This window comes from Capricornis sumatraensis, chromosome 1, assembly GCF_032405125.1.
Source record: "Capricornis sumatraensis isolate serow.1 chromosome 1, serow.2, whole genome shotgun sequence".
NCBI classification, from domain to species: domain Eukaryota; kingdom Metazoa; phylum Chordata; class Mammalia; order Artiodactyla; family Bovidae; genus Capricornis; species Capricornis sumatraensis.
This window is the reverse complement of record NC_091069.1, coordinates 65,239,227-65,311,315: the sequence shown is the minus strand read 5'-3', so window position 1 is coordinate 65,311,315 and position 72,089 is coordinate 65,239,227.

Here is a 72,089-nt window from a genome sequence, read left to right as displayed (position 1 = left end):
TTCTTGTTTGCAAGGCAGTTGTTTTTCAGGTAGACAGAGGATTTTTCAGAATCTCAACAACCTCAATACAGATCTACTTTCCTTATATCCGTATATTTCCAACTCAGTTTTGTAAGTTAAGTTTTGGGAATCAGTCTTCATTTTAGTGTTTTGTTTTTTGTTTTTTGTTTTTGCTGGTAGCCAATTGTGTTGAACATTAATGTAATTGAAACTATCCTTTTTTAAACCTGTAAATAATTCAATTTTGTTTTCTCTAGTATTGACCCTTAAAGAATACTAATTTCAAAATATTAATAATACAATGCACAAAATAATAATAATGCAACACACATCAAAACTATGAATTTAAGATCACATATGTGATCTGAGTAAAGGATATACAGCGTTTTCCTGTATACTTTTCATGTGAATAATTACTAATGTGTCCCCGTGGACAGAGGAGCCTGGCAGCTATCGTCCATGGGGCTGCAAGAGTCAGACATGACTTAGTGACTAAACCACCACCACCACATAATAAATACTGAGTAATTTGGCTTTATTTTTTTATATTACATTGTAATGATCTTCTATTTTCATTGTAGAATTTTCATTAAATGTCAGTATTTTACTAAAGTTCCAGTATTAACATTGTTAATGCATGTTTCATGATGTTCAGGTTTCTTGAAAGTTGTAAATACAACTGTAAACCAAATCTATATAGAAGTCTGACAACTATTGTTATTTCCACTGTTGAATAATACGTATTTTATAATTGATGGTTTTCAACTTGTCATGTTTTGCCTTGTTATACCTTGAATGTTTTTCAGTTTTCCTTAATTTTTGTAGTATTGACACCCTACTCTCTCATTTTATTTGTTAATGATGAAATGAAATAAGATAATTTTTATTTAATTATCTTATTGGACAAGATCTTCTCAATCTGGGCTGCACAGTACAAACACCGGGGGGAGCTTTTAAAAATCCAAAAGCCCATGCCACACCCCAGATTAAGTTAGAATCTCTGGGGTTTGGACCCAGGTATCAGAATTTTTTAAACTTCCCCAGCTGGTTTGGGGAACCAGTAGATGGGACAGAAAAGCACATTTGCTCTGATATACTTCTGATGGCCCCTAGTAGATTCTGCAAAAGATTCCATGCCTCAGGCTTCATGCCCATTTGGTGTGTTTCTGTCCTGCTTCCTAAATCAATTTCAAGCCAATAATAGTTTGAAACAGTGTAGAAGACAGAGGATGTATTTTAGAATAAGTTTTACCTAACAGAGTCATTGGGTTCTTACAGTACATGGAATTCCAAGCTTCGGGTCTGTTTGCAGGCATAATTGATTGCATCTGAAGTTCATTATCAGTGCTCTGTTTATGAAATACCCAAATAAGCATTCCACTGAATTAACATTCAGCACTCAAATTGAGTCTGCTATTCAGAGATCATGTTTGTGAACCCACAGGGCAGGCATATATACAGGAAAGAAAATAGAAGCAGATACATAGATTTATATATAGCATTTTTCCTGGAAGCCCAGAAGAATTGGTTAGTCTAGGTTGGTGCTAAGAGCCCTCAAATTGGGGGCGGAAGCCTGAACTTTCCCTCTACCTCTGTGTCTGCTTCTGCCTGAAGATTCTGTCATCTTTATTGTGCAGACAGTTAAAAATGTAAAATCAGGTGTGATTGATTTCTCCTCTCTTCACCGCCCACATTTTTTTTTTTAAGTGCAGAATCTCTGGATAAATATCCTTAAGTAAGAAAGTTTAAGTGCCTCCCCTGACAGTTGCAAATAATTTTATACAATAGGCAGACAGACAAATTGTGCTGATTGTCTGTATTTCTTTAAAAAAAAAAAAAAAGAGGAGCGAGGGAGAGAAAGTCTGGCCTGGAGACTAGAGTAAATCACAAAAGTGATCTCAAGTGAACAGAGATAGATTTCTGGAATACGGTGTGCAATGAAACTACTGACCTCTTATGCACGGGTTCATGTCTTTTTCTACAGAAACAGATGGGTAATAGCATAATGCCGAAATCATGCTCTACATAATATGGACCTAGTGATTGCAGACCTGATTGCTTGCCATATGGTTGCTGAAGGGTTGAAGAGAAAATGGGATGATATGCAAACCCTTAAAAGCAACATTTTTATTGAATGGCCATTACATTAAAACCCAAACTCTGCAAATGAAGGCAAGAACTGTGGTGAATAATGATGAAATAACGAAGTGATAAAAGCAGCAGCAGCGTCGTATGTATTTGGTTTTCGATATGCAAACTCAGGGCAGACTTATTTTTGTCCCTTTCCCTAGCGTTATTATGAGCATTAGGAGGTGAGGTGGTGCGACATAAATGCCTTTAGGGCAGAAATACTGTATCTGTGGAGCATCGCCGCATTCACTAGGTCAGAGAAAGAAGAAAATAATCACTTGTCCCAGAGGAACTGAATTTGACTCAAAAGCTACCTGCAGTATGTGCCTAACCTCTGTGAAGTTCAGTCTATCAGCAAGAAGCTCGTAGTAAAAGCCTGGTTGAGAGTCCAGTGTGATAATGCAAATTGAAGATGCTTGTTTACTTTTTGCCTTTGAATTTCCTCCCGCAGATTTTGCTGCCGCTTCACTGTTGGCAAGCAGGTGGACGAGGAAAGGTGGATGCGGTTTCCCAGAGTGTATTACAGTTCAGCTGAGCAGTTGTGATCTGTTTTGCTCTGAGTTTTGTTTTTATTGGGTTACCAGGAACAGATAGGATTTTTTTTCTTCTTTAAAGAACTGTATTTTATTAGCTGGCTTCACATTTGTATACACTTCATTTCCTGTCTCCTTAATGAATGTTTTTCAATCATGTAAAAATCATAAGAATTTGCTTTCTTAGAAATGGAACTCAAATACATTAAACTAAACCCACTAAGAGTGTGTGGAGGGTAATGAGGTGAGAGGTAAAAATTCAGTCCTTCAGTGAGAAATCTGAAGCATCTAATTTTATTTTAGCATGTCAGAGCTACTGATCAGGACCAAGCCACCAAACTTAGTATATATTATTTTGTTCATAAATGTATGGGGATTTGGAGAATTATATTTCCCAGTGCTTACCTAAGAAGGGTTAGTCTTCAAGAAATGTGTGGGGTTTTTTTAAGCCCACAAATAGCAATTTGCTGTTAATTAACTTCCTTATTAAACTCTGTTTTTTCAGTTCCTAAGTGGTAAACTGTAGCATGAGCAGTTGGAGTAGTTGTTTTTGCTTTCCTTACATCTCATTTCTTCTGAACAAGTCTTCTGCTTTAATTCATATTCCAGAAGCAGAAACGTTCCATGAGAGTTTTCAAGTTCAAGTTGGAAAGGGTTTGAGGCCTGTTGTATAAACATTGTACTTGCCCCTTGTTTATAAAAAGTTTATTTGGAGGAAGAGGTTGATGGCTAATATGAGGTTTCAGGCTGTTCTTTGGTTTACCTTGATTCTTGTCCTTAGTTGTAAGTATTATTAAGAGTTTATTTGTCATGGTGGAACTGTTAGATCCACTCTCAAGCTTAGTGATAGCTTAGTTCAGGGCTTCTCAAACTGGAGGGCCAGTTAAAGCACAAAGCCCTGCACCCCTCCCCTAGAATTTCTGCTTCAGTGGATCTCTGCAGGGTGAATTGTAATTGGCATTTCTAACAATTTCCCAGTTGCTATTTTATGCTACTGATCCCTGAGATGATGCCTTGAGAATAACTGGTTATGTTTTTAGCATCTAGGGCTCATGCAGAAACCTTAGCCCCATAAAAATTCCTGATTTGAGCAGGGAAAGAGTATCGTGTTATTGTTTAGTTGCTAAGTCATGTCCGACTCTTTTGCTCTGACACTTGTGACCCCATGGACCATAGCCCGTCAGGCGTCTCTGTCCATGAGACTTTCCAGGCAAGAATACTGGAGTGGGTTGCCATTTCCCTCTCCAGGGGATCTTCCTGATCCAAGGATTGAACCTGTGTCTTCTGCATTGCAGGTAGATTCTTTACCACTGAACCACCAGGGAAGCCCAGAAAAAGTTTTGCAAAACTTCAATTTATTTGATGTTTTAAACCTAACAGCCTGCACACCTAAGGCAAAGAATGAAGCCACACTGAGAAGGAACAAGATAACTTTGTCCCAAGTAGGAGTGGAGGTAGAGGTGGAGTCACGTTAGCCCCATGAGCTGGAACCACGTTTCTTCACTGCCGAAAGCAATCAGCCAGGTCTGCATCCTGTGACAATCGCCATCGCTTAGGTTTGGTAGCTGAGACCTGTGCACCTTAGAAATCTCATTTGCTTTTACAGGACGAGTAAGAGTTTCTATAGCAGTGCTCAAAGAATTCTCATCCACTTAAATGAATCCTGGCATTTCATCAGCCTCATTGTTTTTATTGCTTTCTGTGTCCTAAAGACATATGACAAGCATAGTATAGTATTTAAGACATTTTATGTATGGCAAAAGAGTCTCCCCCGCATCTAGTGATGAGAAGCATTTTCTTCCTGCCTAAAAAGCTGATTTTTATACAGCTTGACTAGTGTCATATCTCCCGTGTGGCAGAAATAAGTTTTGCATAACTTTTAAGAGCCCAGGCTGACCTATTTAACAGATACCTGGTGCTACATAATGTATTTAGGTCAAGTATTGTGTTTGAGCTCGTCATCACTCTTGTACCAGGCTTGCTCTCTGTGAAAACCTCAGGTATATCACAGATACGGATGTAGGCCAAGAGATGTTGCCTGATATCAAAATGTAATAAATCTCTCTATAACGTAATTATCATGTCACCCAATCCTACCACCAGAGTTAAAAAGGAATCTAAGATTTTAATGAAATATCTGCCCTACTGGTTTTACTTGAAGGCATTCACGATGCTGCTATTAACACGGTGCTGTGACTGGGAACCTGGAAAGTTTCGGTGCAGTTAAAATGCTTTTGAAATGTCATTTCTATTTGGAATGCTTTTCTTTAAAAATTAAAAGAAAATGGTGGTCTGCTATCATTTGGAGGTAACTTCTTACTGAAGTGGAATGATTAAGTTTTGACACATGTCTCTCAGGGTTGGGATTTTTTTTTTTCCCTAGCAGAGATTTCTCAGGTAAAGGTTGAAGCCTGAATATGGGCAGTGTCATTATCTTAATATGTTGGAAGATGAATCCATCCATCTTATAACAATACTTCATTGCCTCTGAGGATCTTAAATTATATAAAAGTACATGGAAATTTGAAATGAGATGTTGAGAAAATGCAATTCAAAATTTTTTCAAAGCTAGCTTTTAACATGTATTTATCTGATACATTCCCTCTGTATAAATGGAGAGTGTTGATGATTTTTTTTTTTTAAAGAATTGGTGAGAATAGTATCTTTTTTTTTTTTTGGTTTTCACGCTGCTCTTCCTGTTCTCTGAGATACTTAAACACGTGTTTTAAGCTTCAGGTCAACCACATCTGGAGAGGATAAGAAGAAAAGCTTCTAATTTAATTCTTTAGCTTTGGTATGTAAGACACTGTTATTCCCATTTTCTTAGTCACAAACTAAGATCCACTTGCCTCTGAGTGTAAATCCATTATCTACCATAGGTTGGAAATCAGCTCTCCTGCCTCATCCTGTAGTTATACCTTAGCTGTAGTACCAAGGCTATAAAATCAGTAGGTCTCAACCCTGGCTGCACATTAGAGTCACCTGGGGAGCTTTTGAAAAAAAAAAACGAAAACAAAAACAACCAGTGCCTGGGCCCCACCCCACCCCATTAACTCCGTATCCTTGGGGAAGAAGCCTGGGCAAGGATTTTTTTTAAAGCTCCCAAGGTGATTCCAATTGTGCAGCCAGGGTTGAGAACCACAGTTAAAAATTAAACAACATATAACATCACATATGTTATTTAAACAATGCATATATTGTTTAAAAATAAACAACATATACGTTATTAGTGACTGGACAGCAACAGCAACACAAGATCACCCTCATCTATATAGGAACCCCCTTTTAGCATCCACAACTCTAGTCACAAATGGCTGTTCTTAAACAAGTGAAAATTCATTATATACACGGAAGGAAAGAGAATCCGTGGTATGAAATTCCTTTTTGTAACCTACTTACACAGAGAATAAGGTGCTTGGCCAAGGCTTGAGAGCAGTAGCTCTGACCAAGAGTTATGAATATGAAAACCACGACTGCACTGAGGGGCTTTCCCTTGCCTTTGATTTAGAACGAGAACCAGTGAGACAGGACACAAACTCACAAAGCCAGACAAGGGACTCAGCCACTCTCTGCCCTCATCATCATCTATAAGATGGTGATAGGAATAGGGTGGCTATGAGACTTGAATTAAAAATATTACTTATTGACATACTGAAGGCATGAAAAAAGTGTTTTAATATAAACAGTTAAGGATCAGACTTTCTGCTTTTAGGCCAAATGCTGAAACTATAAATTTGTCTCTCATTACTTTTGTTTTTGTCTACCAAAGGGATAGATTAAAATGGATTGCAATAGGTATTTTATGCATCTTAAAACTAGATGTAAGTGACCTTTAAATGAGCTATTCCTGGGATTATTTGGGTATCTCAATTATCACAGCTACTTGAGAAATGAATTCCTCCTCCTTTTTCACTTTCTAGTACTATTTTTCCTGGGTGAATATGATGTCATTACAGCTTAATATTGTATTGCAGTAATTGTGGGAGAAGGCCTTTTGGGGAATAGGGACATGTCCAAGAATGTTCCCCTGGAGAAGGGCATGGCAACCCACTCCAGTATTCTTGCCTGGAGAATCCAATGGACAGAGGAGTCTGGCAGGCTACAATCCATAGGGTAGCAAAGAGTCAGACATGACTGAGCAACTGAGCGCACGCGTCATGAGTTTTACTTTGTGCTTAGTGGTCTTGGTCTAGTGAATGAGGGATTCTTTGTGGGAGAGACTCCTCCCAATCCTATCCACTGCTCTTCATCATCTTACTTTGGTTTTAGAAACCTGCACATTTTCGTCTGTAGAAAGTAAATACATATTTATTTTGTGTATTTTTTCTTTACTGTGTTTTTTTGTTATTGAAATTTGAGCACATTTCTTATTAAATGTTATTAATTACATAATTATTTAACCATCATTTATCAACCCTTGGTGGTGGTATTGCTAAGTTGTGTCTGACTCTTTGTGGACCCCATGGATTGCTGCACACCAGGCTTCTCTGTCCTTCACTATCTCCTAGGCTTTGCTCAGATTCATGTCCATTGAGTCAGTGATTCTATCTCACCATTTCATTCTCTGCCACCCCTTTCTCCTTTTGCCTTCACGCTTTCCAAAAACAGGGGCTTTTCCAATGAGTTGACCTGAATCATTAATAATTTATCACCTGCATATTTTACTTTACTGGTAATTCATCATCTTTTCTTTTAAAAGTACTAGTAAATTTACTGGCACTTTCAAAATAAAAGAAATCTAGCAAATTTTATTGACCTTATTACATTGTTAGTTGTGTGTACGTGTGCATGTGTAAAATTCAGCTTTTACATGGCTTATTTCTAATGTCCTGACCTACAGTCCGATAAATTGGTAGATTTATTATTCTTAAAAGTGCAGTTAAATGGCGTGTACAATTTTTTTTTTTCTTTCAAGAATGAGGTTTAATTTTCTTTTATGATCATGACAAGATTTTTACAAATACAGATGCTTTTACATCATTTCATTTAGATAATTTATAGTAATATGCCCCTTTACTCTATAATCTTTCAATTTGGAAGAAAAAGCTACATCTAAGTGAAATGGGTACTTTGAGACTTAGACATTCAAAAGCATTCCCTAAATATCAAACTTGTTTTTATGTAACTGTACTAACGACCCCAGTCTGAGAATCCATGTATTAATTTATGGGATGCTATTGCATTAAACCTTTCAGGGTCAGAGTAGGGAAAAACCATACCGTTACAGGAGAAAAGTCATTCCACGTGGTACTCCTTCCTACTCATCTCTTTGCCCCATTCCCAAGGCTGCATCTAGGAGTCTTCATTTTGATTAACAGCCTTTCTTAGGAAGTGGGAGGCAGAGACTAAGATGCTAAACTCTCTCTGAAGTGTGTGCTAAATGATTCACAACAGTGTGAATGAATCAATTTCTGCAAGCATTCCTAACCTTTTAAATATGTAGTCTGCCAAGTCTTTGTTGGGTTACATTCAATTTAAAAAAAAAGCACCTTTCTCCCTGGCACCTCTTTCTACACAACCCCCCAACATGCAAGCTTTCTTCTGTGTATTGGCTTCATTTTGCTTGCTCTGGAGATAAACAATGTTTTGGAGAATGATCTAACATTAATTTTTATTTATATTTAAATGTCTTGGGGTCTGCCTCTTTTATTTTTATCTTCACTATTACTATTGGGGTTCATTTTAGTGGCCCCAAATATTTATTTTAAGAAAGTGCCAGAAATTAGAGAAATTGAGTTTGGGCTCATCTCTGTTGGTGCACAAATATGTGTGATGCTAAGAGGGATTACCTTGTCCCAGATGGAAGTGAATTATCTTTTTCTGAGGGAAAATAAGTCAACAGCAAATTTATAGTTTACACTTAGCTAATTTTGTATTCAGGCTTCCCTGGTGGCTTAGCAGTAAAGAATCCTCCTGCCAATACAGGAGACAGGAGTTCAGTCCCTGGGTTGAGAAGATCCTCTGGAGAAGAGAATGGCAACCCATTCCATTATTCTTGCCTGGGAAAAGCCAGGGACAGAGGAGCCTGGCAGGCTAGAGTCCATGGGGTCACAAAAGAGTTGGACATGACTTAGCGACTAAACGACGGAGCTGTGCATTTAGGCAAAGGTTACTCCATTTTTAGATGAATAAAGAGTGAGAGTCCATTCTCAAAACTTATCTGAGATCCAAGTCTCATCTCCAGATGGTATGATTTAATGGATGTGTTAATTGCTCAGTCATGTTTGACTGTGACCCCATGCACTGTAACCTGCCTGTCTCCCCTGTCTGTGGGATTTCCCAGGCAAGAATACTGGAGTGGGTTGCCATTTCCTTCTCCAGGGGATCTTCCCAACCCAGGGATTGAGCCCACATCTCCTGTGTCTCTTGCACTGCAGGCGGATTCTTTACCATCCGAGCCACCAGGGAATGCCTACAGGGTCCCTGTCTATGTAAAGGCAGCTGGTGGCTGTATTTCAAGGACAGTAACATCAGTGCTGAGGAGTTGACTTTTATTCTGAGTGGTGATGTTTTCCCCTCATATAGGAGTACCTTTCAAGGTAGGCATTATGGTTTTAAATCAAGGAATTGGGTGATAACTTATATATAAGTTAGGAACAGTCAAGCCTACCATAATCTAGTTGTCTAGGCTAGACAAAAGATTTAGTAGATGGGAGATTATAAACAACATACAAAAATAGTTCAAAGACTAGTGTTCACCAGAACTGATGGTTTCAAGGTCTGGTCTGCAGACACCTGCAACAGAATTACCTAGAGTACTTCCTAAACAGAGATTCCTGCTGGTGCTGCTCCTAAGTTGCTTCAGTCGTGTCTGACTCTGTGTGACCCCATAGATGGCAGTCCACCAGGCTTCCCTGTCCCTGGGATGCTCCAGGCAAGAACACTGAGATTCCTGGCCTGTCCTCAAATCTACTGAATCCAAGATTCCTGGGATGAGGCCCAGAAACTATATTCACCAGGCTCCCTGGGTTAAACTATTTTCAAAGTTGAAAACACTGTTGTTGCATTTGCCCATTCACTTTGCCATCTCTATTAATTTTTGCAAATAATCATTCAATCCCATTGCACAAAAAGGATATTTGTTCTGAGGAAGGGAAGATGAGCTATTAGGTAGTTATCTTTATAGGGAAAGAGCAAGAAAGATTGAACATTAAATACAAATTATTTTTTAAAAATTACTCATGAAAATGAAAGGATGTTGATTAGGAAAAAAAATTAAAGCCATATTAACTCATGAAGGTTTGTGGTTTGAGCCTGATATCTTCATATTCTCCCCAAGGTCATCCCTCTCTCTCTCTCCTCCGCCTTCTTCTGTATCACACTATTGTGAAGTGTCTTAAAATTTGTGCTCTGAAAGTTATTGAAGAAAAGTTTTCTTTTTGTGGCAAGTAGTCATCATACTAAGTAGCACCAGGGGATTTTAGAGAGAAGACTCAGAGAATCTCACCTAGACATAAACAATGGAGAATATCAATGCTTTTTGTAAGAATACAAGACACCATGGTATTTATGTTGGAGTGCAGTAGGATCCGATTATATTTTGAAAAGAAACCTGAAAGTTTGTTGGTTTCTCAATAATATACAGTTTTCTTTTTTCTTCTTCATTTCACAACTTACACAGATGTACATTTGAGTTGGTTTCTTGCAGTCAGCAGGGATATTTCCTGTTGGATGAAAAATGGGAGTTAATGATTGGTTAAGCTGTGACACTCTGATGGGTTTAGAAGGGAAAGTCTGAATTGGTGGTAGGTTACTATTCATATAATAAGAGAGAATTCTGTTTTTTCTTTTTTTCCCACATCCATGCCAGGTGAAGGCTTCTTTGTATCTCCCATGCATACTACTGTGGTCAAATTATAAACTACCCCCATCAATGCCATACAGATTTTATTCTTTGAACAATCAAGGCCAAGAAGCCCAAAAATCGCATTTAGGTGGCCTCCGTGTGTGTCCTGGTTACTTTTCCTGTGCACTGATTGTTTTATGGGTGAGACTGGGTGAAGTTGCTGTCACTTATCTGTTAGCAGCAGGAGTCATCCTTCCGTTAAGAGAGAGGAAGACAGTGGTACCTTGAAATCTTGGGTCAGATTTCCTAGCAGCAGAGTTCAAGACCAGGAAGCACTGAGGAGGAGACAGGAGTGAGGAAGTGGCACAGGGCAAGTGGCTTCAGCTAGAGGGTAGCTTCAACTTACCCCACAGAGTTGATGTCCCTCGCTTCAAAGGAGCTGGCTTTTCCCCATGTCAGGCAGTCTTTGTATGGGTTGGAAGGGAGGAGGTTCAAACCTCTCTGGTAAAGTGGATCCTGAAGGCTGAGGACAATTCTGCAGAAAAGAGGGCAGCTGAGGCTCTTGAGCCGCTAATACTCCCAGCAGTTGGGGGAGGGCTGCCCCCGGGGGACAGAGGTCTGGGTGGAGTAACAACAGCATCCATCTTCTGCTTTTTGTCTCTTACCTTTCCAATCCCTGCTTTACTTTGTGTTCACCGTGCTAGCCTTCTCTTCAGAAACCATCTCAGGCTCCTCGCTGCCCAGAGAACACACTCGCAATTTTCTATTATTCCCATCTTTTTTATTTCCAGTCTTTGTCTCATGGCTCTTGCTACTCTCCCTGGAAAAATAATCCACCTTGTCCTGCACATGTTTCATGAATCCTTCCTTTCCTCTCTACCTGATATACTTCCTTGCTCATCTCATCTCCAATGCTTTCTTACTTAAACCTAGAATTTTGAGTCAGCAGAACTGTAGAGTCCCCATTCGAATACATTTTTCTTTGGGTGAGTTATTTCTCATGTTTGACTATTCACCTCTACATGGGGCTTTTTGGTTCATAAACTGAAGTGTGATTTTGCATTTTAAAGCTTTATAGTGCGTTCATGCTCAGTTGTTCAGTCGTGTCCAGCTCTTTGCAATGCCGCCAGGCTCCTCTGTCCATTTTCCAGGCAAAAATACTGGAGTAGGTTGCCATTTCCTTTTCCAGGGGGTCTTTCAACCCAGGATCAAACCCATGTCTCCTGAATTGGTGGGCAGATTCTTTACTGCTGTGCCATCTGGGAAGCCCCTCTTGCCCACTTGCCCATAGTACTCACTTAATAAAGGAATCTACCCATAAAGACTACTGTGTTCCCTCTGTCTTATGAACTTTCTTGTATTTATTGTGTCAACTGTTTGGTATTTATCATAACTACACTGGAATTATGATGCAATGTTACCTTTGACACACCATCTTCTTTACTAGCCTGTAAGCTTTCCAAAGGCAGGTACCATTGCTTGACCATCCTCTACAATGGCTGACACAAGGAGTTCCCTGGAGGTTTGTAAATTAACATGCTCGATAATGATAACTTGTATCTGGACCACAAAAGTGTAGAAAGCAAGAGAGTTTTAAGCCTGAATGATTACAGTTGAAAAATCTAAGTAAGTTTAGGTCTATAGTTCAAACAGAAACTTAGAAGCTGATTGTGATATATAATGAATAGTGATGAAAAGCTCACAGAAAATGGAACCTTTTATGGATGCAAGGGACCTCTAATCCAACTATGTGTTTAAGAAATGAATGGTTCTAGTAACTGATATATTAGGGAAGAAGTCCCAAAAAAGTAATCTCCCAAATACTTGCACTGTTCACATTTATCAAATTATAGCCAAATAAAATGTGCTTTTAAAAACATTTTCAATTTCCTTAGAATCTTTCTTTGAGTTAGTATTGTATACCCTTCTTTCAAAACTGGAATATTTAGTTAAGATAGCTGATTGAAACTATATGCCAAGATGATTAGAATCAGTAGGCTAATTATAAAAGGCAGCGGTATTAGGAATGATTATTTATTCTGTTCATGATGGCTAGAGTTTATTGTTTTTTAAGTGTATTCCATCATGCCCTAAGGATTTTTATAGAAAACACTTCTTAGCAATCCTGACTTTCATGATCTCACTCCATGCACTGGGCTTGTACAAGTGGCTATTGAATACCAGCCAAAATGATCCACTTTTTATCACAAGATGGCAAACTTCATTCAATATGGTTCTATCTTGAAATATCTGTTTTCTGCTACTGGTAAAATACCAATGACATATGAGGTAGTAAGCATTCATTGAACACTTTAAGATAAGTAGTTCAGGCTTTAAAAATCTAAAACTTGGGATGGTGCTAAAAAAAATACAAGTGGACCATATCACAGTAAACTAAACTTACTCATTTTTCTCCTTTACCTCACACCATAACTCTAAATACAGAGATGGGGAGAAAAAGAAATTGTGAGCCCTAGAGGAATGTCTAATTAGCCTGACTATTCCTACTATAGTTGACAATTTATCTCCTTTTAAAACAATCCATGGTTTATGTGTGTTTCTCAGCTGAAACTTGGAGATGAGAAAAGATAGAATATTTGGAATGTCATACACAAGAAAGCATTTCTGTCAAACATATTATTGAAGCTGGAAAAAAATGAAATTGAAACAAAGAACACCTGCTACTTTAACTCATTTTAAAAAAACATAATGCTCTTTACTTGCTGACTGGAAATATTGTATTTTCAGAGAAGAGAAAGTGCTAATCTAAATGGGAAAAATATAATGACTCACTATGCAATGAAATGAAATCAGAAATATTTTATATTGAGTATTTCAGTTTGTGGAAGGTTAGGTAGTTTGTATGAAAAAGGTTTTACTCATCAGGTGGTGAATATTTCACAAATTGCAGTAAAGAGAATAAAATCAGCTTGTCACTAAAAAATTTTTTTATTGACATCTTTAGCTTGTCTTCATGCCAGTAATTAAACTGCTAATTATGTGTTTCTGTTACTGTGGTCATGCTTTTATCGCATAATTGCTTCAAGTTTCACTCAAATCACTAACAATATTTATTTAACCTTTTTGTGCGTTAGATAAATTTTAATATATAAAAGCTTTGGAACGAGTTCATTGACTTTGTTTTGATTAGCAAAATCAAAGGAATTCTAACCTTTCTTATAGTTACATGGGTTCGGTCACATTTTCAATGAGTTGCTGATAATTATTAATTCAAGCAGTAGCAATCACTGAAAGACCAACTGAAATAGAAGAGAAAAAAATATAAAGAAAACTTTTCAAAAATTCAGTGTCCATTCCAGAGAAATAAAATGATCTTTCTTAGAGTAATCAGGAATATAAAATTAATAATTTGATCCTTCATATGTGCCTGAAGTTTAACAACAAATATTTGATTAAATTGTGGCTAATTCAGTTACTGAACTTCCCCTCTCCTTTTGAATGTAGGCATCATTTTTGTCAGTGTTTCAATGTATTCATAATTTTTCCCATTTGTTTATTATTTTATGCAAACCATAAGAGACATTTTTCTCAGTGAAGATTGCCTCTTTATTTTATTTTGAAATATTTGTATATTTATTTCATTAAATGAGATAATGCTTTTTCTTATTAACATAATTTCCAGTACATTAAACATATTTCTCCACAGACAGAAGAGAGGAATCAAATTAAATGACAGCTAAATCACTTGCAGCAATTTCAACTGTTAAAAGAAATAAGTGTCTCTGTTTTCTTTGTGATCACAAGATGTGCTGTAAAGGGAAATGAAATACTAAAGAAAGAAGGGAAAACATAAAGAAATAATGACTGTCTTATTGCAGTAATACCACTGAGAGAAGAAAAATTCACTACAAATAAAAGGAAAAATAATATAGTGGATTTGAAAGTTACCAAAATTCATTTCTTATTGATGAGTTCAGTGGAAGCCTAATACTAAGTAAACTGATGAAAAAAAAAATCAATGCAATAAACTATGAATGATGAAAGTTGAAATAAATACTTTGTGTATAGAGGACCATTATTCTAAATGTCTTTAATTTTTTAATAATTCATATCCTTATGTTTATAAAAAAGGAGTTATTGCTTGGTGGACTCAAAAGCCATGTAAAAAGCATCTACCAGAATCTCATATTTAATAATAAATCCAAATGATATTGGTGACATTATGGTTTTTAGTCTCATGTCCTGACTTTGACAGAAGTGCATTAGGGGTGGTGAACCTGACTTTTAAAAAATGGTGCTGATAAATGATGCTGGTGCATTTATGCAGCATACTTTCTCCATCAGGGATAAACTGCTTTCCAAAAAGACAATTTTTGAGATACTTAGTTCACAAACATACTGTACAGTATGCTTGTGAATATGTTGGGAAACAGCAATGACACTGAAAAAATTCATTCTTGCCCCTCACATAACTGTACGCATGCATATGTTTGTCTTGTCTTTATGTATGTGATGTTATACTGGCCAATTTGTTAATGTGTTCAAATCAGAGCATATAGATTACGTGGATCTGTGTATTTGCAAGTGAGATTATCCGTTTGTTTTCTCACATTTCATACATCATTAAAAAAATAACTAGTTAATTTGATGAATTCAATCAGAAGGCAATCAATTCAATATGGGGGAGAAAAATCACTGGAGCCACTTCTCCTGAACTGATTTTGACTGAATTAGCCTTCTCATACAGTTGATCTTAAAGCCTTCTCAGACTCCTCCCTCTCCTCCCTCTCCTCGTTGTCATGTCCCCCAGTCAGTTTGCACCCTGATCCCTCCCTCTCTCTCTTTCCTTTTGGGCCCCCCCTCCATCTTCCTTCTGCCTTTCCCTTTTCTTCTTCCCTCGGACGTGCTGAGAAAACCTCTCCACCTGCCCCCTGCCCTCTGTCCCCTCCCACCACACACAAAGCTTCTCCTGTCCCACTGGTGGATGGGGGAAGATACAGATTCTAAGGCTAGTTTTTCTGTTTTTGAATTACAGAGATTTGGAACTATTACTTTGCTGGAAACATCTGACTGCCGGTTTAGAACGTGACTCCAGATAATAATTGTGATTTTTCTACTCCTAGAGACCTCTTCTTCCCAAAGGTTCTCGGGTCTCTCTGCTCAGTATACACTTTCCGACCATCCCTGGGATTGTTTTCTTCTCAGCCCTGCATCCTTGTGAGGGTGTAGCATCCTTATGCTAACCAGAAGCTGGTGCTTAGTCTCTGTAGCTGTGAATGCGTTTGTGAGGCCGGTTCTATATATACACATGCATATATACACACCAACAAATTAAATGGATCTGGGAAAACACCCTTCTCCTCAGAGTCATATCAAGCAGTGTGGAGCTGCAGAGCCACCGGTCTTCTAAGGGACAGGGGAGGGCTGGCATAGGGACAGGGCTCTGTGGATGTTCAGGAATCCTTTTGTGTGCCTACTTTGGAAATACTTCTTATCTTTCATTTAGAATGCAGGGGAAAAGGCAAAAGTGCAGGCCACATGCACAAGACTTTGAATTATGCATTAAGCTGATAATGCCCCAGAATGCAAGCTTATGTCAATAAACAGCTAGGCTGGTGGGAGGAAGGAGGTCACTTCACCTATGCTGAGGGTACCACATAGGGAGAGCTCTACAGGAGGCCTGGGCAAAGGGTGAAAGGAAGTTCATGTGCTTTTAGCTTGCTCCAATGAAGAAGCAAGGAGTAAGTTAATATTGAAATTATTGTTTAATGCTTATTTACCTTTAAATTGGTTTAGCCAGGATAACAAGACTGTTTCCAGCGTGGGCCCTGTGTGTGCATGTATGCATTTGTGGCAGGGTTAGCCCTTCTGTGGAATCTTACTTAAAGAGATTCTGTCCAGGAGAGAAATTCATTTGGATGCTTTAATGGGACCTATAAACTCTTTAAAAAGGCAAGATTTTTCGAGATGAAATTTGGTAAAATACATAATAAAACATTCAGGGTTTTGTTTCAGCAGATATCCCTTCCTGATTAATATGTAGCCAAAAAGCAAAGAAGCAGAAGGATTAAAAGAAGGCTATAAATTACTCCCTGACCCATGATGCAGCACTTCCCAGTGCTGATGGAGATGAATTCATTCATCTTTGCATTGCTCCTTGTGCTTTAAGTAAAATGCATCCACAGATATGATCATTTTCTACTATGAGAAATTAGTACATGTGGTGCATGTACACAGACACACACACGATTTTTAAAAAAATATTTAGTGTTATCTCCCAAGTGTCTGGGAGCAGGGACCTTAGGATATGAACAACTGAACCTTTGCCTTTTTCCTCACCAAAAAAGAGAGAAGAAATTACATGTGAATTTCATCATTTTCCTACTTTTAAACAGTAATTTGCAGCCCCAGGTTCTGCTAATCAGAAGCTGGTGCTTAGTCTCTGTAGCTGTGAATGTGTTCGTGAGGCTGATTCTATATGCACACATGCATATATACACACACCAACAAATTAAAAACGGATCTGGGAAAACACCCTTCTCCTCAGAGAGTCATATCAAGCAGTGTTTAAATTAAATAATTTGCAGAGTGTGGGGAATAAAGCTTTTGTAGCAGTATCTGGAGATTATCTTCCCTTGGGAAATTCTTGCCATTTAGTCCAATCTGGTGCATGCCAATGAGATGCACAAGCTGCATACACACAGTGGTAGATAGATTTTATTTTCCATCTCAATTTTATTCATTTCTTTGGGTTATCTGCCATTTTGTGTTCCTGTTGAAAAATTAAAAGAAAAAAAAGGGGGTGGCAAACCTCTTGTGAAAGGTTGAGGTCATTAAGATCCAAACAAAAGCGAGGAAAGATTATTAGTGAGCAGCAATGAGGGGAGGCTGACTTCTCCTGGAGTAAAGCCAGTTTTCCCACAGCTCCTAGGGGAACATGGCTGTGATCCAGAGGAGAACGTTCCAGCACAGGTCAGTGTTTGATTTTGCTCCCAGAACCATTGACTGATGGCAAAAGAGGAGACATTGCTGTGATGAGGTAATGTGAGTGGGGAAACCACAAGTAGAAGAAATGAGTTGATTTCTTGTTACTTTTCCTGTTGAACCAATATGTAACCTGAACTGGATGCTAAGGATACGTTCACCATTTAGAACCTCATACTGTGTCTCTAGTTAACTCATTTCTCTATGGTCAGATATTTCTAGCCTAATCAGCACACCTATCCAACCTATGGAGAAGTAAAACAAAGGATGATGAAGGAAATCTTAACAGAAGGGGAGAGAGAGAGAGAGGCAGAAAGGCAGAAAAATATCTGCCTATCTATGTATCTATGTCTGGGTAATTAAAAAATCCTGGTTATGAAAATTAGGGTATTTTCAAGTGAGAATAGTTATTTTCACCAGGCTTGAGATTGTTTTTGTATCCTTCAGATTTTCACTTTACTCCTTTAAATTCTTGTAACTTATTAGTAGCCTCTGTAGAAGCCATGAGTTAAATTCCCAGTGAATCCTACATTTTGGTCCACTTTGTTTCTTTGATGAAAATACTGTTGTTAGTTTGCTAGGGCTGCTGTAACAAAATACCACACAAACTGGGTGGCTTCGACAGTGAAGATTTATTTTCTCACCAGCTTTGGAGGCTGGAGATCTGAGATCAAGGAGTCGGCAGACTTGCTTTCTTCTGAGGCCTCCTTCCTCGGCTTGCAGACGGCCGTCTTCTCCCTGGGTCCTCACGTGATCGTCTCTCTGATCGTGCATGTGTGTGTTATCTTTTTGTGTCTACATTTCGTTTTCTTAAAAGGACACCAGACATACTGGATTAGTACTCAGTCCTGTCCCACTCTGAACGACAGGATGACTCTTGACATGGACTATATCCTGCCAGTCTCCTCTGTCCTTGGCTTTACCAGGCAAGAATACTGGAGTGGGTTGTCATTTCCTACTCCAAGGGATCTTCCTGACCCAGGGACCAAACATATGTCTCCTGCCTCTACTGCACTGGCAGGCAGATTCTTTACCACTGCGCTACCTGGGCTTCCTGTATTGGATCAGCGCCCACCTTAAAGTATTCATTTTCACTTAATTACTCTTTTAAAGACCTTATTTCCAAATATGAATATATTCTGAAAACTTCAGGACTTAGACGTATGAATTTGGGAGCACTCAGTTCAGTGTATGACAACTAGACTCCCAGAACATTTGATATTTAAATGATCATTTTTTTTCATTTATTTCTGTGAGCTTATTTAGAGATTAGTTTCCCCAACTTACATTGTCTTATGCATTTTTATTATAACTGATTGAAAGTAATTTATTACAACTAACATAAGGGGTTGTATTTTGTTGTTTTAAGAAGTGAGGGCTGGAGAGAGAGAAAAGCTTATTTGAGAAAACAAGTCTTGCTTGAGTTTTTTAAAAAGGGAAGTCCTCTCTTTTCCATGCTAGAACAGCTGCAGGGCAGACCTGGAGGTTAAGAGGGCAGGTTTTTGAGTCTGCTCCACTATGTACTAACTGTGACCTCCAGCCTGGTACTTAGCCACCCTGTGCCTCCCACTGATTTCTGCTGTGTATGTTGTGGATAATAAATAGAACTGTCTCAAAGGATGGGGGGATAACTGAGATAATGCATGTAAAGTGCTTAGCATGTTGCCTGTCTCAGGATAACTATAGTTATGAACTGAATATTTTTGTCTTTCCCAAATTCATATGTTGAGGCCCTAACCCCCAATATGATGGTGTTAAGAGGTGGGGCCTTTGGGAGGCAGTTAGGTTTAGATTAGATCATGAGTTGGACCTTTATGATAGGATTAGTGTCCTTAAGAGAATAGAGAGAGATTTCTCTCTCAAGGAGCGTCACAGAGGAAAAGCCGTATGAAGACATAAGCTAGAAAGTGGCTCTTTACAATCCAGGAATTGGGTCCTTACTAGACACTGAATCTGCCTGGACTTTGATCTCTGACTTCTAGCCTCCAGAACTATGAGAAATACATTTCTGTTTATTAATCCATCCAGTCTATATTTAGTTCCCCTAAGAGACTAAAACAGTGTTCAATAAATATTTATCTAGTAAAGAATCTGCCTGCAATGCAAGAGACCTGGGTTCAATCCCTGGGTTGGGAAGATCCCCTGGAGAAGGGAATGGCTACCCATTCCAGTATTCTGGCCTGGAGAATTCCATGGACTGTATAGTCCATGTGGTTGCAAAGAGTCGGACACAACTAAGCAACTTTCACTAATAACCTTATTTATATATAAATATTTAATATTATATATCTGATAATCATAATAACCACAGATACTTATAAAATGCTACACTGAGCACTGTTACTGGACACATTTAATACCTTTCTTGAATCTTCTCTGATTACAGATTTTGATCCTGCTTTTAGAGGTGGAACTAGGAGCAATTCTTTGTAACAGTTTTTAAGTGGACTTTCGTGGAGAGTTGGACTCAAAAAGTGTGGATAAAGCACGAGAAGGCTTTAATGTCACCTTTTGTCCTCTGAAAGATCCTTGGCAGAAAAGGAGAGAAATGAATCAGAAGGACAATGGAAAAAGGGAACTGGCGTCTTCCAACAGCATGAGGCATCTCAGGAACCTGGCCTTTTTTCCCTTGGAGAGCCTCTGCTTGTGCAACATGAGTGACACAAACCAGGGGTATGTCCTCTGGTCTCTCTGAGGGACAAACCACCAGGCCTTCCGCCTGTCTATTGGAGATAGTGGCTCAGCCTCCCTGTGCAAGAGTTCTAGACACATCAAGGGCCACTAGACATTCATAACTGGGCTGTGTGGCAGATGTTACCCACAAGTCTTTTATAAATACATAGTTACGTGCCAGACATGGTCTTTGATTCTGCAGAGTATGGCGAGCAGCACTCGAAATTCTATACTGTAATCCATGTGCATCAGCCAGCACTTGGCTCTTACTGCCCTCAGGACTCAACTACTTTAGAAACTGCATGATGGGCTTCCCTGGTGGCTTACTGGTAGAGAATCAGCCTGCCAATACTGGAGACATGGGTTCTATCCTTGGGTTGGGAAGATCCCCTGGAGAAGGGAATGGCAACCCACTCCAGTATTCTTGCCTGGGAAATCCCAAGGACAGAGGAGCCTGGCAGGGTGCAGTCCATAGGGTCCCAAAGAGTGGGACACAACATAATGACTAAAAAACAACAACAAACTCGAAGTACCTATCATTTTCAAATTGGCATTTCCTTAAGAAACTCTTGGCTCCATGAAGGAAATTGTCCTATGAAAACAATCATCAAGACACAGCCCTTAGTTTTGAGGGAAATTTGGGAAGTAGAAAGACACTTTGAATTGAATAAAAAAACCAGGTGTTTGAGCTATGTTAAAGTAATAATGCTAATAAAACAAACAGCTGATGTTGATTGGCATTTTCTCTGTAGGCAACACCATGCTAGGCTCTTGTCTTCCTTGTCATTTAATTTTCCCACAATCCTTGAGATGTTTTATTATCTCAAGTTTACAGATAAATAATGCAGTGAAAAGGATTGCCAGGATGCAAACCATGACTCCACTGCAATCTATGACAGTGGTTGCTGTATTTGGATGGTATGAAGAATCATGGGGGAGGTTTTTTTTTTTTTAATAAAAGCCTATTTTCAGATTGTACATAAAAATAAATTCCAGAGATATTCAAAATCTAAACTTTAGAAATCATAAAAATATGAGATAATTTTTTATACTTATCAGTTGGGAAAGAATATTCTAAGGAATAAAAAAGCCTCTATGTATTTACATTATACAAAATTGAAAGTTAGCTTTTTAGAAAGTCATAAGAAAAAGATAAATCTCATAGTATAAAAATACATATAGGATATAAACAGGCAATTCTTAGAAGAAATGAGCATGGCTAATAAACATGTGAAATGAAGCTGAGAATGAAAATTAAAAGTAAGATATCATTTTAAATGCAATATATTGGTAAAATATTAAGCTATGAAAAATATTTAGCATTAGTGTGTTGTGGAGAAATGGGCCCTCTTGTAATTTCTGTGAATGAGAGTAGAAAATGATATAGTTTTTTTGGAGGACAAATTTTCAGGTTTAATAAGTTCACATACCTTTGATACAAAAATTCCATTTCTAATCTATAGTGCAAAACAACTTCATGTAAATGAAAATACACATACATATATATGTATATGTGCTTAGTCACTCAGATGTGTCTGACTCTTTGCAACCCCATGGACTGTAGCCCTCCAGGCTCTTCTGTCCATGGGGATTCTCCAGGAAAGAATAGTGGAGTGGGATGCCATGCCCTCTTCCAGGGGATCTTCCCAGCCTAGGGATCAAACCCAGGTCTCCCACAGTGCAGGCGGATTCTTTACCATTTTGGTAAAACTAATAAGTTAGGAACAATAGCAAAAGTACAGTAAAGGCTACAAATAATTATGATAATTTATACTGTGAAATACTATATAGCTATTACAAACAATAAGAAAAATAGATTTGGATAAATCTAGATATAAATCAGAATTATGTAAAATGAAAAAGTCAATTCACAGAACAATATGTGTAGTCCGATTTTGATCATGTAAAATACAGACACAAATCAATTTGAAATGAATGCATAAAGGATAAGAGGCTCAAAAGAATGACATAGGAAGATTCTGAACTCATTTCCTCCCATAGACACACTGAGTTTACAGCTACCTATGAAACAATTCCCTCTTAAAAAAAAAAAAACCTTAAGGGCTGGCTGAGTGATGACTCCACATTGGGCAAATGACAAGAAAACCACATGAAAGGGTGTGAGAGGCCAGGACACAATCTCATTGTAAATGATGTGGTAAAGACTAAAATAAAGATTGTAAAGGCACATTTGTATTTAACAATAACTAACTCTGTGAGAACAGATACTGAAGGATAGCAGGAACATTCTTTCATATTTTTATTGCATTGATACATCATTTACTGATTTTTAGCTGTAAACATATGTTTTTTTAATTTATATTTTTGTAAAGTGACTCCCCTAAAGTTATTGAAAATATTATTGACTTGAAAAATTCTATATTCATAGATGAAAAGAGAGACATGAATAAAAAGATGGGTCACAGAAATGGTGGGTTTACAGATGATAGGTTTTCTTTAAGCTTTTTCATACTTTATTTTCCATATATTCTGCAGTGAGTACATTATGCTCCACCCAAAGTATATTGAATAAAAATCTCAAAGATTGGGACCCAGAGATGTGCACTTTACAAAGCTCCTGAGATAAACCTGGTAGTCAACTGTGTTTGAGAATAACCCACAAAGGTTACATATCTCTAAACAATTTCAAGGCAACACGGACCTTAGAATTTAAATGTGCTCAGAAAGACTGATTTCACTTAGATTTTGCTTCCAGGTAAATTCTGGAGAAAATAATCGTTTCCTTTACATTTCATGAATACTGATTCAGTTGCTTTTTTACTTCCAGATTCTCCATCTACTGTGTGCTGATGCTGTTACTTTGGTGAGTTTTCCACACTTGCTGAATATCCTATACCTCATGCTGCTATTTATATTAACTACATATGTTTGCTGCTCTAATTCTAAACTCAACACTTATGACCATGTATTTAATTGCTTACAGAATAACCAGTGGGGTGGTTTTAAAAAACCCATGTCTCATTCTCCACCTCTTTTCTCTTACCCCTTCTTATTTTCTTTTTTGTTTGAAATATGTCACTTTCTCAGGGTATTGAGCTCTTAGAAAAGAGACAAGATTACTTTTCATATATGAGCGCCCTCTTTTCCTGTATCTCTCATTGGAAAGGAAGAGCCAGATGTGTGTCTTTTTCAAAGAACGTTGAATTAATCTACATAACTTACAATCATGTCTGCCTGCCGTCATGTCTTTCTGACATGCCAGTGTGCACACCAAATGTTTGTCCACTTAGCATTGAGACACTTATTTTTGTATTCCCAGACCTATTGAAGTTTGCTTAAGGATGCAGTTTTGTCCTGTCTCAACTATGGCATAGGATCAATTTTGCCTTGTGTGCTCACTATTTCCATTGCCTTTACCTTTGTGTATTTCTTATCTTGGAGGTCAAATTATGACTGGACTGTTATATCCTCCAATGGCTACTACAGCAGTACTCTGGAGAAAAAATAAAGTATAACTTTGTGGCTTGTCTGTATCTATCTTGAGATGGTTTTTCACATTCCAAATTTAGGAAGCTCATGAAGCTGAAGTTCCTGATCTCTTGTTTACAACATGTACTCCTGGCTAAGTTTCTCTTGCTACAAGAATAGCTACAAGAATGAGAATTATCATAAAGGGGGAGAAAGTGCTTCAATAATTAGGATTCATCTACAACTTGAGCATTTTATTAATTACACATTGTAATCACATGGCTAGTCACAAAACCAATCGTGCAAGTCTGTATTTAGAGATTTGTAGACAGAAGACGTAACGTAAACATAGAAATGTTAAGCCTACTCAACTGTAACCTGCAAAGAAGATAACAAGAAGGATTCTGTTCTCTGTATGATTTGTGAACAATGCTAAGTAAATATTCATCATTAATATATAATAACTGTTGCTTTTGGCAGTTCACTTTTCATTTAATTTGATAATGTGTCCAGTAAATGAAGTGGTACAGGCTACAGTGTTTTACCAACACAATTGCATATTTTCAATCATTGTTAAACGAAGGCAGCTCAAGGCAAAGCTTTAACCCCCACTAGTTTTGTGTGTGATAAAAAGAGAAGCCGCTATCAATCTTTATTGTCTGTCTCGCTTACTGTAATTGCATTCAATAGTCCACTGATTCTGTTGTCTGTGCTAATGTCAGGAACAGAGGAGAGCCAGATGCTCAGACTTGATCATATGCATCCAGTGGCCACTTTGATAAGTTGGCAGCAAGTCGCTGGGTTTGATGATAAATTGTTAACACTATAGATTATGAACAGCTGAACACTGCTAGTGTACATGGAGGAAACTTCTTACCTTGTTTTAAATCTGGCACCATGATGCTAGCTAAAGGGCATGTCATGTATTATTCAAATGCATCTTGCACTGGAAATGTGCCAATGACTCATTGTATCCCTATGAATAGTAAAAACAACAACAACAACAAAAATCCACAGTGATTTGAACATGACATTAATGGTCCCAGGATTATGAAAAGCATTTTGAAATGCTGTTTAATAGTTTTGATTATCTAATTCAACAAGAAGAAAGCTTCTGAGTTTTATTCATGTTTAATCCATATTAAATCATGCTCTTCCTGGTCATTTCTGTTATATTAGCCAATAATGAGGATGTTTTCTAAAAACAAACTGGTTTTTCATTAGTTAAAACCCATGGCAGTTTGCTTGTGAAGGGACCTAAATTGGAGCTGGGGGCAAGCAGTGTGTTGAAATTTTTGCCAAGATTCTGTTTCACAGAGATGCTGCTACCTCTGAGAAATGTGATATAAGCCATTTATACAGAATATATAATAGATCTTGTTTCTCTTGAGCCCATATGACAGTTCTAAAAGTTCAGGTCATGGTTCTTAAGTCACTGGATACCTATTAAAGTTTTAAAAAGCTGAGATGACTGGGAGCCATACAAAAGTATTATACTGGAGAATGCTGAGCTGTTGACCACATTTTAATGGAAACTTCTAAGTACAACCAGATGAAGAATATTTCTTTATCTTTGGAGGAGTTGTTCTTGAAGTCTCTGATCTTATATGGTTCATTTTTCCCTAAAATAAACACATGTAAGAAATGCTGTTGGATTTAAGGATGGGGACCAAAAAGGTCTCTTGGCTAATTGGTATGTTTCCTTTTATTAGATACTGGAAATTTTGCAATCTAAAGTGTCTTCCTTTTTGCTCCTGCTGCCAGGAAACTCAAAAACTCAATTATAGTCACCCTTTTAGCTGAGCTTTCAACCATGATGATCTGTGACTCTCTCCTTAATTCTTTTCTTGTTACTTTAACCTTGGTTTTCATGTCTGTCTCTAATAGCAGGATGAGTATGGATAGAAGAGAAAAGAAAGGAGGGAACAAACTTTAATAAAAGGTTTAAAAGAGTCTAGAGGTATTTAACTGTATCACCAGCATAAGGACCGAAGTTTTTAGGAATGACCAGTGTGGAATTCTAGCTGATACTGGGAAAGTCACTTCTACCTGTCTTATGGTCAAAATTCCTCATCTTTAAAAAAAAAAAAAGTGGATACAATAAAAGTGTTTAACTCATAAAATCTGGTGAGTGTTAATATAAAGCAAGCATTTAATTAACAGCAACTATTATGGAGATAATCTTTATGTGAACTCTGCTGCTAAGTCACTTCAGTCATGTCCGACTCTGTGCGACCCCATAGACGGCAGCCCACCAGGCTCTGCTTTCCCTGGGATTCTCCAGGCAAGAACACTGGAGTGGGTTGCCATTTCCTTCTCCAATGCAAGAAAGAGAAAAGTGAAAGGGAATTCGCTTAGTTGTGTCCGACTCTTAGTGACCCCATGGACTGCAGGCTACCAGACTCCTCTGCCCATGAGATTTTCCAGGCAAGAGTACTGGAGTGGGGTGCTATTGCCTTCTCCCATGTGAACTCTAGAAGGTAAATATAGTCCTTTGCTGTTCAGTTACTAAGTCATGTCTGACTCTTTGCAACCCCATGGATTGCAGCACACCAGGCTTACCTGCCCTCCACTATCTCCCAGAGTTTGCTCAAATTCATATAGACTGAGTCAGTGATGCTATCTAATATAACCCAAATAGAGTTTATTTTTTATGGCATCTGAAATTGAGTTCAAGCCTTAATGTAATCTTCCCCAGGATTTGATATGCTACATATTAAATCCTGCCTTAAGCAAGCTAATGTATGAGAATCTTGGTTTACTCATTTGATTAAGAAATGTGCTCTTCATTCATAAAAGATGTTTATCTTTGTAAAATTATTTTAGTGTTCTTTGAGGTATCAGGCTTTTCTGTGAGAATAAGTTATTTAAATTTATACAAGTTTGCAAGCATATATTATTGGTCTAAAGTAAGATACTGCTCCCCTTAGCTCATCACTTGAGAAAGAGTTCCACCCACATGAACCCTCTCCTTCCTTGTGTATCTCTAGAATTATCACTCATCTTTGGCTGATCGCTCCTCTTAGTTTGCTCCAGTCACCGGGACTACTTCTTCCTGGGCTTCCCTCCTTTAGCTCTCCCCTGCTGAGTCCTATTTGTCAGCATGCCCAGGGGCATGGGCTTCCAGCTCCCTGCTTGCTCCACCTACACTCGCTTGTGGATTTGTCCAGTCCAGAGGTTCTAGAGTCCTTTCTAGACACTGATGGCTCCTGACTTATCTCCACTGTGACTTCTTTCATGGTCCATTTGCTTACTTATCCAACTACCTATTTGACATCTTACCTTCCATGTAAGTTCAGTTCAGTTCAGTCACTCACTTGTGTCCAACTCTTTGCAATCCCATGGACTGCAGCACGCCAGGATTGCCTGTCCATCACCAGCTCCCAGAGCTTACTCAAACTCATGTCCATCGAGTCAATGATGCCATCCAACCATCTCATCCTCTATTGTCCCCATCTCCTCCCACCTTCAATCTTTCCCAGCATCAGGATCTTTTCCAATGAGTCAGTTTTTCGCATCAGGTGGCCAAAGGATTGGAGTTTCAGCTTCAGCATCAGTCTTTCCAATGAATATTCAGGACTGATTTCCTTTAGGATGGACTGGTTGGATCTCCTTGCAGTCCAAGGGGCTCTCAAGAATCTTCTCCAACACCACAGTTCAAAAGCATCAATTCTTCGGCACTCAGCTTTCTTTATAGTCCCACTCTCACATCCATACATGACTACTGTTAAAACCATAGCCTTGACTAGACAGATCTTTGTTGGCAAAGTAATGTCTCTGCTTTTTAATATGCTTTCTAGGTTGGTCACAACTTTTCTTCCAAAGGAGCAAATGTCTTTTAATTTCATGGCTTGTTTAATTTCCATGTAAACAAGCATCCAAAACCTAGCTTGATTTTTCTTTCCACCTGAGGCCATCTTATTCTCCAGTCATTCCTATTTCAGTAAGTATCACCACCATGTGAAATTGCTTAAGCCAAAACTTAGTCATCATCCTTGCTTCCTCTCTTTCTTCACCCATCACAGTCAACCAGGAAGTCCTGCTGGGTGTGTCTCTGGAACATACCTGATTCCTTCCCCACGTTAACCTCTAAGCCTAAGTAAGCTGCCACCCCCACTTATCCCACTGCAGAAACCCTCTGGTCTCTCTGCTTCTTTTTTTTCTCCACTGATTGTCATTATCTGATTACTTTATTCTTTATTTGCTGATTTTCTGTATTCCACTACTAACATGTAAACCTCATGAGAACACACATATTTTTATCTTATTTACCCTTGAGCCTTGTGTTCAGCATGGTGGTTCAGACTGTAGGCTCTGGGATTAGATTCACTGGGTTTGGATCCTGCCACTCATGCCCACTGCTCTGGGATTTCACAATTTCTTCATCCTGTGTGGCTCAGTTTTTCCAAGCGAAAATGGAGACTGTTAATGTCAGCTCAGACTCTGTTGTGGGGAATGAAGGATACCATACTTGTGAAATATTTATGACAGGCCTGGCTCTATTTTCCTACTCAGAATAATACTTCTATACTGTTGATACTTAATAAGTATGTGAATAACATAGGAAAATATATACACTGATATTATAATATTTAATTGATTAATATTTTGAATATCATCTCCTTTACTATTAATTTATGAAAAGACCTTATAAAAATATTTGTGACCTCAGAGAGTATTTAAAATATTTGTAATGTTTAACCCAGTAACCTATGATTAACAATTATGTAGTCATTTAAATTTCTAAAGTTGATATATTAAATCTTGATACATTAGTCAATAATTTTGAGAAATAAGCTTACTCATGATAAATGATGAAATCACTTGGCTGTTTGGATTATTGGAATTTTAAAGATTGATAACTACTTTCTCTTCATATGTGTTACTTGTTTGGGAAAATTAGAAAATATAGTTGAACAAAATGAAAAAATATAAAAATAGTTTATAATTTCTTATTTTTTATATCTATTGTATTTCCAGATTTCTCTGTATACTGTCATTGTATTATGTTTGATGCTGAAGTGACGTCGCTCAGTTGTGTCTGACTCTCTGCGACCCCATGGACTGTAGACTACCAGGCTCCTCTGTTCATGGGATTTTCCAGGCAGTAGTACTGGAGTGGATTGCCATGCTGTTGGAAAATAATTAATCTGAGGAGTAATCCTAGGGGAATCACTTGTATTGCTATTATTAACTGCATTGCTCTTTTGAAATTAATTTTATTGCTCTTTGCTGTATGTACATAGAACAATTAATTTTAAATGATATACTAACACCTTGTTAAACTTATTTAGTAGCTGTATTATAGATTTTCTATGTGTACGAATATGTTATCTAGATAAAGATAATTTTACCTAGCTCATTCAATTTTATGCTTTTTATTTCTTTATCTTGTCTTATTACACTATATATATCCTCAAATAAAATGCAGTAGTGAGATGAGAAACCTTTGTCTTTTGTTCCAGCATTAGAAAGTGTTCAGTACTTCTTATGAAATGTGATCCTAGTTGTGAGTTTTTAGCTGTTCAGTTCATTCAGTTCAGTTCAGTCACTCAGTCGTGTCTGACTCTTTGCAACCCCATGAATCGCAGCACGCCAAGCCTTCCTGTCCATCACCAACTCCCGGAGTTCACTCAAACTCACGTCCATCATTTTGGTGATGCCATTGAGCCATCTTATCCTCTGTCATCCCCTTCTCCTTCTGCCCCCAATCCCACCCAGCATCAGAGTCTTTTCCAATGAGTCAACTCTTTGCATGAGGTGGCCAAAGTCTGGAGTTTCAGTTTTAGCATCATTCCTTCCAAAGCACACCCAGGGCTGATCTCCTTCAGAATGGACTGGTTGGATCTCCTTGCAGTCCAAGGGACTCTCAAGAGTCTCCAACACCACAGTTCAAAAGCATCAATTCTTCGGCACTCAACTTTCTTTATAGTTCCACTCTCACATCCATACATGACTCCTGGAAAAACCATAGCTTTAACTAGATGGACCTTTGTTGGCAAAAAATGTCTCTGCTTTTTAATATGCTGTCTAGATTGGACATAACGTTCCTTCCAAGGAGTAAACATCTTTTAATTTCATGGCTACAGTCACCATCTGCAGTGATTTTGGAGCCCCCCAAAAATAAATTTTGACACTGTTTCCACTATTTCCCCATCTATTTCCCATGAAGTGATGGGACTGGATGCCATAATCTTAGTTTTCTGAATGTTGAGCTTTAGGCCAACTTTTTCACTCTCCTCTTTCATTTTCATCAAGAGGCTTTTTAGTTCCTCTTCACTTTCTGCCATAAGGGTGGTGTCATCTGCATATCTGAGGTTATTCATATTTCTCCCAGCCATCTCGATTCCAGCTTGTGCTTCTTCCAGCCCAGGGTTTCTCATGATGTACTCTACATAGAAGTTAAATAAGCAGGGTGACAATATACAGCCTTGACGTACTCCTTTTCCTATTTGGAACCAGTCTGTTGTTCCATGTCCAGTTCTAGATGTTACTTCCTGACCTGCATATAGGTTTCTCAAAAGGCAGGTCAGGTGGTCTGGTATGCCCATCTCTTTCAGAATTTTCCACAGTTTATCGTGATCCATGCAGTCTGTCTTTGCCATAGTCAATAAAGCAGAAATAGATATTTTTTTCTGGAACTCTCCTGCTTTTTCAATGATGCAGCAGATATTGGCATTTTGATCTCTGGTTTCCTCTGCCTTTTCTAAAACCAGCTTGAACATCTGGAAGTTCACAATTCATGTATTGCTGAAGCCTGGCTTGGAGAATTTTGAGCATTACTTTACTAGCGTGTGAGATGAGTGCAATTGTGCGGTAGTTCGAGCATTCTTCGGCATTGCCTTTCTTTGGGATTAGAATGAAAACTGACCTTTTCTAGTCCTGTGGCCACTGCTGAGTTTTCCAAATTTGCTGGCATATTGAGTGCAGCACTTTCACAGCATCGTCTTTCAGGATTTGAAATAGCTCCACTGGAATTCCATCACCTCCACTAGCTTTGTTCGTAGTGATGCTTCTAAGGCCCACTTGAGTTCACATTCCAGGATGTCTGGCTCTAGATGAGTGATCACACCATCCTGATTATCTTGGTTGTGAAGATATTTTTTTTACAGTTTTGTGTGTTCTTGTTGGAGAAGGAAATGGCAACCCACTCTACTGTTCTTGCCTAGAGAATCCCAGGGACAGGGGAGCCTGGTGGGCTGCCATCTATGGGGTGTATTCTTGCCACCTCTTTTTAATATCTTCTGCTTCTGTTAGGTCCAGACCATTTCTGTCCTTTATTGAGCCCATCTTTGCATGAAATGTTCCCCTGGTATCTCTGATTTTCTTGAAGATATCTCTAGTCTTTCCCATTCTATTAATTGTTGAGGAAGGCTTTCTTATCTCTCCTTGCTATTCTTTGGAACTCTGCATTCAGATGCTTATATCTTTCCTTTTCTCCTTTGCTTTTCGCTTCTCTTCTTTCCACAGCTATTTGTAAGGCCTCCCCAGACAGCCAGTTTGCTTTTTTGCATTCCTTTTCCATGAGGATGGTCTTGATCCTTGTCTTCTGTACAGTGTCATGAGCCTCCGTCCATAGTTCATCAGGCACTCTGTCTATCAGATCTAGTCCCTTAAATCTATTTCTCACTTCCACTGTATAATCATAAGGGATTTGATTTAGGTCATACGTGAATAGTCTAGTGATTTTCCCTACTTTCTTCAGTTTAAGTCTGAATTTGGCAATAAGGAGTTCATGATCTGAGCCACATCAGCTCCCAGTCTTGTTTTTGTTGACTGTATAGAGCTTCTCCATCTTTGGCTGCAAAGAATATAATCAATTTGATTTCTGTGTTGACCATCTAGTGATGTCCATTTGTAGAGTCTTCTCTTGTGTTGTTGGAAGAGGGTATTTGCTATGACCAGTGTGTTCTCTTGGCAAAACTCTATTAGCCTTTGCCCTGCTTCATTCCATACTCCAGGGACAAATTTGCCTGTTACTCCAGGTGCTTCTTGACTTCCAACTTTTGCATTCCAGTCCCCTATAATGAAAAGGACATCTTTTTTGGGTGTTAGTTCTAAAAGGTCTTGTAGGTCTTCATAGAACAGTTCAACTTCAGCTTCTTCAGCGTTACTGGTTGTGGCATAGGCTTGGATCATCCTGATATTGAATGGTTTGCCTTGGAAATGAACAGAGATCATTCTGTCATTTTTGAGATTGCATCCAAGTACTGCATTTCAGACTCTTTTGTTGACCATGATGGCTACTCCATTTCTTTTGAGGGATTCCTGCCCACAGTAGTAGATATAATGGTCATCTGAGTTAAAGTCACCCATTCCAGTCCATTTTAGTTCACTGATTCCTAGAATGTCGACGTTCACTCTTGCTGTCTCCTTTTGACCACTTCCTAGTCAAGGCTATGGTTTTTCCTGTGGTCATGTATGGATGTGAGAGTTGGACTGTGAAGAAGGCTGATCACTGAAGAATTGATGCATTTGAACTGTGGTGTTGGAGAAGACTCTTGAGAGTCCCTTGGACTGCAAGGAGATCCAACTAGTCCATTCTGAAGGAGATCAGCCCTAGGATTTCTTTGGAGGGAATGATGCTGAAGCTGAAACTCCAGTACTTTGGCCACCTCATGCGAAGAGTTGACTCATTGGAAAAGACTCTGATGCTGGGAGGGATTGGGGGCAGGAGGAGAAGGGGACGACAGGGGATGAGATGGCTGGATGGCCTCACTGACTCAATGGACGTGAGTCTGAGTGAACTCCGGGAGTTGGTGATGGACAGGGAGGCCTGGCATGCTGCGATTCATGGGGTCACAAAGAGTCAGACACGACAGAGCGCCTGAACTGAACTGAATTTGCCTTGATTCATGGACCTGACGTTCCAGGCTCCTATGCAATATTGCTCTTTACAGCATCGGACCTTGCTTCTATCACCAGTCACATCCACAACTGGGTGCTGTTTTGCTTCGGCTGCATCCCTTCATTCTTCCTGGAGTTCTTTCTCCACTGATCTCCAGTAGCATATTGGCACCTACCGACCTGGGGAGTTCCTCTTTCAGTATCCTATCATTTTTCCTTTAGCTGTTACCCAGTCTCAGATTGAGATAGTTTCCTTTTCTCCATAGTTTCCTGAGAGTTTTTGTTACATTTTCTTATGTTTTGAGGAGATGTTATGTTTTGTCAATTTTTTTCTCCCTACATCTGTTGGATACTGGTATGGTTTTCTTTCTTGTTGTGTTAAGATGATGAATTTTATTGACTTATTTTCACACTTTAAACTAGCCTTCAGTGTGTTGCCTATGTGCGTGTGTGCTTAATCATGTCCAAATCTTTGCGGCCCCATCGTCTGTAGCTAGCCAGGCTCTTCTGTCCATGGGATTTTCCAGTCAAGAACACTGGAGCGGGGTTCCATTTCTGTCTCCAGGGATCTTTCTTACCCAAGGATTAAACTCATTTCTCTTGCTTCTCATGCATTGATAGGCAGACTCTACCATTGCACCACCTTATGAGATATTATCATACCCACTTGATTATAAGATTTCTTTTTAATATATTTGTTGGATTCAGTTTGCTAAAGTGTTGTAATGGATTCTTGTATGTTTATTCATGATAAGTATCAGTCTGGAGTGTTTTGGTTTTGTTTTTGTTTTTTTCCTGAGAATAGCCTTATCAGGTTTTCATATCAGAATTCTGTTGGTTCATAAAATGAGTTAGAATATCTCTTCCCTTATTTATAAAAAGAATTTGTATAAGATAGTTACAATATCTTATAAAAATATTTGGCACCATTCACCCTTTAAACCAGCTGGGTTTGGAGTTCTCTTTTTTGGAAAGGTTTCAGTAAAAATATTAATTTATTTAGTTACTGTGGGGCTATGCAGATTTTATTTCTTTAGTGTCACTTTCGGCAAGTTGTATTTGATAAGAAATTTAACCATTTTATATAAGTTCTTGAATGTATAAGCATATATTCATACATAATATTTCCTTCCATTCAGTTCACTCAGTTGTGTCCGACTCTTTGCAACCCCATGAACCGCAGTATGCCAGGCCTTTCTGTCCATCACCAACACCCAGAGTTTACCCAAACTCATGTCCATTGAGTTGGTGATGTCATCCAAACATCTCATCCTATGTCATCCCCTTCTCCTCCCTCCTTCAATCTTTCCCAGCAACAGGATCTTTTCAAATGAGTCAGCTTGTAGCATCAGGGGGCCACAGTATTGGAGTTTCAGCTTCAACATCTGTCCTTCCAGTGAACACTCAGGAAGTAGATGTTTTTCTGGAACTGTCTTGCTTTTTCAATGATTCAGTGCATGTTGGCAATTTGATCTCTGGTTCCTCTGCCTTTTCTAAACCCGGCTTGAACATCTGGAGTTTCATGGTTCACGTACTGTTAAAGCCTGGCTTGGAGAATTTTGAGCATTACTTTACTAGCGTGTGAGATGAGAGCAATTGTGCAGTAGTTTGAACATTCTTTGACATTGCCTTTCTTTGGGATTGGAATGAAAACTGACGTTTTCCAGTCCTGTGGCCTCTGCTGAGTTTTCCAAATTTGCTGACATATTGAGTGCAGCACTTTTATAGCATCATCTTTTAGGATTTGAAATAGCTCAACTGGAATTCCATCACCTCCTTAATAAACATCTATTATCTGTAGAATCTATAGAGATATTCCCACTTTCACTTCTCATGTTGGTATTTTGTATTCTCTTTTTCTTGATCAGTTTTGATAGGTTTATCCAGTTTATTATCTTTAAAAATTAAATTTGAGTTTGTCACTTCTTTCTGTTACTTATTTCTTTTCTATTTTATTAATTATTGCCTTCCTCTTTTTAAATTTTCTTCTTTCTACTTGTGTTTAATTCAATTCTCTTCTTTTTCTAACATGACCGAGCGGTTAAGCACAAGCACAGCAAGATAGAAACTTAGATCAAGAAAGAAACTTAGATCAAGATAGAAACTTTATAACTATTTTTGTGCCTTTCTAAATACTTTAAGTTTCTTTTTAACCACTGCCTAAACCATGTACTAGGGACTTCCCTGGTCGCTCAGGTGGTAAGGAGTCTGCCTGCAATTCAGGAGACCTGGGTTCAATCCCTGGGTTGTGAAGATCTCCTAGAGAAAGAAATGGTAACCCCCTCCAGTATTCTTGCCTGAAAAATCCCACGGATACAGGAGTGTGTCAGGCTACAGTCCATAGTGGTCACAAAGAGTTGGACACGACTAAGCGAGTTCACTTTCAGTTTCAAGCCATGTACTGCAACTATTGATATGCTGGATTGCCATTAGTATTCAGTTTGAATATTTTCTAATTTGTTTTGGTGATTTTATTCTTTGATCCACAGGTCAAATCAGTGTATTATTTAATTTTTAAATATTTAGTGAGTTTTTGGCTACTTTATTTTTACTGATTCCAGGTTTTAATCGCAATGTCAGAAAAACTGGTCTGTAATATTTCAATACTTTAAAATTTATTTAGATTTATTTATGGTCTGCTGTATACATGAAAACAATGATATTCTACAAATGTTAATTGCATCAACTATGGAATACCTAAATTATATATCCTTATAGAATTTTGTCTGCCTTGCTCTATCAGTTATTGAAAGTAGAATCAAAATCTGCAGTTTAACACCATGTGTATTTCTCTTTGTTTTTGTCAGGGTTTGTTTTTGGTATTTCAAAGTTCTGCGTATTTAGTTCAGTTCAGTTGCTCAGTGGTGTCCGACTCTTTGCGACCCCATGAATCGCAGCACGCCAGGCCTCCCTGTCCATCACCAACTCCCAGAGTTCACTCAAACTCACGTCCATCACGTCAGCGATACCATCCAGCCATCTCATCCTCTGTCATCCCTTTCTCCTCCTGCTCCCAATCCCTCCCAGGATCAGTCTTTTGCAATGAGTCAACTCTTCGCATGAAGTGGCCAAAGTACTGGAGTTTCAGCTTTAGCATCATTCCTTCCAAAGAAATCCCAGGGCTGATCTCCTTCAGAATGGATTGGTTGGATCTCCTTGCAATCCAAGGGACTCTCAAGAGTTCTCCAACACCACAGTTCAAAAGCATCAATTTTTCGGTGCTCAGCTATCTCCATAGTCCAACTCTCACATCCATACATGACCACTGTTAAAACCATAGCCTTGACTAGACAGACCTTTGTTGGCAAAGTAACATCTCTGCTTTTGAATATGCTATCTAGATTGGTCATAACTTTTCTTCCAAGGAGTAAGTGTCTTTAAATTTCATGGCTGCAGTCACCATCTGCAGTGATTTTGGAGACCCCCAAAATAAAGTCTGCCACTGTTTCCACTGTTTCCTCATCTATTTCCCATGAAATGATGGGACCGGATGCCATGACCTTTGTTTTCTGAATGCTGAGCTTGAAGCCAACTTTTTCTTATTAGGTACATACAATTTGTCATGTCATGACTTCTTGATAAATTGGTCTTTGTTTCATTATGTAGTGTACCTTTTTATTTCTGGTAATACTTTTTGAAGTCTTAACTTACCTAGTATTGTTGTAGCTACAGCCTTTCTTCTGAAGCTTAGAGCCCTTTCTCCTCTTTCTGTCAATGTGTGTTAAAAACCAAGGCCTTGTATTTCCAAGAAACAACTCCATGCTGACCTCCATATAATCCTTCCCAGGGTTGGGCATGAGCTTTCTGTTCTGGTGTTTAGGTTTTTTTCCAGTTCTGGCACTGCATACTTAGTTAACTTTCTTGCTCAATTATGTATTAAAAGGATGTTTGGGGAATTCACTGGTGATCTAGTGGTTAGGACTCTGCACTTCCACTGCAGTGGGGCATGGATTGAATCCCTGGTCAGGCAGCTAAGATCCTACCTGCAGTGGCACAGCTGGAAAAAAAAAAAAAGGTTGTTGTGTTTCATACAGCATGTCTAGACATTTGTAGCAGAAAGAGCTTATCTTGTCTGCTATATTGATGAAGTTAGGAGGTTCACTGTACCTTTAATTGCACGATTACTTTTTTTAATATTTGAATTTAATTTTCAGTTCTTTAAAAATAAATGTAAAGAACAGTAAGAACTGTAGCTGTTATTTATATATTGAGGTTTCTGATAATGAAGATTGTAATGGAAGCTCATGAAGTATTTTCATTATTTCAAAGTTCCAGGTAAAATTTATTTTATATGACAAAATTCGGAGAAGGCAATGGCACCCCACTCCAGTACTCTGGCCTGGAAAACCCCATGGACGGAGGAGCCTGGTAGGCTGTAGTCCGTGGGGTCGCTAGGAGTCGGACATGACTGAGCGACTTCACTTTCACTTTTCACTTTCACGCATTGGAGAAGGAAATGGCAACCCACTCCAGTGTTCTTGCCTGGAGAATCCCAGGAACAGGGGAGCCTGGTGGAATGCCGTCTTTGGGGTCGCACAGAGTCGGACACGACTGAAGTGATTTAGCAGCAGCAACAACAGCAGCATGACAAAATTAGACAAAAATTCTTGCATGTTAACTAGCATGTCTTGTCTCCTGCTTTTCACTAAGATCATATCATACTGAGGTAGTATGATAACAATGGTTATATAGTGTTGGTCAGAAACTCTAGCTCTTGATGACATTTGAGACTGAGACATTTTCATTACACCAAATACTGATAAGAGTATTTCAGATATTCTCAGTATTCATAGAGGTGAGAATTTAGCACAATCCTTTTCTCAACATTTCTTGCATTTTCTCCATACTTCCCATTTAGTAATTCAGCACGATAATTTATAATTTTTGCTTTTAATATTATTAACCTCTTATTTATACTGCATTTTGTTCTGTTGTCCTCTCCATACATTTTCATGCTAAAAATCCATATTTTATAAAACATAAACACATAACCACTGGGAAAACTGAAATAAAAGTAGTCTTTGATTATGTGAATATTTTGATCCTATAGCTTTCTGGATCTAAGATGTGAGTGAGTTGTGGTTATTACCAAAATTCACTTGGGAATGTGGATCTCCACCCTTCTATTCTAGACTTTAATAAGATTATATTTGGTAATTGTGCAGTGTGTCAGAGATGAAATTCTAATAGTCACAGCTATGAAGCATAGATAGGGAGTATTTGCATTTTATAAGATTTTGTTCTAGAACCAGAAGGCAAAATAATGTGTATCTTTCTATAAAATGAGCCTTGATCTAAGCATTTGGATTTGAGAATCCCATAGACAGAGGAGCCTGGCAGGCTACAATCTGTAGGGTCGCAAAGAGTTGGACACATCTGAAACAACTTACCACAGCACAGCGCAGTGATATGTTTAGTACTAAAGTAAAATTAGAAGGCTAATTGCTAATCATGTTTCTCAACTATAGATATAGTTGTAGAAACATAAGCTTTCTACTCTGGAAAGATCATGAAGGCTAGCTCCTTGTTTGAAAGTTAAATCTCCTCTACAGTATTCCTGCCAAGTACTCATCAAGTCTGGAATTCAGCTGTTGTTCTGTAGCTATGTAACCAGTGAGGTAAGGTATAATGACTCATGGAGACCAACTGCACCTCCTGAGATAATAAATAACCTTCTCCCTACATGGTGCATTCTTGTGTCTCACTTTCTCTGAATCTTCATACTCCTAACTCTGAGTTGCTATCCCATGCAGCCTAGGACAATCGAAACCAAACCCCAGTGCTTCGGTTTTCACACACACAAAAAACATCCATCGCTTTTAAGCATTTCATCATTTTATGCATATACATGTGTGTGTTATCATGGAGGAGAAGTCACATCATGTAGTCTTTAGGGTCTGTTGACAATTTCTTTTCTACTCTTGAATTCTCTCCCCATTCACTTGAGGTAAAGGCAGGTTTCATTAAGAAAACTGTGTTCACTTTCACTGTCATTCTTGTCTCCAGTTCTGTTCTAGTTTATTAAAAAGTTACTTTCAATAAAGACCATGCTCATCCTGAAAGGAATTCTGGTGAATAGTTTTCTCTCTCATCACAGGTAATAATTATCTTTGAAAATGATATTGAATGTCTATCTATGTGAAAGTTTTAGTCACTCAGTTGTGTCCGACTCTTTGCGACCATGGACTGTAGCCCACCAGGCTTCTCTGTCCATGGAATTCTCCCACTGGAGTGGGTAGCCGTTTCCTTCTCCGGGAGATCTTCCCAACCCAGGAATCAAACCCAGGTCTTCCACACTGAGCCACTAAGTTGCCTGCTGGTATGAATTCTTTAAAAAAATATGATAAGAATTGATAAATGGGTTTAATAATAAAAATGCTGGGAATGTGGATTGAGGTCTAGGATAGGGGGTTTACATAGGGATAATCATAGCAGGGATACCAGCAAGTAAAAGAAAATAATTTGTTTGCAGGTTAGGTTGTGATGAACTATTGTGAGGTGAAGTACTTTTAGACATTAAGTGAGTGACTATTACAAATAAACACAGCACTGCCCAGCATGACTGCTCATGTGGTTTTAAAAGCTTAGGAAAGCTTCTAAAATGGACATATTTCCCTCTACAAATTATTCTAACACAGAAAGAACAAACAGTAACATCTTACTTAAGGTGTAAATTAGATTGATTTCTAAATTACTATAAATATACTTTACTAGCGTGTGAGATGAGTGCTATTGTCCGGTAGTTTGAGCATTCTTAGGCATTGCCTTTCTTTGAAATTGGAATGAAAACTGACCTTTTCCAGTCCTGTGGCCACTGCTGAGTTTTCCAAATTTGCTAGCATATTAAGTACAGCACTTTCACATCATCATCTTCCAGGATTTGAAATAGCTCAACTGGAATTCCGTTACCTCCACTAGCTTTGTTTGTAGTGATGCTTTCTAACACCCACTTGAGTTCACATTCCAGGATGCCAGCTCTAGGTGAGTGACCAGACCTTTGTGATTATCTTGGTCGTGAAGATCTTTTTTGTACAGTTCTTCTATGTATTCTTGCCACCTCTTAATATCTTCTGCTCCTGTTAGGTCCATACCATTACTGTCCTTTATTGAGCCCATCTTTGCATGAAATGTTCTCTTGGTATCTCTAATTATGTTGAAGAGATCTCTAGTCTTTCCCATTCTGTTATTTTCCTCTATTTCTTTGTAATGATCACTGAGGAAGGCTTTCTTATCTCTCCTTGCTATTCTTTGGAACTCTGCATTCAAATGGGTATATCTTTCCTTTTCTCCTTTGCTTTTTGCTTCCTTTCTTTTCACAGCTATTTGTAAGACCTCCTCAGACAGCCATTTTGCCTTTTTGCATTTCTTTTTCTTGGGGATAGTCTTGATTCCTGTCTCCTGTACAACGTCATGAACCTCTGTCCATAGTTCATCAGGCACTCTGTCAGATCTAGTCCCTTAAATCCATTTCTCACTTCCACTGTATAGTCATAAGGTGCACAATTGCACTCATCTCATACGCTAGTAAAGTAATGCTCAAAATTCTCCAAGCCAGGCTTCAGCAATACGTGAACCGTGAACTTCCAGATGTTCAAGCTGGTTTTAGAAAAAGCAGAGGAACCAGAGATCAAATTGCCAACATCCGCTGGATCATCAAAAATGCTGGAGAGTTCCAGAAAACATCTATTTTTGCTTTATTGACTATGCCAAAGCCTTTGACTGTGTGGATCACAATAAACTGCAGAAAATTCTGAAAGAGATGGGCATACCAGACCACCTGACCTGCCTCTTGAGAAACCTATATGCAGGTCAGGAAACAACAGTTAGAACTGGACATGGAACAACAGACTAGTTCCAAATAGGAAAAGGAGTACATAACGGCTATATATTGTCACCCTGCTTATTTAACTTCTATGTAGAGTACATCATGAGAAACCCTGGGCTGGAAGAAGTACAAGCTGGAATTGAGATTGCTGGGAGAAATATAACCTCAGATATGCAGATGACACCACCCTTATGGCAGAAAGTGAAGAGGAGCTAAAGAGCCTCTTGGTAAAGTAAAAGAGGAGAGTGAAAAAGTTGGCTTAAAGCTCAACATTCAGAAAACAAAGATCATGGCATCGGGTCCCATCACTTCATGGGAAATAGATGGGGAAATAGTGGAAACAGTGCCTGACTTTATTTTCTGGGGCTCCAGAATCACTGCAGATGGTGATTGCAGTCATGAAATTAAAAGACGCTTACCCCTTGGAAGGAAAGTTATGACCAACCTAGACAGCATATTAAAAAGCAGAGACATTGCTTTGTCAGTAATGGTCCATCTAGTCAAGGCTATGGTTTTTCCAGTAGTTATGTATGGATGTGAGAGTTGGACTATAAAGAAAGCTGAGCACCAAAGAACTGATGCTTTTGAACTGTGGTGTTGGAGAAGACTCTTGCGGGTCCCTTGGACTGCAAGGAGATCCAACCAGTCCATCCTAACAGAGATGAGTCCTGGGTGTTCCTTGGTAGGACTGATTTCAAAGCTGAAACTGTGATACTTTGGCCACTGATGCGAAGAGCTGACTCATTTGAAAAGACCCTGTTGCTGGGAAGGATTGAGGGCAGGAGCTGAAGGGGACGACAGAGGATAAGATGGTTGGATGGCATCACTGACTCAATGGACATGGGTTTCGGTGGACTCTGGGAGTTGGTGATGGACAGGGAGGCCTGGCGTGCTGCAGTTCATGGGGTCGCAAAGAGTCGGACATGACTGAGTGACTGAACTGAACTGTACTGAACCGATAAATACACTCTTAAATCTTACTACCACAATTAGTATCTTTATTCAGAGTTGTGCAGAATTTTTAGAACTTCTCCATTTGAAAAGAAAAGAGACATTTGTGTTTGTTTCATCTCTTGACAGTGCTTTTCTTTCACTTATCTGTGCATCCATTTTCTTCATCCTTTCTTTTGATTTTTGACTGTTGTTGATAAAAATATCTTTAGATCTTACTTAAAAGTACAATGCTTACTAATTAATAGCAAGGATAACTGGGGGCAAACTCGCCCCAGTGATTTTTAAGACTCAATGTCTACAAGAATTGTGTGGTTATTTTACCTGGATAGGTTTTTCTTAGCTATTTTCATAGGTAGTATATTGTTCGGGAGCCACATTCTCTCCAAATACTGGCAAACAAACAAATGAAAAATAAACAAAAGAAAGGAACAAAAAACAGATAAATCCAGAGCTATACCATGCCTGCAAAAACTAAATTTTCATAGTGAAATAGGTGATGTATTAAAAAAAAATAGGAGTTAATAAGAAAGCTATACATTTTTTAGAGAAAAGAAATACTGGGAAGGGTGAACTTTTGGTGCTGCAAAAATGAGTAAAAATACCCAGCTCTATTTATCCTTAAGTGTCTCATAGTGGCAGCAGTGGTGGTTGGGGTTTTAGAGAATTGTTACGTCACTGGAACTTGCTGCAGCATGTTGCACTGGGACAGGAACCTAATAAACACTTTATATGTTCACATATGCATCCCTGTCCATCTTTTTGATTGAAAACAATCCTACTGTAAAATACTAGTCTACTCTGCTGAATCAGTATGAATATATATATAGTCATGAGAATTATTTAACTTGTTTGATAATCTCGAGTTTTGTTTATACTGAAAAATCATTAAATAAGAGACAGAGAAAACAGAAAAGTGGTTTGTTAAATTCATATTACCTACTGTTCTTTCTTTTCTCCTGTATTTTCTTCAAATTAATCAATTAAAATGCACAGATGTTCAATTAAAACTATAAAAATTTTCCATGGCTACAGATGTTTTGAAGCTGCATTGTTGAAAATTTAACATATCAAGTAATGATTCCCTCTCAGAAGAAATTAAATTAATGACTCTTTGCTAGATTATTTTCCACTTGATAAATTAAACAAAATTGGAAAAAAAACCCCGAGACTTACACTGTATGCTACATTTATTAATTAGCATGATAGGCTAGCAGATATTAATATGAAAAGATGACAATATGGAAAATGTGTCTTATTTTTCAAGTGAAATACCTTCAGGACTGCAGTTTATCTTATCAGCAAATGGTTATATGGTATAAATTATTAAAATTTACACCTGTAAATAGCAGACAAGTGACACATTTCGTCATCCCACATAATAGAGATGGTAGAGATGTGATTATTCAGGACTAATATAACATTTCTCTTCAGATCTTTTGTCCACCCCATGCATGATCGACAGTGACCCTTAAACAATTAAGTAGAAAAATAGGATTATTTTGTTGGCTGTGTTGCTTTATCTACAAGAGAATTTATTTCTTCTTTTCCTTATTTCCAATTAGTTTAATTTTTAAAGGTGTGCCTACTTATTTATTTATTTATTTTTCTGATGTTAACACTAGTACATGCTCATTACATTGGTCAGGGTTCTCTGGAAAAACAGACCGATAGGGGACACACACACATACGCATGCATATATAGAGAGAGTTGGGGAGAAGAGAGATTTATGGATTTGGCTCACATGATTGTGGGTACTGGAACTTCTGAAACTTGTAGGGTGAACTAGCAGGCTGGAAACTCAGGCAGGAACTGATGTTGATACCTTGAGTCCAAAATCCACAGGGCAGGACAGGCAGACTGGTAAGTCAGGCAGGTTTTCTACATTTCAGTCTTGAGAAAGAACTTTTTTCTTAGAGAAACCATAGTCTTTGCTCTTCAACTGATTGGATGAGGCCCACACGCATTATGGAGAGTAATCTGCTTTATTTGAAGCCTATGAATTATATATATTAATCATATTTAAAAAGTACCTTCACAGCAATATCTAGACTAGTGTTTGACCAAAACTGGGCACAGTTGCCTAGCTCAGTTGACATATAAAATTGCCCATCACACTTATTTAAGAAATTTTAAAGAAATTAGAAGAAAAAAAAAAGCCAAAACTGAAAATGATGTTAGAAAAGCACTTAAAATCAAGCCCCTACAGAGAATTTCTGCTACATTTCCATGAACACCCTGAGTCTTCCTCTTGTGTTTATACACCTTTTGTTCTTCCAAAGTTGAGAAAATAGTGCTTATTCTACTTCATAACTTTGTATTATCTTAAGAGAACAAACATTTTCTTACTACATTAAGATTATTTATTCTGGAATTCATATTTAATAGCTGCAGTATAATTAATATAAGGGCTCGTTAGACCCTTAGGTCTTCCATTTTAGAAGGACATTATATCTTTTCACACTTATCCTTTGAACATATTACTAAGCATGCATTTGCTAGATAAAAATATGCACATTTTAGAACTTTGTGCATGTGTTGCTAAATTGCCTTCCAGAAATGTTATACCAGTTTGCATTCCTAATGGCAATATTTCAGAGGTCTCTTTTTCTCCCTCTTTTAAATATCAGGTGTTGGAATGAAAAATATCCCAATCCAAAAGATTTTTAAAAGACATTTAATTGTTTTGTAACTTGAATTTTCTTGATTTCTGGTGATGTTGAATGAGTTTCTTAAATTTATTGAAATTTGTAGTTCTTTGTGAATTGTCTGAAAAGTGAAAGTCACTCAGTCGTATCCAACTCTTTGCGACCCCATGTCCATGGAATTCTCCAGGCCAGAATACTGGAGTGGGTAGCCTGACCCTTCTCCAGCAGATCTTCTCAATCCAGGAATTGAACCAGGGTCTCCTGCATTGCAGGTGGATTCTTTACCCACTGAGCTACCAGGGAATCCCTGTGAATTGTCTACTTTGCTTGATTTCCGCTAAGTTGCTTGTCATTTTCTTTCTATAAAAAGCTATATATAATATATAAATTTTGTAATTTTTTTGCAAAATTTCCCCAAGTTAATCGTTTGCCTTTCAATTTTTATTAAAATTTTTTCATACACTGGAATTTTTGTTTTTCTTTTGTGTGGCAGATCCACCCGTATTTTCTGTTATGGCATGCTTTTTGTTTCATATATTATAGTTTTTCTAGCCCTGGAATGTATGCCTTCTGGGTTACTATCTTTTTTCCCTTTTTTTAAATGCTGAAATTCACTTTGATATGTGGTGTGAGACAGGGATTATTTTTAAGTTAATGATTGTGTTTAAAATGCAACTTTTTATGTCCTTTTAAACATGACAGATATTTAGACTGAAAAGGTTGGAAAGGAACAATTTATACACTTCACATCTGGTAGATCCAACACAGATCACAATGGTTCTGTGGCACTATTTGGTTTTCTGTCAAAAAGCAGAGTTAAATGTAACAGTACTTGCCTGAGGCTTTCATATGTATGAATGTGTATGTACAAGAGCATGCAAAAAACATGTCTACAGGGTGACAATTATGATTCTAGGAATCATTTCCAGTGTGGAAATGGTTAGCTCATTAGCCACACAGTTTTCACAGACTTGAACATTTTTCTTCATGAGCATCCTGTATCTTTTAGTCAATGATCATACTTGGAGGAGAAAATGGCAACCCACTCCAGTATTCTTGCGTGGAGAATCTCATGGACAGAGGAGCCTGGAGGGCTACAATCCATGGGGTCAGAAAGAGTTGAATGCAACTGAGCAACTGAGTACATGCAATAATCACACTATCTCACTGAATACTAGACTGCATGTTTTAACTGCAGGGATATGTATAAAGGCATGATATGTCCAGGGGCAATAGACTACCAATGAGCAAATCTTGTAATCAATGAACAATTTGAGGCAGAAAGTTTACGACAACACTCCCTAGTATAGTGTTATTTGTGGCCCAAATATAGTTATCACTGTTGCATGCATGTTTGTGTATGTCCCCATAGGAAATGTCTTCCATTTATTCTTTACAAAATTGTACATTATTGGGTAAGCTGTCTGTAAGACACCATAGTGACTGAGATAAATCTTATAATAGATATTTTTTCCACATCTTAAAAATTCTCATCACTCTCATTTTCAATTTTTCATCACTAGATGTGGGAAAAGAAATAGTGACAGGAAATTTCAAATGAGCCATTTTAAGAGTCATCCTTTTCATGATTTCCAGAAACAGATTTCGTATTTTACCAATAAATTTCATGGATGCACCAATTTACATTAGATTAGTAGTCTCTCTTTTTGAGATTACTTTTTCAGAGTTATCTTACAGTTTCTTTTTTTCTTTAATTTTTTTAAAATGGAAGTATAGCTAATTTATAATATTGTGTTGTCTTACATGTACAGTGAAGTGACTGTTATATGTATACATATGTATATAATTATATTCTTTTTTCTTTGATTTTTCCATTATAGTTTATTATAAGATATTGAGTATATTAATAGTTCTCTGTTATACAGTAAATCCTTGTTGTTTATCAGTTTATTTTTAATGTAGTGGAATGCCTTACTTATATTTGTATATTTTGATTGTGTATTGCATTGTTTTAGACTTGAAGTTTCTAGGAGATGGGGCTTTGGATTTTACATTTTCTTTATCTCCTCATATGATTTATTTTATTGAAAATTTGAGAAGCATTAGACTGTTGTTTTGAGGTTTAGAATTAGTTTCTTCAGGAAATTTGTCTTGAAATTTTATGAAAAGATGTATAAAAGGGCCTAGCATAGTGGCGACCGTGGTGTAGTCATTGCATACATATGTGTTAGATTATGTATTTAATCTGGGTATCAAAAATATTAGTAAACTGATATGTACTTGGTTCCAGATTTTTGGCTGTTTCTAAGGAAGCTTTCATTTAAATACATATATTTTGCAGCGTATGCTTTGTGTTACTAATCTCTATGAACATAACATTTAGAGGACAATGTTTATTGACATTTTAGTGTGAACAGCTCATCAGTCTGTTAAAAATTCAATATTCTGAATATCCCAAGCACATAAATATCCACAAGTACTACTTGCATTAAGTAACAGAATCACCATATATTTGCACAGCTGCCAAGTGGTTGTCTTAAAATAAAAAAAAATAGTTCAGGTGTATGGAATTATTCAAATTATGTTAATATTCAGAGGTTTATACCAAAATAAGAAGATGCCACCTTGTGGTATAAAAAGATTATTTAGCATGTATGTAATATGTAGTTGACAAATCTTTCAAATGACATGCGGTCGATAAACCTATTTGAATAAATGTGAAAAGAAGCTAAAATGCTCATGCTCATAATCAAATGTTTTAATTCAGTAACTGTGCCACAAATAGAAAGATCACATGGGGAAAATTATGTGGAAGTGTATGGTTTTATAAAAGCAGTGTCTATCAGCAGTGTACAACAGCCACATAGAAATTAAAAAGGAGCATTTCAGTAATATTTAATATGATAAACTCAGAACATATATGTTTAAATTAAGTTTTTGTTCCTTTTTTAAGAAAAACTGCTATATTTTGTTTCTTCAGGTATAAACAGTAACATTATGATTTAATTTTAATTAATTTAAAGATAATGTTTTGACTCTGAATAATGTTTATGCATGTTGTAATAATGATTTGTTAAAAAGACAAAGATTATTTGAGGTGAATTATGGTCTATGGCATTTGCCTAGATGGTAGTTCATTATATCAAATTACCCTAGAATTTTGGGGATGAATCAATCTTGGAAACCATGTAATCCAATAGCCCCTCTTTTATAGGTTGTAAACTGAGGTACAGAGATGCTATTTGGATTATCCAGGAGCCTCTTCTTCCTCAGAGATTGACTTTCTTCATCCTGTGCTTTTTGTACTTCCCATTTTGCATTTGAATTGGTGTCTTATATTGAGCAGCTTTGTTTCTCAGAGAAAGAATAGAAGAGAACACGTTTCTCCCCTCTGAACCTTTCATTAAATGTTTATTCTGTTGCATTTTTCTATAAGCATTTTTATATTGCCATTTTCTCCTCTTATTAGAATACTTAATATAGTTCCAAATAGTGCATAATTGAAAACAGTTTATCATATCCATTTTTATTTATTAGTGTAATAGTATGCCTGCAATCTGGTGGCAGGAAAGTACTGCACTATTTTACTGTAATTTATCCCATTTTAAATGTTCATTTGGGTCTATGAAATTGCATAATACTTTTCAGAAATACATTCTCAGAGTGTGTGCTGGGATAAACCTCAAACATCAGAATTGATTTAGAAAATTTTGTAGAAACAATATTGTGGGATATTCCAAATTTCAAAGTTAAATGGATCAATCAGCCTATCATTTTAAAGATTTTTGAAAATTTGCGCATATGTGAGAGCTCACCAAGATCTTGTCTATAGACAGTTATCCATGACAAATGATAAAAGAACGTACCAGAGATTCTTGCTATTGAAATTTTAGAGGAGCAAGAATAACTGAGTTTCTGGATTAATAAGGAAAAGCATCAAAGATATAATTATATTTAAATGGAATACTGAGGACAAATAATTGAGATAATTGGGTTGTAGGGGGTGGACATTTTAGGGAGAAATGGTGTGCCGTAAGACTCTTTTTCTTTGGGATATAAGGAATAGAATTTTCTTAGAGATTTAAGGTGGAGGGGCACTTTAAAAGCTAAGACAATTGAGGATATTAAATGATGAACTAAAAATATTTAGCATTTTTTTCTGTATATGTTGAAAGCCATGGTAATTTTTGGAAAGACCCAGTTTCCCCCACAGTAAGTCTCTTCTATCAGGAAGCTTCCATAAGCCATTTATCATTATCCCTCAAAGGGTAGACAGAATGAAAACCACAGTCACAGAAAGCTGATCAAACTGATCACATGGACCAAGGCCTTGTCTAACTCAATGAAACTATGAGCCGTGACGTGTAGGGCCAACCAAAATGGATGGGTCATGGTGGAGAGTGCTGACAAAACGTGGTCCACTGGAGAAGGTAATGCCAAACCACTGCAATATTCTTGCCTTGAGAACCCCACGAACAATATGAAAAGGCAAAAGGATATGACACTGAAAGATGAACTCCCCACGTCGGTAGGTGCCCAATATACCACTGGAGAAGAGTGGAGAAATTACACCAGAAAGAATGAAGAGATGGAGTCAAAGTGAAAACAACACCCAGTTGTGGATGTGACTGCTTATGTAAGTAAAGGCCGATGCTGTAAGAACAATATTGCATAGGAACCTGGAATGTTAGGTCCGTGAATCAAGGTAAATTGAAAGTGGTCAAACAGATAGCAAGAGTGAACATCGACAGTTTAGGATCAGTGAACTAAAATGGACTGGAATGGGAGAATTTAACTCAGATGACTATTATATTTACTACTGTGGGCAAGAATCCCTTAGAAGAAATGGAGTAGCCCTCATAGTCAACAAGAGTCCAAAATGCAGTACTTGGGTGCAGTCTCAAAAATGACAGAATGATCTCTGTTCGTTTCCGAGGCAAACCATTCAATATCACAATAATCCAAGTCTATGCCCAATCACTAATACCAAAGAAGCTGAAGCTGAATGGTTCTATGAAGACCTATAAGACCTTCTAGAATTAATACCCCCAAAAGATATCCTTTTCATTATAGGAGACTGGAATAAAAAAGTAGGAAGTCAAGCGATAACTCGAGTATCAGGCAAATTTGGCCTTGGGGTACAAAACGAAGCAGGTCAAAGGCTAGCAGAGTTTTGCCAAGAGAACTCACTGGTCATAGCAAACACCCTCTTCCAACAACACAAGAGAAGACTCTACACATGGACATCACCAGATGGTCAATACCAAAATAAGATTGATTGTGTTCTTTGAAGCCAAAGATGGAGAAGCTCTATAAAGTCAGCAAAAACAAGACTGGGAGCTGACTGTGGCTCCGATCATGAACTCCTTATTGCCAAATCCAGACTTAAATTGAAGAAAGAAAATAGGGAAAACCACTAGACCATTCAGGTATGACCTAAATCAAGTCACTTACGATTATACAGTGGAAGTGAGAAATAGATTCAAGGGATTAGATCTGATACACTTCCCGAAGAACTATGGATGGAGATTCATGACATTACACAGGAGGCAGTGATCAAGACCATTGCCAAGAAAAAGAAATGCAAAAAGGCAAAATAATTGTCTTAGGAGGCCTTATAAACAGCTATGAAAAGAAGAGAAATGAAAAGCATAGGAGAAAAGCAAGATATACTCATTTGAATGCAGAGTTCCAAAGAATAGCACGGAGAGATAAGAAAGCCTGCCTCAGTGATCAGTGCAAGAGATGAGGAAAACAATAGAATGGGAAAGACTAGAGATCTCTTCAAGAAAATTAGTGATACCAAGGGAAGATTTAATGCAAAGATGTGTTCAATAAAGGACAGAAATGGTATGGACCTATGAGAAGAAGAACATATTAAGAAGAGGTGGTGAGAATACACAGAAGAATTATACAAAAAAAAAGATCTTCATGACCCAGATAACCACGATAGTGTGATCACTCACCTAGAGCCAGACATCTTGGAATGCGAAGTCAAGTGGGCCTTAGAAAGCAACAGTATGAACAAATCTAGTGGAGGTGATGGAATTCCAGTTGAGCTGTTTCAAATCCTGAAAGATGATGCTGTGAAAGTGCTGCACTCAATATGCCAACAAATCTGGAAAACTTAGTAGTGGCCACAGGACTGGAAAATGTCAGTTTTCATTCCAATCCCAAAGAAAGGCAGTACCAAAGAATGTTCAAACTACCACACAATTGTACTCATCTCACATGCTAGTAAAGTAATGCTCAAAATTCTCCAAGTCAGGCTTCAACAGTACGTGAACTGTGAACTTCCATATGTTCAAGCTAGACTTAGAAAAGGCAGAGGAGCCAGAGATCAAATTGCCAACATCTTCTGGATTGTTGAAAAAGCAAGGAGTTCCAGAAAAACATCTACTTTTGCTTTATTGACTGCACCAAAACCTTTGACTGTGGATCACAACAAACTGTGGAAAATTCTGAAAGAGATGGGAATACCAGACCACCTGACCTCCCTCCTGATAAATCTGTATGCAGGTCAGGAAGCAACAGTTAGAACTGGACATGGAACAACAGACTGGTTCCAAATTGGGAAAGGAGTATGTCAAGGCTGTATATTGTCACCCTGCTTATTTAACTTATATGCAGTGTATATCATGCAAAATGTCAGGCTGGATGAAGCACAAGGTGGAATCAAGGTTGCAGTGAGCAATATCAGTAACCTCAGATATACAGATGACACCACCCTTATGGCAGAAAGCAAAGAAGAACTAAAGAGTCTCTTGATGAAAGTGAAAGAGGAGAGTGAAAAAGTTGGCTTAAAACTCAACATTCAGAAAACTAAGATCATGGCATCTGGTTTCATCACTTCATGGCAAATAGATGGGGAAACAATGGGAACAGTGAGAGACTTTATTTCTGGCGGCTCCAGAATCATTGCAGCTGTGAAATTAAAAAGATACTTGCTCTTTGGAAGAAAAGTTATGACCAACTTAGATAGCATATTAAAATGCAGAGACATTACTTTACCAACAAAGGTCCATCTAGTCAAAGCTATGGTTTTTCCAGTAGTCATGTATGGATGTGAGAGTTGGACTATAAAGAAAGCTGAGTGCCAAAGTTTTGATGGTTCTCAACTGTGTTGTTGGAGCAAACTCTTGAGAGTCCCTTGGACTGCAAGGAGATCCAACCTGTCAATCCTAAGGGAAATCAGTCCTGAATATTCATTGGAAGGACTAAGGCTGAAGTTGAAACTCCAATCCTTTGGCCACCTGATGTGAAGAACAGACTCATTGGAAAAGACCCTGATACTGGGAAGGATTGGGGGCAGGAGGAGAAGGGGATGACAGAGGATGAGATGGTTGGACGGCGTCACTGACACGATGGACATGAGTTTGAGTAGGCTACAGAAGTTGATGATGGACATGGAAGCCTGGTGTGCTGCAGTCCATGGGGTCGCAATGAGTTGGACACAACTGAGCGACTGAACTGCACTAATAAGACATTATGAAATGCAGTAATATTTCTATTTTAGGATATGTATGTGTGTAAGTATGTGTGTGTTTGTATGTGTGTATGTATATATACAGATAGAGTCTTAGCTACACTTTTCTGTATTATTTCTGCTTCTAATAATTTTTTGAGCTTCCCCCTATGAATTAGTATCTTATCATTTTTTAAATATGCTATACATGTATTCTTCAAAAGCAAGTTCTGCTTTTAGAGTAGGTAACTCAATACGTATATCTATCAACTATTCTATCAATTCTTCATGTTACTGTTGTTTTCATTATAATAGTCCAGTTCTCCATTGTTAAATTATTCATGATCAGCCAAGATGCATTAAAATCTATTATGACAACTTGTTTCTTTCCCTTTTTCGTCTTATGTTCATCTCCTAGTTTTACATTTGAATGTTTTATTATTTGACATGTAAAGTTTCATGGCTGCTATATTTTTATCATAACTTTTATCAGTATAAAACACTGTACTTTTACCCCATTTTATGTTTCTTAACTTAAAAGCTGCATTGTCCTGTGTTATCATTGCCACCTTAACTTTCATTTAATTTGTATTTGCTTGAGAAATCTCTACTCACTTTTTTATTTTTAGCATTTACCTGCACTTCCAAATTAGATCTATCATAGTAGCAGCACACAGAGTGTGTCTTTTCAGTCAAACTGGTCGTTTTCCAGCTATTTCCAATTTTTTTCAAAACTGATAAATTGGTCTTTTTTATGATTATCTTCCTTTTTATGTTTTATTTCCTTCAGCTTTTGTATTTCTGTACTTTTTGTTGCCTTTGTTTTGTTTGCTATGGTTTTAATGAATCCTGCTTTCATCTTCTCTAATTATTAGCGAAGTGGATATCTTGATACTTTTCCTACTCGGTTTTCAAAATATCCAGCTTGCATTTTTCTAAGAATTACAGTGTAGAAAGAGGGACTTCCCCAGCAATCCAGTGGTTAAAACCATGCGCTTCCAATGAAGTGGTTGCAGTTTCAGCCCCTGGTCGGGGAGCTAAACACGTGCTGTGTGGTATGGCAAAAAAGCAGTATAGAAAGAAACAATATCTTGTGTTTATCCATAGCAAATGCTGTTATAGACCCTTCCTCATCCTCTATTCTCTCTTTGTTCCTATCCAAAGGGAGGTTGGACTTTGATGGTTAGTATTAAATTATTTTTATATCAGGTATATTCTTAAGTATTTTTTTTAAATTGCAATCAGATTTGAAAATATATTTGCAACAGCTATGTAAGGCTAACAAAATTTTAAATTGTTTCAGAGCTCATCACTCGATTGTATATCCTAGCTTTCCTATTCACGAGGTTTTGAATTTTAATTCAAGTTTTAGTAGTCTTTTCATCCCACTTTCGTTTTCTTTTGCCTCAAATATTCTTTACTTTTATGATATATTGAGGCTGGCTTACAATTTCCTAAAATTGTTTCCTGGTTTTTATAAGAGAGAGAAACATCTAAAACATGAGTGATATTTTCTTGTTTTACCATATTTAATCACAGTCATGTCATGTCTGACTCTGTGCGACCCCATAGACGGCAGCCCACCAGGCTCCCCCATCCCTGGGATTCTCCAGGCAATATTTCTCTTACATTCACTCAAATGAGCACTTTTTTCCAGACTCATTACCTTCCATTTCCCGCCCCCTTGCACCTTTATCTGTACTGTTGGATAACTTAACATGTTCCCTTTGCTCCCTAATTTCTAATGCCCGTGAACATTTACAGTAGTGTGTCCCTGCTGCCTTCTATGACCGCACCACCCACCCCAAATAATGGAGTTAACTGAAGCTGTGACCTTCAGGGTTCGTCCAGGGCAGTGTTCTTCCAGTTCTTTTTAGCACACTGCATTTGTTGGGTACAGTATCTCCCAGGATGCAACGTGCTGTAATTACCCTCCCACCACTTTTCCTCAACTATGATTTTCTGCGAGGTTTCCTATCTGGATAGCATTAAAACATGAGTGAACAGGAAGGGAGTTTAATATTCTGTCTGCCTGAAAATCAGCACCCGTTTTGAACAGAATGGCTGTTTAGTTTCCTGTTTATTAAGGGATCTGAATCTCTGAGCTGAGCTGTGCGACAGACAACGGGAACCTAAAAAATTACCCACTGCTCTTTCAAGGTGGTAGACTTTTCTGTTCTATGAGGTGATGCTTGGATAGGCTACTGACTGTTTTCTCACTCTTGATGCATCAGCCTTATAATCACTCTGAATTTTTCCCAGATTTCTGGCACTGAGTTTCCTGTCAGTCTTGTTAGAGTTTTTCATTTTCATATGTATGTTATTGACAATTGGGAGAGGCAGTGCCAGGGGATGGGGGCCAGATGCCATTTTATATCAGAAGTCTTCTATTATCTACTTTTAACAGTTATAAATAATGAGTGCATTTATTAGAAGTACTTTCACTCAATCCAGCAAACCCTGGGACCAATTTTCTCAGCAACTGATTAAATTCAACACCTACTATGTGCATTTTCAAAAATATGCCCAATAGTTAGTAGAAATAGGAAATAGTTTTTGCTCCAGAGTATTTTGATTAGGACTTATAATCTACCCAGGTGGCACAGTGGTAAAGAATCTGCTTGCAGTGCAGGAGACCAGGGTTCAGTCTCTGGTTCGAGAAGATCCCTTGGCGAAGGGAATGGCAAGCCACTCCAGTATTCTTGCCTGGAGAATTCCATGGACAGAGGAGCCTGGTAGGCTACAGTCCATGGGGTCACAAAGAGTCGGACACGACTGAATGACTAACATACACATACATATAATAGAGTTAAGTTGAAAGGTCTGTAGTACAACAGAGTCAAAACGACTTTTCACCTTGGGAAATTGGAAAGGCTCTTCAGAGAAGATGGATACAGAGAAGTGAATCTTGGGAGGTATGAACAGGTAGTCAGAGGCTGGGTAGAGAAGTCAAGCATCCTGAGCAAAAGAAGAAATAGGAAGTGAAGATAGGGTGCAGGTGATGAAGCCGAAGAGGTTTTTGTGAGATCCCCGTTTGTGTGGATGGTGGATTGAATGAGGACGCCTTGATGATGGGAAAATTGATATTAGAGCAATTAAAATCAGCTAGGCAGATAAAGACGGGAGAATGAAGTCAAACCGCAGCAGCAGAGTAGGAGAGGAAATGGCCGATTTGCAAGTCTGAAGTGGAGAGGGAGAGAAGGAGGAAGGAGTGTATAGTCTGAAGACTGGACCTTCTGATCTGCCAGTCATGTACAGACACGTGTGATGCGGTGGCTACAATGATTGTAGTATGAATTAACCATTTCTGTTTTTATCACTTACTGATCAACTTTTTGCTTGCTTTAGGTTATCACTCATGGGTTTGTGTTGTGATCAAGTAAACCTACTTATTTTAACATGCTCTTTTTGCAGTAGTACTAATATCTTTCTTATTGTGCCAAATAGTTACATTTCTAGTGATGGGAAAACTAAAGCATAAATTGGATTTGGCATAAATCTTGAGGAATCCCTGAGAAGCCTAGTTGGGTAACTAATCCTATTTTTATTTCCCAACTAACACCCTTTTCACCAGAATTATCTACTTCATGCTCAAAAGTCCTATAACTCTCTGAAAGCTTGTGATCATTTACAAATTAAAGTGGATGGCATTTTGTACCTTTGTTATATTTGCAATGAGTCCTAATTTCAATGAATATATTTCTTTATCTACTTCATATAGGTGTGATTAAAATGAATCATGAGAGACAACATAGAATTATTTCCCTAAAGTTTTGGGGAAGCTAATAATCTATTCAGAGAACCAAATGGTATTATCCAAGTGAAAATACTATTTATCCCCCAAAGGAATTTCTACTTATTACCCACAATTCAGTTAGATTTGATTTTCATGTTTGAGTTTCTTCCCCAATATCATTTCTCTTTTATTCAAGTGAAAAAAATTCTTAAGCTGTATTACTGAGAACTTTACTACTAATGGGAAAGTAAACAGTAAAACAAAAATCCTTAATATATACTAGAATTATTCCAATGACTTAAAGTACTCATTTTATAAACTTGTGATACATTTGTAGGTTTCTGAAGCGAAGAACAAAATCTCCATTTGCTCCAGTCAAATAATTTATAGCGAGGTACTAGAAATTATACATATACATATATATAAATATATATAAACCAGATTTAATAGTATGGTAATGTGCATCATGAGAAATGACATTCTTCTTACATTCTCACTAGAGGGATAAAGATTTTTAGAAAATACTTGAACTGTGATATTCAGTCCAAAAATTAACACTAAAATGTTTAGTGATGCACTTGTATTAATTTAAAAACAAAAGTTTTTATCCATTATATAGTCTTTGTTTTCAAACATTTAAAAACTCTAATAAAGATTCTAAACCAGTTGTAATCAGCTACCATCCATATGCAGAAGATGGCTTGCATTTTCCCCTTTGCATTGAGAGGCAATCCTTAAAGCACTGAAGACCAAGCTGTACTTGAAAATGGCTGAGATTTACTTGTGCTTAGATCTTTTCTGTTCCTGCTCAATTTTCAAGACATGCCTTCATTTGATAAGGATGCGGTGGAATCTGAATTTTAACATGTAGTTGTGTGCATTTAGGCATGCAAATATACACATGTATATTATTTTGCTTTTACAGTAATTATTTTCACTTATGAAATTCCAAATTCGATGTTAAATATTGAATATTTTGGTTAAGTGACAGCTTGTGCTAGCTTTAGGATATTCCTGCTTGATAATTATTCATGAGAAGAACAGCTGAAAACAAACTAGTTATACACCTTGGCAAATTACTGTGATTGTAATTCTGTGAAATTTCCCCATGGCCATGTGACTTTATTATAAGTACTCTAACAGTGCAGATGTCCAGAATGTTGTCGTTGTCACAAACGTTATTCCTGTATTCAAAGTTTTTGAATTACTCTTTACTGCTTTGGAGAAAACGTGAGGGAGGAGATGAGACATGCAATATGTATGATAGAGCATATGCAACTCTTTTCAGCGCCCACCCTCCCTTGGTTTGGAGTGGGCATGGTGCTTATATACCACGTTCCTGTAAAATACAGAAACAGTGGCATTTTTGTGAAATATAGATATGATGAAAACATTTCCTATTAAATGTTAAGAGAAAGGAAAAATAGCCCCAATTTATCATCTTTCAGAAAAAATTCAGCCGAAAATCAAATGTTATTTCCCTACTCTCCTTCTCCCTTTCAGTTCCTTCCCCATATGTTTCCTGAAATGTTCCTCCATTTAAACGGATTTTAAAGCTCATTCCTTATAGTTCCTAGAGCATTCATTGCTTTTGAGAAAAAAAAGAAAAACATTTTAGCATGTGCTATTTTTGTTATTCTAATTAGCAAAAACAGCTGGTCCTGTGCAGCTCAGACTGTAGTCTTTTTCAACACATTGTTCAGATTTTTTTTTTTTTCTCCTCTTCTGTCAAGCTACAGGCTACCACCTCTCCTCTTCCCACACAAATCAACCCCCAAAACACCTGCACACTCAACCTTAAATATCACCTACATCTGCCGTGAAAGGAAAAAGGAAACAGCCTCTTCTTCCTAGTGGCTTGGCAGGGCCCACAGACCAGATTATACAAAAGGTGAACCAGTCATTCTCAAGGTACTCACCTCCTCATCGATTTTTACATTCCCTAAGCACTTTGTTGTCTCAAAAGTACAGCTGTCTGATAGTTTTTTTTGTTTTGTTTCTTTTTTTTTTCCTTCAACTCCTTCTGGTGAATGGAAGTAGCCTCTTACAGAATCAGAGGTTGAAAAATTGAATAATCAAACCTTACTCACAATTTGGTATCTATCAAAGGCATGTGACTGCCAATGATCATTGAAGCTGATCAAAGTCACACTCTGTTGCCGTGGCAACGAATCCCCATTTTGTTTATGTGGAGGGGTACGCACCGCAGGAGAATCATGCTGAGACGAATTAAATTTGTGTTGTTGAGAAATTAACATGTGGGATGCTTAGGAGTGAGTTGAGTGGGTGCTTATCAATGGGATTTTTTTCTTCACAAGGGAAGTGATGAGGACAAAACATTATGGAGAGTGTCATTGTGGAAGATTCCAACAAAACACTGAAATGTTTCAATAGTGCATTTCTAAGTAAGGTGAAGTCCAGATCTGAGGTGATAGTTTTTATTTGGTTTTGTCACTGACACATTTTGTGAACTTAAGTATTTCCAGTCTCTTTGGTTCATCTTCTGTTTTCCAAATTAAAAAATATATATATTGCAAGAGGATGCCTCTTTCAAGGTTTAAATTTGTTTATTCTGTGAGCTGGAAACAATTCTTAATCCAACACCACTAATCTGCAAAGGAAATTCTAGTATGATTAGTCTGTTTTAATTTTCACTGATTCCAGAACCTACTTTCCTTAGCCAAACTTTGGGGTTGAATTAAGCTCTTTGAGTTTTAGTTTGGGAGATATGACCTAGTCATGAAGTTGATATGTCATTTAAAACTTTTTTCCCCTGATTTTTTGGCACTTCATGCTGTTTCAAAAATTTTTTTTAATTCTTATTGATGTATTTATTTATTTAATTATAGTTGATTTACAATATTGTGTGAGATTCAGGTGTACAGCAAAGTGATTTAGTTATATATATGTGTGTGTGTGTATATATATATACACACATATGTATATTCATTTTCAGATTCTTTACCATTATAAGATATTGAATATAAATCCCTATGTCATAAAGTAGGTCCTTAATGGTTATCTATTTTATATATAGTGTTATCTATCTGTTAGTCCCATACTCTTATTTTATCCCTCCCCCTCCTTTTTTCCTTTGGTAGCTGTAAGTTTTTCTGTGTCCCTGGGTCTGTTTCTAATTTTTTATAACAAATTATAGTCTTTGTTTTTGAAGGAAACACAATAGAGGTGGGTTATTTTAACTTTTTATCATCTTGGAACACTAGCATTCCCTGCCACTTGGCCCATGGAGAATCCATGCCTGATTCTCCTGCCATTTCCTCTTACTCAACCTTCCGCTTCAAGTAGCCTCCATGTCAAAAGCTCACCCCATAATCCTCATCCACGTGAAGCTATCATTTTTCCTCGTCTCCTCCCGAAGCCACTGGGAACTGTTTACCAATATTTTCTGAAACAAACAAGAATATCATGTGTCCAAATACTGGTTTCTTTCAGTTGCACTTGCTGTTTTGTCTTTCTGCCTCTTTATACTTCTCTCATTATTATTCAAAATATGAATTCCACAAATATTTGAAGTCACTGCCTCTTTCAAGGCTGTTCTGACATGTAAGATGCAATCCCAGTATGGGAGTCTATAATCTTGTTATGAGAAAGGGAAAGAAACTCAACACTCCCTGACAGTCTCTTCCCTGTCAGCACCCTTGCTCAGCATTTGATGCATTTATACCTTGTTGAATCTTCACAGACACTGGTGATGAGCAGTACCCTTTTTATTCAAGTGCAGAAACTGAATCTTGGAGGATTAGGCAGCTTGTATAGGGACATGTAATGGCAGATCGCTCCTAAAGTCTAGAATGCTTCAGTTCACGATACGTGTTTTTTGTTTTGTTTTTTCCACTTTGAGTGTTAAGACAGATATACATCAGTACCATACAAGATGCAAAGAAATGAATATATTACATGAGTGTTAATGACAGTTCCTGCTTCAGAAGTGAAAAATAAGAAGAGACCCCTTCTATCCAGGATGGTTAGTGAGGGTATAATTCTGAGAAGGTGAAAGCTTTTGAGTAAGGCCCTGAGAAATGCAGCATTTACTGGGTGAAGAGAGCAGAGAAGCTGTGTGACTTGCCCTCTGTCACCCTGGGTCCAGGCTCAGAACAAACAGGGATAAAATCTTCATGGGTTTTTGTTTTTGTGTTCCTCTGGCTTCCCCATGAATAATATTCATTCATGATTTCCAGCTTAGGGGGGAGGGGGTTGCTGCTTTTTTAATACCTGAATTGCTTATCCCTCCAAAAAAGGTATTCTAGAATAGGATAAGGTGGATGATGTATTCCTATTTTATTGAACTATAAGGCCCTTGGAACATATAAGCTTTGTTGGTCAAATTAGAGTCAATAAAGAACTGGTACAGCCAGCCTTCTATAATTCTGTATTGTATATGCTAATCAAGGATACTGAGAAATGAGATTCAGACAGAATCATTAACCACCATTTTATTATTTGCTTCTAATCTTTCTCCTACCAAGTTTGGAGGACCCGCTAACGTTACAGTGAGTCTCTTTTCTGATTGCTGGAGGTGTTATTTCGAAGAAACAGAATCTGGAGTTAGAAAATATGCCAAATTATCTGTTAGAGATGATTAAGGCAGGAACTGAGGGATCATATGTTTCTATACCAGCCACTTAGGGGTGTGCCTCTTTGAAGGCAGAGAGTGGTCTTTTTAATTCCTCATTTCCTCATCTCTGCACAAAGAATGATAACAACGCGATTATCACTAGACTAATGAAGTATTGAGTCGTTCCCGCGTCAACTTTAACTGAGTTCATATTAATTCACTACAAGAGCTTTACTGAGGTCATTTTGTTAAGAAAATCATCTTGCCCCCCAAAGAGGTCCAATCTGCATTCCTTTCCTCAGAGAAGCAAGAGTCTTCACACTTCCTGTTTCGTCCACTCAGTGATGTGTGGAGGCCTCCCGTGGAGAGCTTTGTGCATGTCCAGACTCTATCATCTGGTGGGAACCTTTCTCCCATAGGAAATGGTGTTTTTTTGTTTTTTGTTTTTTTTTTTGCATAAGACGATCAGTGGAGAAATAACTCCAGAAAGAATGAAGGGATGGAGCCAAAGCAAAAACAATACCCAGCTGTGGATGTGACTGGTGATAGAAGCAAGATCCAATGCTGTAAAGAGCAATATTACATAGGAACCTGGAATGTCAGGTCCATGAATCAAGGCAAATTGGAAGTGGCCAAACAAGAGATGGCAAGAGTGAACATCGACATTCTAGGAATCAGCGAACTAAAATGGACTGGAATGGGTGAATTTAACTCAGATGACCATCATATCTACTACTGCTGGCCGGAATCCCTCAAAAGAAATGGAGTAGCCATCATGGTCAACAGAAGAGTCTGAAATGCAGTACTTGGATGCAATCTCAAAAATGACAGAATGATCTCTGTTCATTTCCAAGGCAAACCATTCAGTATCACGATGATCCAAGCCTATGCCCCAACCAGTAACGCTGAAGAAGCTGAAGTTGAACTGTTCTATGAAGACCTACAAGACCTTTTAGAACTAACACCAAAAAAGATGTCCTTTTCATTATAGGGGACTGGAATGCAAAAGTTGGAAGTCAAGAAGTACCTGGAGTAACAGGCAAATTTGGCTCTGGAGTATAGAATGAAGCAGGGCAAAGGCTAATAGAGTTTTGCCAAGAGAACACACTGGTCATAGCAAACACCCTCTTCCAACAACACAAGAGAAGACTCTACAAATGGACATCACTAGATGGTCAACACAGAAATCAGATTGATTATATTCTCTGCAGCCAAAGATGGAGAAGCTCTATACAGTCAACAAAAACAAGACCGGGAGCTGATGTGGCTCAGATCATGAACTCCTTATTGCCAAATTCAGACTTAAACTGAAGAAAGTAGGGAAAATCACTAGACTATTCAGGTATGACCTAAATCAAATCCCTTATGATTATACAGTGGAAGTGAGAAATAGATTTAAGGGACTAGATCTGATAGACAGAGTGCCTGATGAACTATGGACGGAGGCTCATGACACTGTACAGAAGACAAGGATCAAGACCATCCTCATGGAAAAGGAATGCAAAAAAGCAAACTGGCTGTCTGGGTAGGCCTTACAAATAGCTGTGGAAAGAAGAGAAGCGAAAAGCAAAGGAGAAAAGGAAAGATATAAGCATCTGAATGCAGAGTTCCAAAGAATAGCAAGGAGAGATAAGTAAGCCTTCCTCAACGATCAATGCAAATAAATTGAGGAAAATAATAGAATGGGAAAGACTAGAGATTTCTTCAAGAAAATCAGAGATACCAAGGGAACATTTCATGCAAAGACGGGCTCAATAAAGGACAGAAATGGTCTGGACCTAACAGAAGCAGAAAATATTAAGAAGAGGTGGCAAAAACACACGGAAGAACTGTACAAAAAAGATCTTCATGACCCAGATAATCACAATGGTGTGATCACTCATCTAGAGCCAGACATCCTGGAATGTGAAGTCAAGTGGGCCTTAGAAAGCATCACTATGTACAAAGCTAGTGGATGGAATTCCAGTATAGCTATCTCAAATCCTAAAAGAGGCTGCTGTGAAAGTGCTGCACTCAATATGCCAGCAAATTTGGAAAACTCAGCAGTGGCCACAGGACTGGAAAAGGTCAGTTCATTCCAATCCCAAAGAAAGGCAATGCCAAAGAATGCTCAAACTACTGCACAATTGCACTCATCTCACACGCTAGGAAAGTAATGCTCAAAATTCTCCAAGCCAGGCTTCAGCAATATGTGAATCGTGAACTTCCAGATGTTCAAGCAGTTTTAGGAAAGGCAGAGGAACCAGAGATCAAATTGCCAACATCCGCTGGATCATGGAAAAAGCAAGAGAGTTCCAGAAAAACATCTATTTCTGCTTTATTGACTATGCCAAAGCTTTTGACTGTGTGGATCACAATAAACTGTGGAAAATTCTGAAAGAGATGGGCATACCAGTCCACCTAAATGCCTCTTGAGAAATTTGTATGCAGGCCAGGAGGCAATAGTTAGAACTGGACATGGAACAACAGACTGGTTCCAAATAGGAAAAGGAGTGCGTCAAGGTTGTATATTGTCACCCTGCTTATTTAACTTATATGCAGAGTACATGATGAGAAACGCTGGACTGGAAGAAATATAAGCTGGACTCAAGATTGCCGGGAGAAATATCAATAACCTCAGATATGCAGATGACACCACCTTTATGGCAGAAAGTGAAGAGGAACTAAAAAGCCTCTTGATGAAAGTGAAAGTGGAGAGTGAAAAAGTTGGCTTAAAGCTCAACATTCAGAAAACTAAGATCATGGCATCCGGTCCCATCATTTCATGGCAAATAGATGGGGAAACACTGGAAACAGTGTCAGACTTCATTTTTGGGGGCTCCAAAATCACTGCAGATGGTGATTGCAGCCATGAAATTTAAAGATGCTTACTTCTTGGGAGAAAAGTTATGACCAACCTAGATAACATATTCAAAAGCAGAGACATTACTTCGCTGACTAACGTCCGTCTAGTCAAGGTTATGGTTTCTCCTGTGGTCATGTATGGCTGTGAGAGTTGGACTGTGAAGAAGGCTGAGCACTGAAGAATTGATGCTTTTGAACTGTGGTGTTGGAGAAGACTCTTGAGATTCCCTTGGACTGCAAGGAGATCCAACCAGTCCAATCTGAAGGAGATCAACCCTGGGATTTCTTTGGAAGGACTGATGCTAAAGCTGAAACTCCAGTACTTTGGCCACCTCATGCGAAGAGTTGACTCATTGGAAAAGACTCTGATGCTGGGAGGGATTGGGGGCAGGAGGAGAAGGGGACGACCGAGGATGAGATGGCTGGATGGCATCACGGACTCGATGGATGTGAGTCTGAGTGAACTCTGGGAGTTGGTGATGGACAGGGAGGCCTGGCGTGCTGTGATTCATAGGGTTGCAAAGAGTCAGACATGACTAAGCGACTGAACTGAACTGAACTCAGAGAAAATATATTCAGTATTTTTTTTCTCTTTTTTTAAAGAAAAAAACAATATTCATTTATTTATTCGGCTTCACCGGGTCTTAGTTGAGGCATGCGTGATATTCTCTGTGGCGTGTGGAATCTTTCGTCATGGCATGTGGGCTCTTGCTCCCTGACCAGGGATCAAACCCAAGCCCCAGGAGTCTTTAGCCCCTGGGATACCAGGGTAACCCCTGGAGGTTTTTTTCTTCAAGTGTATCCTTGGAGGCACCTTCCTTCCCCTGCTGCCCTCCCACTCCCACCCTATATCTCATCCTCAGAATAAAAGCAAGGCCACTAAACTGAGGAATATTGAATTATTTAACCAAAGGTGTTACATAACCTTATTATGTGCTGGTCAAATGTGTTTAAAATACTTAACTCATTTATTTGGTTAAGAGGAAAAGACAATCTGGTCAGTGCCTTCCAGGAAGTGAGTTAAGCAGCTGGCAAACAATGTCTGTGTTGTTATTATGGTTGATGGGTTATCTGACTAGTAAGAAAAGGTTTTCACAGCACAGTCCAAACCAACATCTGAGTGGGATTCAGGCTGTTTCGACCTTATCTCAAGAAGCTGGAAGAATGTCTCCTACTACTTCAGTGTGCTTTTTTTGCATACTTTGGGGGATTTTGAAAATGTTCCTGTCAAAAGCTTTAAGAGGCTGTTGCAGGGTGAAGCCTTTAAAGACTACAGCTCTACAGTTACTAGTTAACTTCATCCCCACCTAATACCCTCCACCCCCATTCCCCGCAAAGAGCTGTGTGGAATTTTGAGGTTTCAAAACAGACCTGCAGGCTGGATGGCGAGGTGAGGGGGATTCAGGAGCAGGGGGCTCTAGCTTAGCTCCTTATGTGATATTTGGACCTGAGGAGTGTGCAGGGGTGTGACAATAGCATTGTGAATCTAGTACGTAGCTTTGGCACCATACTGTTTTCCTGCAGTGGGTCATCTAATCAACAGAGGCATCAGCCCTTCTCTGTTCTTGCTAGGAGACCTGCCACAAATTTCAGCTTAATCAACTTTCCCTCAGTTGGTGCACATCCAAAGAGTATTGGGACTTCAATAATTGCTCAATTGTTAAAGAATTCTTAAATATATTGTGTGTGGAAATGAAGTTTCTAGAAATGCATTTACCTCATCAGAATCTAAGCTTATGTTCCTGGGCAATTCTGTCTACCTGAGTGGCTTTTTCACCCAGTGCTGTTTTTATCCAGTGTAGAGGAACAAATACATAAAAGAAATTTCAATTTGTTAAAGCCCCATATTATGGTGTAATGACTGGATTCGACAATGAACCCACTTTTGAATTTTAGTGAGTGGTAAATGAATGGATTGGAAGCTGCTGCTTTTAAAAATGGGCTCCTTCTGTTCCTCTGTTCTAAATTTTATACTAGAAGGAAAGTTATTTTGCAGGTATAGTCCTTTGCCTGGAGGTTGTTTTTAATTTACTTGAAATGGTGGTTTCTTTTCCCTCTTTCCATTAAAGCTTTCTTTCTATTCAAGTCTAGAGCATTGAAAAACCATAGCAAGTATTTAGATCCTTTGTGATTTTCAGGTTTTATGTATATATTCAACCTGTAGTAAGCCAGCAAGTGTTTCCCTTCCCAGGAAAGGAGAAATATTGTCCAAAAGTAAATGAAAACTTCAGTGGGGCTTAATGAATTTCATGAAGCCTTGGGAAAACTAGAGACCACAGATGACTTTCCATTCTCTTCTGTTCTTTTCTCTTCCCTTCCCTTCTTTCTTTTTCCAATGCAAGAAAACAGATTGACTATTAGATATATCAGAACCTCAGTAGAAGATTCTGGTTTCACTAATCAAAGCAGCAAGGTACACAGACAAGATGACGTGAAAGACAGATGACAAAAAGCAAAGTCAAAAGCCGGAATGAAACCTGCTTGTTCTAACCCTACTCTACAAACTAAAGTGATGCATCCTCTCCATTGGTTTTCCTGGGAGATGAGAAGCAGACAGGGTTAACTTTTCCCAGCCTTTTTGTAAAGCAGTAGTAGCTTCCCTCTGCCTTCCTGGCTGCAAATTTGAGGGATGGAAGTAACAGTCCATAGGCCTAGAGACATGACATTGATGTCACTCAGTCGTGTCTGACTCTTTGGACCCCATGGACTGTAGCCTACCAGGCTCCTCTGTCCATAGAATTTTCTGGGCAAGAGTCCTGGAGTGGGTTGCCATTTCCTTCTCCAGGAGATCTTCCTGACCCAGGGATCGAACCCAGGTCTCCCGCATTGTAGGCAGACTTTACCGTCTGAGCCACCAGGCCTGGAGAAGAGGAAATAATTTACATTAATTGATTTTATTTGATTTATTAGAAAAATATGAAAGTTCACATTCTTATTTTCATAGTGTAGCTATCACTTATCTTTCTGTTGAGAGGTAGTATCATTAGAGAAAAAGTTACAAGAAAAGAAAGTGGTCTTGGAATTTAGCCCTTGGTTCCTTAGTAGTTGTATAACCTGATGAGATTCTGATTCCTCTGGCCTTCACTTGTCTGATCTATGTGATGGGAATAATATTATATGGACCAGAAAGTAGAAACTGAGAAAAGACGAGGCCTTAATGTTCCTTCCAGATATGTGTGCTGTTTTTATGATGAACAGGTACCACTAATATTTTCACGTCTTAGCTAAGAGTCAGAATTTCTCATGTGTGATGATAAAACGGGGCATCATGCTAGGAAGTGAAATAAGAGGAGTGGGAAAAGCCCTAATGATTATCCAGCCTTATCTCAAAAGGTATTTCGAAACTCTTAGAAAAGCAAAAACGGATTGTTTTGGACAGTTGCTAAATTATTGAGGGTACCAGATTAACTCTGTATGTTGCTAGTTTACTGGGTTGGTTACTGTTGTCTATTTGTCTCTTTCTGGCTTCCTGTAAGTATATAGGTAGAGCAAAACCTCATTTATTTCTCTAGTTATTATAGCTAACTTTTAACTATCTAGCATGGACTTGACATATTTTTGACATGCTAATCAATTGTACTAAGGGTTTAAAATAACTTGTTCACCTCACTTGTTGTTTCTTTTCATTTTTCCCCTGCTCATGAAACATACAATCCAGGCGGACACTTAGGAAACAACAAGACACCTAATTACCATTCCAGTTACTATGGCTGCATAACAAATTATACCTGAATGTACTGGCATAAAACAATTATTTATTAGGCTTATTGATTCTGTGGGTCAGAGATTTAATCAGGGCACAGTGGGGACAGTTCGCCTGCACTCCATATGTCTAGCTGGTGGTTACTGTAGGCTGAAACTGCTGAAACAATTCATCAGAACACCTGTGTGTGACCTCTCCATGTGGTATGTATTGTTGTTCAGTTGTTAAGTTGTTTCTGACACTTTGTGATCCCATGGATTACAACATGCCGGGCTCCTCTGTCCTCCACTGTCTTCCAGAGTTTGCTCAGATTCATGTCCATTGAGTCCGTGATGGTAACTAACCATCTCAATCCACTGCTACCCCCTTTCTTCTGTTGCCTTCAATCTTTCCCAGCCATCAGAGTCTTTTCCAAGGAGTTGGCTCATTGCGTCAGGTGGCCAAAGTATAGGAGCTTCAGTTTCAGTATCAGTCCTTCCATTGAATATTCAGGGTTGATTTCCTTTAGGACTGACTGGTTTGATATCCTTAAAGCCCAAGGGATTCTCAAGTCTTCTCTAGCAACATAATTTGAAAGCATCAATTCTTTGGTGCTCAGGCTTTCTTTATGGTCCAACTCTCACATCCATACATGACTGCTGGGAAAACCATATGTGTGCTGCTGCTGCTGCTGTTGCTAAGTCACTTCAGTTGTGTCCAACTCTTCGCGACCCCATGAACTGTAGCCTACCAGGCTCCTCTGTCCATGGGATTTTCCAGGCAAGAGTACTGGAGTGGGGTGCCATTGCCTTTTCCGAACCATATGTGTAGGCCTCCTGAAAACATGCTGAGAGAAACCTGGACAGAAGCTGTATCCTTTTGAGTTGGGTGGTCATATAACATCTCTTCTTTCCACTGGGTTGGTCTGAGCAGTCATAAGCCTAACAAGTTACAGGGAAGGGGAAACAGACTCCATCTCTTCATAAGGAGTGAGAAGATTCTGAAAGAGAATGTATGACTTCAAATATTGCTGTTGTCACTTCTGGAAAAAGCAGTCTGCTATAGTTACTATCCCCTCAGCATTGAAAGTTGTAAAATATATACAGTCAAGTAAATATCCAAAGCAAAAAATAAATTCCCTGTAAAGCAAGAGCCTTGTTTCATCTTATGGGTTGGAGAGGTTTCTCTTGGAGAGAAAGGAAGAGGAAAAAGTTATAAGCTGAGATTCATGTGGAACAATTAGATGGCTTGTAAATTCTAAAGTAAATTATTACCCCAAATTCAGTACATTTAGCAAAACCATGTTGCAACACCAAATTTAAATGCCTTTGGATGGATTCTCCTTCTGGATTATTCATTATGTCAATTTTACTCTATGGGACTGGATATTCTAGTTGCTGACTTGTCTTCATCTAGCTAAAGATGGTCCTGGAAATGTGTTTTGAAAGGAAAGGAATAGGGTAACCATCTTGCACCTCTAGTCAGTCTTCGAACTCTCTGCTAACTTTTGATAGTCTTCACTGAGCTCAGAAATAATCTTTGAATTATTCACTCACTCATTCATTCTTTCATTCAATACACATTTGTTGAGTACCTCATACTGTCAAAACAGGCTAAATATTATTTGTTCTGTCAAACACAAAGATTGATACTAAAAAGTGTCCACTTTCAATAGTAATCATAGCCATCATTTATTAAGCACTTATTATATGCCTCTCATTGTGTCAACACTACATACAATGTTATTCATCCTCATAGCATGAATTAAGGCAGGCATAATTATCACCCATTTTACAGGTGAGCAAACAATTTTGCAAAGCCAATTTCTTGCTTAAGTTTGTACAGCTAATTGGTAAAACATCTTGATATCACACTTGGCTTTGTTGGACTGAAAAGCCTGGTTATCTCCAATTAGACTAAACTGCATCTTCCAAGGACTTATCTTAGTGGAGCGGGGGAAAGGAAATTGACTATATTTATAAATAATTATGGGCTTCCCTGTGGCTCAGATGATAAAGAATCTGCCTGCAATGCAGAAGACCTAGGTTCGATGCCTGGGTTGGGAAGATACTCTGGAGGAGGGCATGGCAACCCACTCCAGTATTCTTGCTTGGAGAATCCCCATGGACAGAGGAGCCTGGCGGTCTACACCCCTTGGGGTCACAAGGAGTCGGACACTACTGAGCAACTACAGTCCAAGGTAAAACCTGATAAGTATCAGAAAAGCTGTGGGAGTTAGGAGAGCCTTTTTTGGTTTGTTTGTTTAGAGGAATAATTAGTGGGAACATCATGGAAATGGTGGCAATGAAGGACTAGTAGGCTTTTAATATGTAGAGATGGGGATAAAGGAAAAAACCTGTTGAGAAAATGTAATTGGAGTATATAAAGCATGGAGACATTTGGGGAATAGCAAATCATGTAATTTAAAGAAACCCACGTTTGATTATTAAGGAGTTAGAAGACTGTAAGTGTGGATTTAGTTTTTGATGTAAAATCATACATGGTAGCTAATAGAAGTTGGACTGTCAGTTCAGTAAATAATGGTGAACAGCTGAAAGCATTAGAGTAGAGGAACAGAGTGGGACACAAGGAGAAGGAATATGACTGGGCTACCTAGGATGGCTGGAAAGAGTTTGGAGAGACCACTGCTAGATCTGCAATAATCTGGAAGGTGGCGATGAGCGCAAAGATGATATTGGCGATGGGAGTTTTAAAGAAAGAGTAAAATGTATTGGCATTTCCCTGAAAAACTATCTAAAAGTCTCGAACCAAGAGAAAAGCCATTTGTTGTACCTGTATTTCTCACCAGCTGACCAGTTGCTCAATTAAAGCACATTTGCCTCTTCTCTTGAATTACCCCCTTTTTATTTTATGAATTCATAATCTCTAGGGGCCCCCACTGAGTACCTGCCTCTAATTTAGAAATGTGTTATCATGGCTCCTGTTGAGACTGTTCTGCATTTGGAAGTTTGTTTTCTATTCTGTTTCTTTTGATTAAATGCTTTTCTGTCACACTTCTTACAAGTCATATCCCCTGAATACAAAGTCAGAAAATAATATGAGCAGCCCTGTAATCACAGAATAGCTGGTCAGTGTTGTTTGGAGCAAGAGGCATGAAGGGATAACAGTGAACATTGCAAGCAATTTTGTAGAAGAGGTTTATCCAATTTTTGCCCCTGAAAGAGTTCAGAATTTTTTTAAAAAGAAATGATGTGCCTGGTTCATTCTGTTAACATTTTCCTGTCCCTATACCCCTCAAGGTAGGTCTGTGCACATTGAGAGGTTAATATTAATATTGCCTTTTTACAGCTGAATTATCTGGCTCTAGAACCATTCACAGATTCTATTAAAGACCCCTATGGAGGATTGCTTCTTCAAATAGGCATTTTAATTCACCCGGGTACAATAAGGTGTTACCTTGCTTTCATTAATAAAATGGGAACTCATAAAGAAAACCAGATTATCTTGAATTTATGATCAAGTAATTTTGTTTCTCTTAGCCTGGATAATAATTGTGAAACATCATTTTCCCCTTTCTTTCCTTTTCCCTTCATACATTTTGACATTCTTAATTTCTCATGTTTATTTATCTTTTTTATTTTAATTTGACAGGGAAAGCTATCTAGGACCCCAGGAGGCAAACGCTGTGACTCAAGAATTGGCCCTTTCCATCTTCAATTTAATGAAATAATAAGCCAGTAATTGATTTATATTTATATTTACATTTGCCTTACAAATTCTGAGATTTTTGTCACCTTTATTGTAATTCCATAAGTAGTCACTAAATTACTTCCAATCAACTCTATTTCTCATTTACCTACCCAGTGATTGAAGTCTTTTATTGTTGTCTAACTAAGGGCTTTGTTCTACCTTTTGGTTTCTCACGTCAGTGTTCCTCACCTCAACTTTTTGTTTTCATTTTAAACTGTTAATGAATTATTATTATTGTTTTTTCGCCTGAAATCCTTTGTAGCTTTATCAACAGATAATATACTCCAAACAATCTAGCTTTGCGGCTTTTCTCTATAATCACATCTCAGGTATTGTGGGGATAATAGGCTTCTGTCGTTATTAATATTTATCATTTAGGATACAATTTGAAACTGGAAAGTAAGCAAGCTAGGCTTCTGAGCTTTCTAGTTGGCTTTCATAAAACATTTTCACTCATACTGTGATCTTCCTGGTCCTTCCTTCATTCAGATACTTTTGTTTTATCCATGCTTATGAAGGGGCATATATTATCTAATTTTCTAAAGAAAATTAGAAATAGCTTATTAGGAGGACAGAAGAAAGAAGCATTTGTTAGATGCAGACAAATGACAGCGGAAATGATAGCTGATAGCCTGATATTTGGGGAAAATACAAAGGTGAAAAATTCATAACTGCATTAGAGCCTTGGAATCACCTACTGTGTGTCAGGTGCTTTTTCACACAGCGTCTAACTTAATTCCACAGTTTAGGTATCAGTGTTCCCATTTTACAGATGAGAAAATTCAAGCTGAAGTTGTAAATGATTAAAACCACTATAGCTCATAAGTGGCAATACCAGAATTTTTCCAGAATCTGATGTAATTGTGCTTTACCATGTCACCTCCAGTGCGCTGCAGTAGATTTCTATGAGCTTGAGTCTTTTAAGAAAAAAAAAAAAAAAAATTCTATGGCTTCTACTGGAAGGAAAAAAATATGCCTTGAAAGAATACAATTGGAATTTAAAATCAAACTTTTGGTGCTAGGAAATAAATACTTAAGCTATTTGAAAAATTAGTAACCACTCATGTGAAGCACTTGATTCCATAATGAGGTGAGATAAATTATTTCAACATAACCTCAAAATCACAGTTTCAAAAAACTTGACTCCTGGATGAGAATTTCTTCAAATTAAAAAAAATAAAATCCCCATCCTCCTGAGATGATATGTGTTTTCATTCATTCATTCACTCATATCATTTAACAAATATTGAGTGACTTTTATTAACAGGGAAACACTATTATGTCTTTTGAGAATTCTGCTGTTGCTGCTGCTGCTGCTAAGTTGCTTCAGTCGTGTCCAACTCTGTGCAACCCCATAGACGGCAGTCCACGAGGCTCCTCTGTCCCTGGGATTCTGCTAGATCGATAAAACAAAGCAAAATGAAATACAAAATACAAGCTTAAATTTCAGTACATTTTGAGTCTGTGTTTCATCTCATCCTATGCATTGCCATCAGAATTCTTTTTTTCTAAAACCCTCATTTCCTAGTGTCACTTCCTGGTTTTAAGCCTAGTAAATAATTCTTGGCCCTTCAAAACTTTGCTCCCTGCCTCTCTGACCCCCCAGCAGAGCTCAGCCATCCTGTACGGCTCAGGCTCCCCTGCAGTTGTCAGGCACTTTCGAGTCGCCTCCCTGGCCTCTTCCTCTTCCTGTTTTCTCCTGGAGCGTGTTCTGCACTTTCTCATTCACAGAATCTCCATTCATCCTCTAGATCCAACTCAAATGTGCCTCCTCTGCTGCTCTTCCTGATAACCTGCTCCCCCAGCGGAAAAGAAAAAGAAAATGTATCTTCCCAGAGTGCTTCATGTTACAGCATTTTACATAGTAATAACGTAATGTAAAATTATTTTGATCTGGCTCTGACTGGAGTACAAATCCTGCCAGACCACAACTGTATTTTATTCATCTTCATACTTTAGTCCCAAGATTTTAGCACGTGCTTGGCCATTTAGAAAAACTGGATAAAGAGAACAGAATGAGAGTAGGTGAGTAGGTACATGCTATGGTAAGAGGAGCCAAATTTTCAGGAGTGGTGGGTGGAGGCTTCCCAGAGGAGTTGTATGTAAGGGGTTTGAGGAATGAGTAGGAATCTGCAGATGGCTATAAGCAGGGCTTGTGTGGGTGGAGAGAAGACATCACAGCAGAGAGAATTGATGTGTCAGAGGCTTGGCAGGGCCTGGTTGGAAACTGCAAATACACTAGTGCCTTTAGAGTTGAGCATGCACAAGCATGGAGCAGAGCATGGGCTTCCCTGGTGGTCCAGTGGCTAAGATTCTACACTCCCAATGGCAGTTGTGTGCGTTTTG